Raw genomic sequence first — 72089 nt, 5'->3', positions numbered from 1 at the left:
GCAAGTCATCAACATATAGGGCGACAAGGAGAAGATGTTCCTTTTTTTTTGTTTTCGGTACAGAGAAGGCTCCTTCGAACACTTCGTGAACTTTAATTCTTGCAGAATTTGATTCAGTTTGTTCCAAGCCTTGGTGCATGCCTTAATCAATAGAGAGCTTTGTGTAATTTATACGAAATTTAGGTAAGGATTTTCTATGACTCTGAAACTAGGATAGACACATGTAAGATTAGCCAATTCTCGTCACCCTAATCATCTAATCACTCATTCATGGCAATTAACTCTCGCTCTCATGCCAGGACAAGATCATGCTTTTTAGATCGGAATCCATCTTGGCTTACGTATCCTCAGTAGGTAACTTTCGTCTTCTACGAGGGTGACGTCCATAAGATCCAGTTAAGGCAACCCAGATACAACACTCTTGTGGCTCAGATTAAACCTAGGACGGATTCTGGGTGATCAGTCCAGAATTACCGCTTTGAGATTTGGATGAATGGGAGAATCATGTAAAAATCGAAATCCTTTTTCCTAAAAACCTAGATGTCATTCGAACATGGGATCCCTTAGGATTTCCCCTTCACCCAACTAGGTGACTACTCATACATGGCTGAGATAGACATCATCATCGGTTTAAGAGCTAGAAAGAAGAAAAGTAAAGAAACAAAAGTTGCAGAACAACTTCTCTATTGAAGACAGAATGGCGATGGAAAGCTTCTACAAATGCATATAAATAAAACCTAAAACTACAAATGAGTTCTCTCTCAAAGAGAAGAAAAAGGCCATCTTTACAAAAGACCTAAAAATGAGTATTTATAGTGTTTCTCCAAGTCTTGGGCGTCTAGGGATTGTAAAATAGGTGCAGGAAGTGTCTTGGTCCTTAGTTGGGCTCCTGAGGTTCGGACATAGGTCCACCGGGGGTGAAACCTCTTGAGCCGCGTTGGGAACAAGTCTGGCCATGGGTGAAAGCTCATGTGCTTGACGGGACTTGTGTTGATTGGCATTCAGTGCATTGATGATATCTGGAGATCTAACAGTTGGATTGCTTTTATTCTAAGTGTGTTGGAAGCTGGTTGTCTCCTCGGTAATGTCTCCAAATTTGGGGATGATCAGACGGTGAGAAGGTCTTCATTGGTTGCTAAACTTCTGACAACCTGAATTTATCCAAAAGTGTTCTTTTGCTCCAAAATGCACTCCAAAGCTCCAAGTTTCTTGAAAAGCTTTTTAAAACTCCAAAACATGGAAAACACTTATAAAACCTTTAAAACTGAGTGAAAACACCTGCATAAGATATTGAAAGTGATCCATAAAAGAGGTCAAAATCAGGTGTTATCAACTCCCCCAGACTTAAACCTTTGTTCGTCCTCAAACAAAACCAAAGTTCTGAACCTGGAAAAGAGGTTTGAAAATCGCAGGAACTAACAAAATTTCAAAGACCGTGCTTCTAAACCAAAGTTAGTCATTATGCTCAAATCAGGGATAGTCTAGAAAATTCTCATCAAAATACAAGCATAACTAGTACGTTGATCCGTCATGCGAAAAACTAGACAGTTAAACATATCTTCCAGTCAAATATCACTTAACATTTATTCAGAAGTTCACGTGGTTCTCATCAAAAGGAATTTAGCAAGGCAATCAAGGCTAGGTATTCAAAATGGTTTTTAACGGATGAGGTTCTCAGTTTTTAGGATTACCTTTTCTGGAGAGACAAGACATTATGTAAAAAAACAAGAGAGGGTGGAGCTGTTGATATTCACAGTTTCCAGTCACATTCCTCTTGCCTTAAGATTCTTGATTTTCTTTCTTCAGGTTTTTCTTATGACTCCCCCAGATTTAGATTTTTGTCCAGGTTTTAAAACCAATACTCACAAATGAATACTTGTAGCCTTTGTTTCAAATAATTTCGGCCATCCTAGACTCTTTTAGGCTTTTTGTTTTTCCTTTCCTTTCATTTTTTCGATTTTTTTTTTGTGTTTTGAAAGGGGAAAATGCCTTTGGATGTAGAGTCTTAGGAGGCACGAAATTTATCTTTAAGTTCAAGCTTTTTGATGCTCCTCTTTCCCAAAATTTTTCAGTCTTTCTCCTGAGTGACTGAAAACTATGTTGTTCCTCTCTCTCCGGCGTTTTTGCACATATCTGCCAAAAGAGCTAAAGAGAGAATGCATGAAGTTTTGAAATGATGGTTTTTGGGTAAAGGGTGTAGTACCAGCTAAAGATGAACTGGCCATCTAGGACAACAGAGAGTGGTAACAATAAGGTGAAGATGTCCTAGATGTGTATCATGATGCCTGCTAAAACCAATGATGAGAAAATTAGATGTCAAGATTATGTTCAAGTAAAATGAGCTAGTATATCCTGGCAGAAAAGATCTCTATGAATAGAAATCCTCTGGTGGGAGTTCGTAGTGCAAGTACTCTAGCTACTGCCTAGTCTAGTATTAACCACAAAAATAATTAGTCTAGAAGCACATGGGTCTTACTCATCATAGTTTTGTGTCAAACATTCCTGAAAAATACTCAAGGTCTTATAATAAGCATAGAAATGTTTTTAAAAAATTGCAGAAAAAAAGATAAGAAACAAAGGAAAAATATATTAGTATGGATAAACATCCTCCCCCAGACTTAAATCACACTGCCCCCAGTGTGAAAAAGTTGATGAGAAGATGGTAAATAAAAAGTAAAAATGTCAAAAATAAAAAAAAATAAAAATGGTGATAGAACCGTGGGTATAATGATCTGATGAATGGGCGTCTATGCCTCCTGGCTGTCGTCTGTCTCTGTGGCAGAAGAGTCATCATCAATCCTATGGTTCTTCCTCACTAGCTTCTTCATGTGTCTGTTTATCTTCTCTTGCTGGTCAAACTTCTTCTTCAAAGCTGCAAAGTCTGCATCACTCCTAGTGGATGCTCTAATCCGAGAAGAACTGGCTCTGGATGAAGATGGTGCAGGCTGAAGTCTCCTACTGTTTGCAGCTACCTCTTTCTTGGTTTTTGCAGCCAGAAATTACTTCATGGTCAGAGGTAAGAGTGGCAGAGATGGTAGGAAGTCGCTAGTCTCTGGTTTCCATCCTGGGTCTACTCCATCTCGGAGATGGGCAATGAATCTGAAGGTAAAGAGACCCTGTACTCGGTGATCTTAGTGCAGAACTTGTAAGATAATCCAATTGGGTCCATCTTGGCCCTGGTGATAGTCATGTCTCTAGAGAACTGAGAAAGATCAATCCAATCTTCTCTAAGTGGTGTCTCAGCTGAAAAATCAACTCCTGCTGCTACCATAAGCGAAGTAATGATGCTCCCAAAAGCTGGTGAGTAGTCCTGACAATCAGATGTAAGCATCTCATGCTTAACCTCCATGAGGTTCCTTGCAATGATGCAAGCAAAGCAAGGAAACCTTGGGTGATCTGTGAGGTAGCTGTAATGTCACCAACTCTGGTTTGAGTACATTTGCCTGGTTGGCTCGAGAAAATACAGTGTATGCTAGTAGCTTATGCACATATCAAACAGCAGGGTGAGAAACTAGTGATGCCTTGGATCTTCCTTTGTCATAAACTCCTTGACCCATCAATTTCCAAAGATCCTCATCTGGATCTTTCTCCAATGTAATTTCATCACAATAAGGCAACTTCAAAGCATCACACATCTCTAAAATGGTAAGAGAATAGAGATGACCTCCAATAGAGAAGGAGAGTGTGCCATCTAGAGCTCTATGAGTAGCTATCTTCTTGTAGCACAAAGTTACTGATGCAAGGAACTCCTTTGTATGGCTCTCATAGGTTGGAAAACTCTTCTTCATGAATGATCTCACTCCAAGCCTATCAAGATACCATATCACATCTTCTCTGATTCCAAGCATTTCAAGAGTTGAGTAGTCAACTGCTTGAGTTGGCTTGATCCTCAGCTTCTCAAGCTGCGCCAAGTAGTTGATGTCTGGGTCAATGGCTTTACCAACAAACTTCACTTCCGGCCTAGAGGTAGACTTAGTTTTCCGAGGTACAGATATCTGAGTGGAGGCTCTTTCAATCTCTCCTGAAAATATTCTCCTTTGCTCGGCAATGAAGGTGGATAAAGGTTCATCATCACTCAGCTCTGTCTCGTTCAATGCATCATATGTCTCCTGCGAATGGGGCATTTTCGCATGAGCACTCGTCTTGGTTTGAATTAGTCAAACTTGAGAGAGATTCATGACCTGCAAAACGAGATTCTCGAGACTAAGAGTCACTAAAGCTGCTTATGAATCCATTTTTATGATCAAGGTGTTCATACAGTTACTACAAACACATTCACATGACAAACAAGCTGTTAATTTATCAGACATTGCAAAACCTGGGAATATCTGGTCAAATTCGATATATTGATGTCCAACACATGAGATTTCGAAATCAAGATGATGTTAATGCTCACTCATATGTAATCTAATCTGATTTTCTATCAACAAGGACCAAACAAATCCAGATTTGCTAAACTGAATCAAACAGATCTTCAAATTTTGATTTTCTCAAGTCCTAGATCTCAAATTTTTGAAAACTTCAAATCTCTATGGTCTAGGTGTTTAATCATGAAATTAAACTACCCAGAATTCTAGTCTTAAGTTCAAAGACAATCTCCAATCATCCTAAGGTGAAGTCTACTCATTTTAAGAAAACCTTAAATTTGAGTTCTTAAGAAAAAGCGAGAAATTTGGATCCATACCTTGATGAAAGTGTTATGTGATGACAGATTTGAAATCTCCTTGGATAAAGAGTGAGACAGGTTTGAAAATTTGAAAGATATTTGTCAAGTTTGAAATCTGGTTTTTTTTTTCTCAAAATCTCCAAGCTTGTTAGGGAAAATAAAGAGAAAGACCTTTTAGATCTTTTAAATCCTCTTATTCTTTTAAAAATGTGTTTTTCCTAAGAAAATTTATTTTTAAAAGCTTAGAAGACTTACTTTGGCGTGTTTAACATGGAATTATGTTTCGGGAACTTCCCGGTTCAATCCCGAAATAAGACGGGAAATTGAGATCCAGTTTACGGGAAATCAGGAAAATCGCCTAGGAACCAAACAAGGGCTGGCCGCAGGACAGGCGCGCGCGACCGCGGCAGAGAGGACTTGAACTGCAAACGAGGGACGCGGGCCGCAGGCCGCAGTGATTTGTGGTCCGGCCATGGCTGAATTGATCGCGACCGCGGCAAATGCTTCCGGGAACTCCCGGTTTCTTCCCGTATTACTGTTTCCTCCTCCTATCTTTTGTGTTTTCTGATTTTTTTAATGTTTTTGGTTTTTTTCTGGGTTTTATGAAAGCCTGAAATGCATAAAAAGAAAAGAAATCAAATAGAAAAAAAAAATCAAATAGAAAAAAAAAGAAAAAGAAAAGAAAATCATGCCAAATGGGTTGCCTCCCATTAAGCGCTTTTGTTTAAAGTCTTTTAGCTAGACTCTTGGTAGGATTAGGATTGAGAAGAAGAGGTAGGATCTCTTGAAATAAGAGTCTTTGGGATCCTTCTTAGCCTGAACTTTGGATTTCCTTCATCTTGAATTACAATCTCTTTTCCTTTCTTAAAGATTTTTGCATCCTTGAAGACATGTTTTGTCTTCTCAACAATTTCTTCAAGGTTTTTCTCTTTCTCCTTGATGATGTCTGGTGGCACCACTATCATGATCTTCTCAAATTGCCTGGATGCAGGTGCTTTTAGCTCCTTTTTGTTATCCAACATCTTCTCTTTGCTCTTGTCTTTTTCTGTTTGGAGCTTGATCTGGTGTAGTCTTATAGAACTTTTTTCTGTCCACATTTTAAGAAAACTAAACAGCGATTTGCATGGTCAATAACAGCACCTACAGTGGCTAAGAATGGATGACTAAATATCAAAGGTCTCTCTTTGTCTTTATCCATCTCTAGGACTTGAAAATCGGCTGGAATGATTTTGTTTCCAATGACCAGTGGCAAGTCCTGGATCATTCCTTCTGTCCTCTTTTGAGATGAATCACCAAAGATTATCCTGACTGGAGATGGGACAAATGTTCCAATACCAAGTTTCTCAGCAACGGATTTTGACATAACATTCACATTAGCACCAGAATCACATAAACAATCTGAAAATTCAATTCCAGAAATTGAACAAGTGAAGGAAAAAAGCCATAGATCCTTAGAATTTTTAAGTCTTTGGTCAGGCAAGCGTTTTGGTACCTCAACTGGACTGACTTGGTTTCTCTCATGCTCGGTTTTAGAGTCCTTCATGAGAGGTTCAGGTGTCGATTTTTTCTTAGAGTCTGCAACAGGTTCTTCTTCCAAAACTGCTGTCATAGCATTGCAGAACTTCTTTGGATTATCTTCCACTCTTCCTGGTAAGACTCCTGGTTGTCTCTTCATTGAATCTGCAGTCTGACTTATCTGATGTTCCAACTTCTTGACATAGGTTGCAAGAGATTTAAACTTCCCATTCAAGTCATTGTATATACAATCGATCTTCACTCCCATCTCCCTGATTGACTTATCATTGTCTTGAGTTGTCTGCATCATAGTTTGTTCAAGCGATTTTACCTGGTTACTTAGCTGGGAAATGGTTCATTCTAATGAGCTGGTCTGTACTTGTTGAGAATTGAAAGGTGGTTTTTTTCTGGAAGTTTCCTCCTCTAAAATTCCCATTTTGAAACTTTTTTTGAAAACTTCTTTGCTGCTGTGGATAAGGTTGGTTCTGAGAGTTCTCAGTTCCTTGATTCCTGTATGAAAGATTGTTGAAGTTGGCACCATAATTCCTGAAGTTGTTGTTGAAGGCTGGTTTGAATCGGTTATGGTATGCTTGAGCTCCCATGAAATTGATTTCCTTTTCTTTGTACATGCCATCTTCTTCATTTCCTGCAGCAGTATCACAAACATGTATATTCTTATTTTGAGACTTAAGAAGTTGACTTACTAAGGTTTTTTAGCTCAGCAATCTCCCTTGATTCATGACTAATGATAGTCTTCTTTGATCTGTCATACTCAGGGTTGTTGTTGCTGTCAGCTACAGCTAAGTTTTCGATGAGTGCTCTCCCTTGTGGTATGGTTTTTGAACTGAAATCTCCATTGCTGGCAGTGTCAAGAGAAAGTTGATACTTCTGCTGAAGTCCTTTGTAGAAGATGCTTAACAGGTTTGCTCCAGAGAATCCATGATGAAGGCAGTCTCTATCATATTCTTTAAATCGCTCCCAGGCTTCATAAAATGATTCTACTGGGCCTTTTTTGAAACTTTGTATCTTGTTTCTCAGCTGGTTTGATCGTGACTTGGTGTAGAAGTGGCTCAGGAAAGCTGACTTGCATTCTTCCCATGAAGTAATAGAACCAGATGGCATAGATTTTAACCATCTAAAAGCTTTATCACTTAGAGAAAAAGGGAAAAGCTTACACTTCACATAGTCCTCACCATTCCACAGATTTCTTCAAAGAAATCAATGTGGTCCATTGGATGCTCAGTAGAGATTCCATGGAACTGATTTTGCTTCACTAAAGACACGATTTGAGGCTTTATCTCATGGTCTCCTCTTGCTGGAACATGGATTTGAATAGCTGATCTGTTCTGAAAGTTTTGATGAGGTGCATCGAAATCGGCAATGAGCCTATTACGTGGCTGTCTTCTTGCAGGATTGGCAAGCTGTATTGGTCGATTAGCTTCCCTAACAATTGGTTGAACAATGTTTTAATCATTCCTTCTTCCTTCAGGATCAACCTGGTCTTGTCTCCTTTGGTTATCAGCGTCTTGAGCAGCATTCCTAGGGATTTGGTTTCCCTCTTCATCAAGTTGTTGCTGGCCATCTCCTTCATGGGCAGCATCTCGGTCATCACCATGAATAGAGTCATGGTCATCGTCTCCAATGTGATCATCTTGATCACGATTTAAAAGATCTTCCCGATGGGCATTCAGATTGGCCATCTTGAGCGTCCTTCGTCTGAGTTTTCGAAGTTCTCTTTCGTGTTTGTCAATCTCGTCTAAGGGCTGTACGATGTTGGCAGGATTTCTCCTAGTTTTCATGCACCTGAGAGTAAAGAAAGCAAAAATAAAAAGAGAATTTTGAAAATCTCCAGCAGAACTCGAAAATCTTGTGGTCTAAGATTGAAATTAGATTAAGAAATCAAGTCAACAGCGACAGATCCCCGGCAACGGCGCCAAAAACTTGTTGTGGGTGCAGTAAGCAACACAAGTTTTACCCTAGACAAGCTGCAAGTGCACAGCAAATGCAGTAGTACTAAGGGATCAAATCCACAGAGATCTGTGTGTTGGGGACTTCTAACTCATGCTAAAAACAATCCTAGACCTAATCTAATAAAAAGAGGTTTTGGTTTTTTACTAAATCTAATTATACAGAGAATTGAAAAGACTTGAAGAATGAAAATTGGTTGAAAACAATAAGTAAAACGGCGCTGGGTTCAAGGTTCATCTTTAGGGTTCATGTTCTAAAACACAAGGAATTTAGGTAAGGATTTTCTATGACTCTAAAACTAGGATAGACACATGTAAGATTAGCCAACTCTCATCACCCTAATCATCTAATCACTCATTCATGGCAATTAACTTTCGCTCTCATGCCAGAATAAGATCATGCTTTTTGGATCGGAATCCATCTTGGCTTACGTATCCTCAGCAGGTAGCTTTCGTCTTCTACGACGGTGAAGTCCATAAGATCCAGTTCAGGGAACCCAGATACAACACTCTCGTGGCTCGAATTAAACCTAGGATCGGATTCTGGGTGATCAGTCCAGAATTATCGCTTTGAGATTTGGATGAATGGGAGAATCATGTAAAAATTGAAATCCTTTTTCCTAAAAACCTAGATGTCATTCGAACATGGGATCCCTTAGGATTTCCCCTTCACCCAACTAGGTGACTACTCATACATGGCTGAGATAGACATCACCATCGGTTTAAGAGCTAGAAAGAAAAAAAAGTAAAGAAACAAAAGTTGCAGAAAAACTTCTCTTATTGAAGACAGAATGGCGATGGAGAGCTTCTACAAATGCATAAAAATAAAACCTAAAACTACAAATGAGTTCTCTCTCAAAGAGAAGAAAGAAGCTCTCTTTACAAAAGACCTAAAAATGAGTATTTATAGCGTTTCTCCAAGTCTTAGGTGTCTAGGGTTTGTAAAATAGGTGCAGGAAGTGTCTTGAGCCTTAGTTTGGCTCCTGTGATTCGGACATAGGTCCACCGGGGGTGAAACCTCTTGAGCCCTGGTGGGAACAAGTCTGGCCGCGGGTGAAAGCTCATGTGCTTGACTAGACTTGTGTTGATCAGCCTTTAGTGCATTGATGATATCTTGATATAACCGTTGGATTGCTTTGATTCCAAGTTTGTTGGAAAGCTGGTTGTTTCCTCGTTAATGTCGCTAAATTTGGCGATGATCAGATGGTGAGAAGGTCTTCATTGGTTGCCAAACTTCTGACGGCTTGAATTTTTCCAAAAGTGTACTTTGCTCCAAAATGCACTCCAAAACTCCAAGTTTCCTGAAAAACCTTTTAAAACTCCAAAACATGGAAAACACTTATAAAACCTTTAAAATAGTGAAAAATACTGCATAAGATATTGAGAGTGATCCATAAAAGAGGTCAAAATCAGGTGTTATCAGCTATCGGAGCAAGTACCTCGTCGAAGTCTATGCCATATCTTTGTACATATCCTTTTGCCACCAGCCTTGATTTGTACTTGTTTATGCTTCCATCAGAATTGCGTCTTATTTTGAATATCCACTTTAGTCCAATCGATTTTGCTCCAGCAGGAAGATCAACCAGGTTTCATGTTTTGTTCTTTCTAATCGATGAAATCTCCTCTTTGCAAGCGTCCCTCCATACCTTTAATTCTTTAGCCTCAATAAAGTCTCATGGTTCATCATTTAACGCTAGTAAGAGACACTCACTCTCCAGCTATGCTATTAGAACAAAATCTTTCAGATAACTTGGTCGTCTTGTGCTCTGCCTTGTTGATCTTCGTAGTGGTGGTTGGAGTTGCCCATGTTTCTCTACGACCTCTGTGTCAAACTTGGGACTTCTGTCCTTTTCGAAAATGCCCTCATCGTTAACGTCTTCTTGTCCATCATTTTTTTCTACCTCTGTTTCACCAGCACCATCATTCTTCATATTTTTGCTAACAAAATTCTCGAGGTTGAATGTGAATGTTCCAGTATCCTCATTAGCTTCTTTTACTGAGTTGTTCCATTTCCAGCTTCTTTTTTCATCAAAGATCACATTTCTGCTTATTACTATTTTCTGCTATTTGGATCCACCAGTCGATAGGCTTTTGATCCAGATTTTGTTCCTAGATGTACAAGCACTCGTGATATATCATCTAGCTTTTTTCAGGTGAAGAAATTCTGTTTTTGCATAACCGATGCATCCAAATACTCGCAGGTGTTCGACATTTGGCTTCTTTTAAAAAAAAAGCTTTATAAGGAGTTTGTGCATTCAAGATCTTAGTTGCAGCTCTATTTATGAGATATGTAGCATGTCTCACTGCTTATTCCTATAAATAGTATGATATATGAGAATAAACACTAGAATGATCTCACAAACAGGTCAGTTTGCTAGAATGATGCTTTACCCTTACATTCTTGCTGTATTAACCCTACCAGGAGAGAAGAGACTGTGTAGCCCCTAACATTTTAAAAAAACTGTTTTTATTTATTTTGATTTTTATTATATTCTCGTAAATCAAATATATATATATATATATATATATTAAAAACAGAAAATTGTTATTATTATTTTAATAACTTTTTGAAATTCTGAAATTCAATATATCAATCAAAATAAATTTATTGTGTACTCGCAAAAAAAAACAAAAACCCTAGAAAGCGACGGCGACGACGATTCCTGTGAGGTCGAGACCAAAGCTTCTATGTTTTTTCCGGCAGTCTGGTTCTTCTGTGCTTCTTCCGTCCTTCTTATCGGCGTGTTCTGCATCTCCGGTAAGCATATCCTTGGTTCGTTTTCTAGAAATTTGCAAAGTTTTTGTTTCGTTTTAAAAATCGCGTTTCTTCACCTGTGTGGATCTGTGGGCGACCACCCGAGAAGAGTAAAGAGAAGTTGTGTAATCCTAATTTTTGTGTGTGTTGCAGCAAGAAGTCGTTCGGTGGTGGTTTCGTCAAAGGATTTCAGAACCGACGCGTCGAAGAGTTTTCTGGTAAGATTAAGAAATTTTGTAATAAAAATTATACTTATATGTGGTAGACTAACATATGTTTTGTAATAGATTTATTTGTCGCTTATGGTAGAGTCATTACTTATGTCTAGTAGATTTGTTATTACAGATATGTTCGATGAATTAGTAGAAAGAACTATATGGTAGACTTATTATCTTTACGTATGATAGAGTTGTATAATAACTTTATATACGACTTCCCCGATATTATCTCTCTTTGCTGAAACAACTTTCGTCGAGAACTTTCGTTAGCGATAAAACCGGCGAGTACGTCTTCTCATTTGTAGTTCATCGATTCGTTTCTCGACGTTGCTAAACTCCGCTTCCACTCCGTCGACTCCTCCTCACTCATCCGGTCAGTTCGTCTTTTCTCTCCTCTCGATTATTAGGGTTTCTTGTACACTCTGTAAATTATAGTGCTATATGTTTTTCGACTTGCTAAACCAACAACCGGGTCGTGTGTAACTATTCCGGCATGTACTATCGGTGAGATTGTTAATTGTTTCGTCGTATTTGATAGACTTATTTTACATGTGATAAACTTATATTATTTATGATAGACTTCTAGCCATATTAGGTAGACTAGTTAGTTATGTGGTAGAGTTGTTGTTAAGATACTTACCTTATATCTTTCCGGTGGACACGGACAATGCCGATAAGTTACAGTGATAGTTCATCTGAAGGAACTGAAATGGTTTTTAGGGGACTGGATCACATATGTGGAAATGGTGGGATGATGCTATTACGGAGTAATTCAATCGAGTGAAGAGAAACTTTGACAAGCATAACAAGAAGCTGCAGATGCTTGCAGAACTCCAAACTTTGACTGTGTTTGCTGCCATTTCATATCTCTTCAGTAGAGAGATGAACTAATAACTATTTGTATCATGATAGACTTTTTATTCTTTTAAGTAGACTTCTTATCTTCTTATGTATGGTATATTTGTTCTTATGTATGGTAAACTTGTTGTTTAGTTATGCATGGTATTTATGACTACTCTGATTACACTTTTATTAATGTGTTCATATGATGATTTATAAAGTAAAAGATTTCAAACAACAACAAACATACAAATTACACGATTGATCGAAAGCTTTTTAGCTTCAGTTGCTGCAACGACATGGATGCATGGTATTTTATCAATTTCAAAACGTCGGCATGTACACGTTTGTCTTGCCAAATTGACTACATGTAAGGATGAAACACCGGCACTACAAGAAAACAATCGTTTTCCAACGGTCCATTACGACGGGTTTTAAATCGTCGCAAATTTACAACGATTTTACGACGATCTTACGTCTAATTTAAAAATTGTCGTATATAAAAATCGTCGTAAACTCGACGTACAATTTACGACGAATTACGACGATTATACATCGATAACGAGAGATTTGCTAGTAAATGTAAAATCGTCGTAAATTCGTAGCAAAATTACGACGAATATACGACGACTACATTTCGATGTACATATTACGACGATTGTACGTCGAAAAAGGAGTTAGGTGAAAAACATTTAAAACATGTTTACCTAACAATTGTAGATAAAAAATTTTATCGCAAAATCGTCGTAAACTCGTCGTAATATTATTGTTGAATGTAAAACCATCGTAAAAAGTCGTCGTAAAAGCGTTGTAAAGCCCGAAATTTTCCTATAAATAGATCTTCATTCCTTCATTCAATCACAACACATCATCATTCAAACATAAGAGCATCTTCATCTTGGAGACCCATTGTAGGTCTCTTAAATTTTAGTATAGTGTTGTAAATCCTTATATATTGGGTTGTCCATTGCTGAAAACCCGAATTAAGAGTTATATTACTTTGAATCAAAGAAGTAATAATATTATAAGGTTAATTTACTTCATTCACGTGGCTAGACGTGACACAAGAGACCACCTCCTTTATTGTCTAATCAATAAAACGAGATAGTATTTTGAGTTTATTTTCAAGATGTCTATATACGAGCTACGAAGTTGGATGTATATGCGTAAAGATTCAGATGGGGCGTTGACAGAAGAGTTCAAGAACGGGTTAGAAATATTTATGTATCAGGCTACAAAGATGGAGAGAACGAAAGATAGTGGGAATATGTTTTGTCCTTGTTTGAAATGCAAGAATACGAGGTATACACTAACCAAAACCGTGTGGACGCATTTATTAAATAGAGGGTTTATGCCGCAATATTTTGTTTTGTATCTACATGGAGAAGGATATGGCAGTAATACTCATGGGAATGCTGGTAGTAGTAGTAATTATCAAAGTCATGTTGATATTGATGAATCGAATTATGGTCATCAGCCTAATCAGTATCAATATGACCAAAGTGTAGATCATGATAGGATGCACGAAATGGTGACTGATGCATTTCATGAAACGCATACGGGTAATGCTGTTGAGGAACCTAATGTAGATGCCAAACGATTTTATGATTTGTTAGACAATGCTAATCAGCCAATCTACGAAGGATGTAGAGAAGGCTTGTCTAAATTATCGTTGGCAGCTAGGATGATGTCAATTAAAACAGATCATAACCTGGCTGAGGTTTGCATGGATGATTGGGCTGATCTTCTGAAGGACTATCTACCAGAGGATAACTTGGCAGCGGGAACATACTACGAAATTCAGAAGTTGATTTTTAGCCTTGGTCTACCTTCTGAGATGATAGATGTATGTGTTGACAATTGTATGATTTTTTGGAAAGACGATGATCAGCTGGAGGAATGTCGATTTTGCCATAAACCAAGATACAGACCTCAAACTGGTGGGCGTAAAAGGATACCGTACCAACGTATGTGGTATCTCCCTATAACTGATAGGTTAAAACGGCTTTATCAATCTGAAAGGACAGCTGCATCAATGAGATGGCATGCGGAACATACACAAGTATATGGAGAAGTTGTTCATCCATCAGATGCAAAGGCATGGAAACACTTCAATATGGTATACCCAGATTTTGCTAAGTTCAAACGGAATGTCTATCTTGGTCTGTGCACTGATGGTTTTAGTCCATATGTAACTTTGTTTGTTTGAATTTTTTAAAAACCATATAATTCGATTTTACGACGGTTTTACGACGGTTTTTCTAAACCCTAAACCCTAAGTCTAGGTTTTTAGCCCTGAATGAATAGGGTTTCAACATTACGACGTCTTTACGACGAACCATCGTAAAATCGTCGTAAAGTTACGACGGTTTTACGACGAATACACTATTTCGTCGTAAAAGCGTCGTAATGTTGAAATCCAAGAATTTGAATCTTTTATATCTTATTGGTTGTAAGGTATTTCACAATTGTTTTTGATTGGTTATCTTATTTTATATGAAATGCTATCAATCTGATCAAAATCAAAAATTTGAAAAAAACATACATATTTACAAGTTCATGCATGTTTTCGAAAATCTTAAGTGCAAGGTTATATATTAGATTACGGAATTTCATTTTTTACTATCTCATGTCATAAATCCATCATACATGCAAAGTTGTAAACCTTTTATTATATGTTAGGATACAATAACCTTTGCATTGTTATTTATGCAATACCCCATTTATAAGATTTAGGGTTTACTCACTTTTTTAAAAAACATTGTAAAACCGTCGTAATATAATCGTAAATTTACGACGGTTTTACGACGATTATACCCAAAACCGTCGTAAAAGCGTTGTACCGTTTGCACCGGATAGGCTCTTGATCCGAGGTACGAGGTTATAAATGTTTAGACGTTACGACGATTTTACGACGGTTTTAGGTTTAATCGTCGTAAAACCGTCGTAAAGTTACGACGATTTTACGACGATCACATCACGACACGTGTCGTGTCATGCAGTGGACCGACTGTTATACAACCAAATCGTCGTAAAACCGTCGTAAAGTTACGACGATTTTACGACGATCACAAAATCTATATAAGGGACGCGAGTTTTTCCCTTTCGTCGCTCATTCCTCTCTCCCCCCTCTCTCTCTATAAATCTCTTTCTCTCTAAAAAACTAAATCTCTCCCTCACTCCCTACTCTCCCGACCAATTAATAGTAAGTTTTTTTTTTTAAATAATTTCATTACATATTATTTTAGATTTAGGTTCGGAATTTAGATTCAGGTTCGGAATTTAGATTTAGGTTCGGAATTTAAATTTAGGTTTCGGAGTTTGGATAGGCCCGGATTTTGTAAATTTTAATAAATATTTGAGAAATTAGTAACAAATTTTTTAAAATTTTGTAGATTCTGTCTCGATGGCTCCTCGGGCTAAGAGATTTCACTACCGACAGCTCGTCGATTCTGACGGTATGGCCCCGTCTACCTCGGCGATCGGATCAGCCATCCCGGAGTCCTCGGGAACACAACGGACGGTTTCCCAACCGGTCGTTGTTCCGCAGCCGGCACCACCTCCACCACCACCAGCCGAACCAGCGGCTTCCGCACAGGCCGAGCCTGAGGCTGATCCGATCCCGCCTGTACCGTATGCCCAGTTTACGGTACAGGATCTTCTGGCGCAACCCGGTCGTGAGACCATGAACAAACTCGACCCGGATCGAGCCCCCGACACCTTTGGTACGTTATTTTTTGCCTACAATATTTTTAAATTAATTATATTTATTCTTATATATTTGATATTAATTAACTTTTGCTCTTTCCATTTGACTAGGTTTACGACCGACAATGCAGTCGGTCGTAACGTTGCGGATATCATCAAGGGGTTTTTCGTACAACCCCATACCAGCTGGAAGAAGCTGGATCAGGCCACACTTGACACTTGGTTCAAGTGTTTTGCGGTAAGTAATTTACCATTTCCTTTAATTTTAATTTTAGATTTTAACGTTTTACAATAATTACTAACTTCTTTTTTTTTCTTAGCAAAACTGGCATTGGGAAACATCCGCACACAGACGTGTGGAGATGGCCTTCAAGGAGAAGGTCAAATTCCGCCTCAACAACACCGTTTCCGACTGGAAACGGAAGTGGGAGGTCGACGGCGACAAGGCCAAGCCGGCGCCTATGTCCAATACCGTCTGGCGGGGCCTTGTCCAGTATTGGTTGGATCCGCACAACCAGACTACGGCCACCAAGTGTTCCCGATCTAGGTAAGTCGTAGTTAATTTCAATAATATTTATATTATTTTTTTTCTTATAATAGATTCTAATCAAAATATTTTTTAGGAACGCTACTGACGATGCGGGAAATCGGAAGAACGTCCCGCACACTTCCGGCCAGATTCCTTTTGCCGGAAGACGGCTCATGATGGTAAGTAAATTAAAATCATTAATTTTTTTGTTTTCAAATAATTAACTCTTATTTCTTGATACTAATTAATTTTTTTATTTTGATTTTGTAGGTCGAAGATAACGGAGGAGAACTTCCTCCGATGACAAAGGTTTTCGCCGAGACGCATAAAAAGCGTAACGGCGAATTCACGGATTCTCGGGCGGAGGAGATCTACAACGCCACCTGTGCGGCGATCGAGGAGCGACAGACGCAGCTGACTCAACAGGCGTGTCAAACGTCTCCCGGAGGTAGCTCGGTCCAATCGACCCCGGCGCTGACGGTGGCGGAGATGGACCAGATCTTCAAAGAGGTAATTTTAATTACTATTTTTATTTAATGTAACTTTAGTTTAAAATTATATTTCTAACCATAATGTTTTTAAATATTTGTAGGTTGCCCCAAAGAAAAAGGGGCGGGTATTAGGGATGGGGTCCATCCGTGATACCCCTAGAGCTACGGCGACTGGTCACGTCCGGGTCCCGGATCCGGTTATCCGCCAGGAGATTGATCAGATGCGGACCCGGTACGAGATGAGGATCGACCAGCTCTACGGTCTTTTCGAGATCATGGGAGCCGACAACCCGGTACTCATGGCGCAGTTGGACAAGCTGCGGGCTGATGGGGTTGTCGGATCGTCTGCCGCCGGGTCATCCACTAGGACGCAACCGCCGGTGCAGACGGACGAGGAGATGTTCCGATCTCTCGGGGTTGAGCCTCCTAGAGCCGGAGATCAGGCGCCGGCGGAAGCATCAAACCGAAGACTTGGCAAGGAACACGTCCAGGACGATGTGGAGGAGGCCGGTGACGGGATCGATTTAGATTTAGATTTAGATCTGTAGGGTGTTTTTGTAAATTACAATTAATTTTAATTTCAAATTTTCATAAATTTTAAATTGTGAATTATTTTTTTTTATTTAAATTTTAATTCGAATTATTTGTTTTTTAATTTTCAATTATATTAAACGTCGTATAATCATCGTAATAGATTTATTCAAACCTTCGTACATTCGTCGTAAATATTACGACGAATTTACGACTACAATGTACGACGACAAATACGACGATTATACGTCCGAGAGTTACGACGATTTTATGACGAAATGAAGAAATACTTTGCGATTGATTTACGACGATTTATGCGTCGTACATTTTACGACGATCTTACGTCGACCATTAACGACCACTTAACGACGGTCTAGGCGAAGACCAAGTCGACGCAATTCGATGTAAACTTGTCGTAAACTGTACGACGCATTTACGACGATTTTGTTTCCCTCGACGTTACGACGAAACAAAACCGTCGTATATTATACGACGATTTTACGACGATTTGTCTATTACGACGATGACTTTACGACGATTTCGAAATCGTCGGTAGTCCGTCGTAATGGCCCTATTACGACGAATTAACGACCATTTCGGCCGTTGTAAAATGATGTTTTTCTTGTAGTGCGGTAACCTGTGCCAGATGGTCGTCAATCTCTTGCACTGCTAGTTGCTTAGCACCTTCAACTTTTTCCTGGATACAAAAACTATACATAAGTCTATCGTGAAAATTAAAAAATCTATCACTCTCAAGAAAACATGTCTACCATATATGTTTGGATAGCTAGTGATTGGATCTCTTCGAAAGCATATAACTAAATTGAATCTCATAACGCCACTGATCCAATCCTAAATCCTCATAAACAATTTGTCGAAAATCCACCATGCATGAATAAAACATGTTAGAAGAAAGAAATACAACATCAAGAGAGCATCTGATACATGGAAATGGAAAATAATCTACGACACTTAAGGGCAGCTACCCTAAATGTAGTTAATGCGGTGGTTGAATGTAGAAAATTCGATAATAACTGCTGGACAAATACGTAATTTCGTATAAATAAGTCTACCTTCAAATGCAGGAAAATAACTCTATCAATTTGTATAAGTCTACCAATTCTTAAAAAGTCTACCAATTTTTACAGAACTCTATCAACCTCGATGCTCCAAGATGAACAATAAATCTACTACATTACCCTAAAATGTCAAATAAATCTATCACCATCAAATATCTCTATTACATTGTGTAATATATCTATCACTCAGAAAACATAACTCATGTAAGAAAATTTAAATATAAGTCTATCACTCAGAAAACAAATCTACTTAGATATAACAAATCTACCACGCGTTTTTAAGTCTACCCAATACACAATTAAATTTATCGTTATGAATTAAAATCTCTAGTAGTAGATTTATATTCTTCGTAAACAAGTCTATTTTTTATAAAACAAATCTACTTCAAAAGGTAAATAAGTCTATCAATTTCGTCAACCGAAGTCAACTTTTCGTCATTGTATCTACCAAATCGAAATAAATCTACCTTACAAAACAACAAATCTATCAACAAAATAATATATCTACCAACAAAATCAAATCTACCTTAACGTTAATAATAAGTCTACCAACAAAAAGTCTACCAACAAAAAATCTACCAACTTTTTACAAATCTATCAACATTTACACAAATCTATCAATGGATAATATATCTACCTACACACGTGTAAGTCTATCAACAAAAATATCTCTACCATTAACAATGATAGACTTATTTTTTAACGCGTTATTTTGACTGCTGGCGTGAAAATTAAATAATAATGGTATTTTCGTAAATACGTTTTTTGTCATCAAAACATCCGAAGGGTAAAATCTGGATTTTTCAAAAAGCGAGATTGTTCTACTAATTTCGAGATTGTAAACTTGTTCTCCTAATTACCAATTTTTTTAGGGTCGTTACAGCAATCCTCCCATGATATATTCATATGCTTCATGATACTCTTTATCATCTCCACTAGTGTTCTTTTTAGCGTTTATACTATTCCATTCTGTTGAGGGGAATAATGAGCTGTCAAGTGTTTTTTTTTATGCCTGAGTTGTCGCAAAATTCATGAAACTTTTAAGACAAACTCAGGGAAAAAGGCCGATTAATACCTCAACACCGTAATCTGGTACCAATAAATACCCAAACAATTTTGATAGGTTAATTAGTACCTGAACTTATTAAAATCGATAAATACATACATCAACAATGTTTTTGTCGCCAATTAGTACATTGACTTTCTCTCTGTTAGTCAAACCTGTTAATTTGCAAACGGAATCCGACTCAGACGTCCCGGTTGATGCAGTCATTCCAATTTGATTTCGAACACCACTCAAACTCTAACTATTGATGTTCTTCGCTGTTTTAAGTCGTCGAAGAAGAGTGACGAAGAAGATGAAAGAAGATATAAATGGTTTATTTTTTTAATGTATAATAAATTTAAAATAACGTCGTTTTTGCCTTTTTCTAGATTTTTAATCTTAAATGATGTTACATTGGTTTCATTCGAACAGAGCATCCACCGTGGTATCCGAGTCGGATTCTATTTGCAAATTAATAGGTTTGACTAACATAGAGAAAGTCAATGTATTAATTGACCTCAAACATATTGTTGAGGTATGTATTTACTTATTTTAATAAGTTCAGGTACTGATTAACCTATTAAAATTGTTTAGGTATTTATTGGTACCAGATGATGGTGTTTAGGGACTAATCGACCTTTTCCCCTACAAACTCACCACCTCTTGTTCGAAGTGTTTTTGATACTCATTCTTGTTTCTTACTCGACTAGTGCTTTGAATTTTTTGAATTTGCTGAACCTTTCACTTTTCTCTTTCAAGAGAATTGACCACATATATCTTTGTTTTTCAATTAAAAAGAAAATTATTGTTTGATTTAAAATTGAAAACAAAATAGTAAAAATAAAATTAAAAGCTAAATAGTTAGATTCAGAGACTCATGATAAACTTGAATATAAATCACTTGGCTTAGAAACTAACATATAAGAATGAAAAAAGGAGTATTGATCGTTAATCAAGGAATCGGGAGCAAACTTATTCTGAATCTGAGTAAAAAAGCTTGTCGGCTTAACAAGCTTAATTTACTCCATCATGCAACAATCTATCATATTTCAACATTAAATGTTCACAAACTTCACCTACTTTAGAATTCAAGATTCATTTCCAAATTTTCCTTTTTTTTCTTCCAAATTTCCAAATTTCACAATTATTTATCACCATTTTCTTACACATTTTATTTCGGAAAAAAGAAACATTTTTCCTGTATTTTTACCCCAAAAACAAACCCTAAAAAGCTTACAGTTCCATTTCGGCTCCCTATCCCTGCTTCACCACAAGAAGAACAATTTAGAAAACTACGATGGCGAAGAAGCTCAACCCTTTGGAAGATCCACCTACATCATCTTCAAGCGACGAAGAGGAAGTGGAAACTTTGTCTAGAGAGGAGGAGGAGGAGGAGGAAGAAGTCGAAGAAGAGATATCCGATGATTCTTCGTCTGAAGAAGAAGACGAGCTCATGAGTCCCGTCAAAATTCCGTCCAGGAAGAAACCAAAACCTCCGTCCGCTGCTGTTACAATTGCTGTCCCAGGAAGATTGTCCATTACTTCTGGATCGGAGTCGAGTCCTTCAAAACCCACAGAGAAAGAGGTTCGTGGCTCGCCGGCGATTAAATCAGGGAAGAAGCGGCCGGATGAGAAAAACTCAACGGAGGTGAGTGCGAAACGGGCTAGGAAGGTTTCAGAGGAAACCGAGAAACAGATTGTAGAGGCTACGAAGAAACCGTTGTTTCAGAGGCTGTGGACTGAGGAAGATGAGATCTCTCTGCTACAAGGTATGAACGATTATGAGGCTGATAAAGGTTATAGTCCGTACGTAGATATGGACGGGTTTTATGAGCTAGCCCTGAAATCGATTAGCTTTCAGGCTAGTAAAAAACAGTTCAGGGACAAGATTAGTTTTTTGAAGAAGAGGTATATGGGGAAAATGAAGAATGGTTTAGAATCGTTATCAGAAGGTCATCATTAGGAATGTTTGAAATTGGTCAAGTGTATTTGGGGTTCTGATGGGATTGCTTTTAAATCTGCTGTTAAATCTAATGTGAAGAAGAGTGAGAAGAAGATAGAGTCTTTGAAACCTTGTAAAGATGTTGAAGAAGTTAGAATGGATCTTGAATCGGGGGTTAAGTCTAATGTGAAGAAGAGTGAGAAAAAGATAGACTCTTTGAGACCTCATTATGAAGAAGTTGAATCTGATGGATCTGTCCTTAAGTCTAATGAGACACCGAAGAAGGGTGAGAAGGAGCTGGACTCTTTGGAAGCTAATGGTGAAAGGGTGGAAGAAGATAGAGATGTGTTAATTGTAAAAAGGCAGAAGAAGATACGGAAGTGTTGATTCATGGAGGAGATTCAGGGTCTATTGGTCCAAGAGCATATGACTGGTTTGAAGAATCATTTCTGGTTCGATCTATTGTGAGTTTAGGCGTGGATGAACAGTTTGTGAAACAGAAATGGAGCATGGTGGCTGCAGAGACTAAGACGAGGCTGGAAGAGAAGTGGAGGCAGTTGCAAGCCAAAGAAATGGAAATTGTGTTGCAGAAGACTGACGTTATGCGAGAGGTGGGCTCTGTCATTGCTGAAGCATCTTAAGAATAAGGCATTAGGTATATATAGGTTTATCGGTTTTAATGGAGAAGGAGAGGCAAAGCCTTTGTCATCAAATTTAGGAATTTCGTAATCTCTCTACCTAACTTTCTGGTTTGCTATTGATCGTATGAACTCTGTTTTGGATTGTTGCTAATATTCAACTCCATGGAAGTAAGTTATGCCAAGATCCTAGCAAGATATGTTGATTGAAATTGATTTCTTCTGAACAAATGTTGCTGACTGAGTAAAATATTGCAGAAACCATCTTTCTTTAGTATAATGTTTTGAATTGAAAGCAAAACAAACGTGTTTCATAAACATTTCTTGGAAACGCTGTGGAAACGCGATTCCTAAACATTTCTTATTTCGTGAGTTAAACCAATCTGATGAATTGGATAAAATTTCTAATTCCGTGAGTTAAGCCTTAAGGCATGTGATGATGAATTGGATAGCATTTCTAATTCCGGGAGTTAAACCATGCAATGCTGTTTTGCATATGCTTAAAAAGATCTCAAAAAGAAACAATATGTTTTTTTTTGTTATATTAGAGCTACTTGAAGAAGAAAGCAACTTTCTTGTTTATCAGAGAAAAAGGAACATCAACACACTCTTGTTTATCAGATTACCAGATTACTAAGAGCATGTGCAATGGTTTTCTATTTTTGCTTATAAACTCTATTTTTACTATATAAATAGAGAAATAAAAAATATATCCTAAATAGAGTATACATTTTTTTATTTACAAAACAATCCTTAAACTTTTATATCTTTTATTTTACACATAAGCAATAAATAAATAATAAGATACCACATAATATTATACTTAATTAAACTATATCAACAATAATTAATTATATAATCATATAAAAGTTTAAATTACAACAACAAAATCTATTAAATAAAGAGAAATACAACAAGATAACTAAAACTAAAATTAAATACAATAAGTTTAAAGAGAAACTCCACCTCCAGAAGTTGAAATAGCGACAGATAAAAGTATCCAATTTCAAGATTTTTTTTGTCGATATAGACAAATAAAAGACAAAGGATCTCATTTCTCACTTTGAAATCCTTAACTGATCATTTGTGAGAAAAATATGCTTAAAAATTTATTATTTATTAGGTTTTCAGTTAATATGATGTAATGATATTTTATAACAAATAAAATTTTAAAAATATGATTATATTGAGTTATTGTTAAAAATAAAATCAATAGAAGTTTTTTTAATTTTTTAGAAGTAGAAAGTCTTGTAAGCAATTAATAGTAATACATAGAGTCAAATATAGATGCAACATTGCAGTAAACCCCTTCTTTGTTTTTAGAGAACTCTATTCTATTTTTATAGTAAAATATAGATGTAACCATTGTAGATGCTCTAAAACTATCGTTAGTTATTTTTGTCATTCCACATTTTCCTTTATTTTGAATATAAAAAATAATTTTCTTCGTCGGGATGATGCTTCATTGTCATCTTCACAATAAAGTAATGAATAATGGTCTTTCATACTTGAAAGTTGCTGTTTAAAGTTGAACTTTATATTACAAAATACTAGGATTGAATCAGTGCTATAGTGCAGAGTAATTTTCTTAAAATTAGTTTTGACTTTTTTCTAATTTTTTTAATATGTCTAACTAATTATTATAAATAAAATTATCAGACCAGACTAAGTTCTTAACTTAATCCATTTTGCATAGTGTGAAATATAAATATAAATTTAACTAACTTTTGTATTTATGAATATTCAGACAAAATATTACAGATTATAGAAAACAATATTGCAAAATTTTGAATAGATTTTTTTATGTATCGATTATTATTTAAAATATTTAATATGTTAATAATTAAAAATTAAATACAAATATTTTATTTAATGAAAAATAGACTTTTTCTACTTTGTAATAGTTTTGAAAGAAAATTATTATTATTTTTATTTACGCTTTATTATTCGTAACAATATTTTATGTAATAATATATTAGGATACTGACTCGCACATGAACGTTTTTATAAAGAAAGATGAAATGGACCAATGTTAAATGTATTAAATGTAAAGAATATAAATGGGCTCATATGGTCAATAGTAGAATCGCAGCAATCTGCAAAATATGTAGTAATTGACCAATGTTTTGCATTATTTTCTAAATATTTTTATAATTGACAGATTCTGTGAGCAATAACCATAGGAAAAATTAAAAATACAGAAAAAGAGAATAATATGTGACATATTTCTAGTTAGCCATCGGTAACCGGACAATCGAATATTCCATGAAATTTGAAAATTGAGAGTAGGATTACAAAGATATCTGGAAAAGAGAGTCATAAACTTGACACACTTAAAGTTGTATGCATGAATTCTATTTAAAACTAAAGGACGAAATAGCATTGTAATCCATTAATTATTGTCTTTGTTACTGCAAGAAAATGTATAAAATTCCTTATTGTCAATTATTTGTAAATTGGAAATTGTATAAAATAACATTAAATAACTAACCTTGAACAAATAAATTTTTCTTTATGGATGTGGATATTATGAATTGAATTAAAAACTTTCAGACTCTCTGCTATCATTTGTGAATAAACTCTTCACAACAAAATCTTCAATCTCAAACCATGAACCTTTGGTTAGTAGAGTTTCGAATAAATCATGAAATTGTCTTCTTACCCGAATGCGTATTGTATGATCCTTTGCAAATGAAATAATGAATATAGTTTATATATGTTAAAAATAAAGTGAAATAGTTGAGTTAGTTATAGTTAACAAAAAATGTTAATTAGTACCTTCGAATCAGCAATAAGCAATTCTGATGTTATGCCTTGATGTGATATATATTCAGTCCACTTTCTCAACAATTTAACACGGATGGACCAGTCGAGCTGAGGTTCAAGTCTTCAGTATAATCAAATGCATCCATTTTATGCTCTGAAGTGAAAGCTTAAAAAATAGTTAGTGGTAGTATATATATTGAAAATGTTCAAGGCCTCTAAAATTTAGGGTTTAGAAGATCTTGTTAAGAAATTTAAAATAAATGCGTATATTCAATCATTATATGGTAAATATCAAATATGGTAAATATCAAATATGGTAAATTACAATGTATATTTCCAAATAATATATTGACTGATGTAATTGTACTCCGCTTCATGATAACATTAGGTATATCATAATATATACAAAACTTTAATGATCATTGTTATTAAAGTTTATACTCTATTTAGCAGAATTCATTGGTCAAAACTAATATGCTATATTATAAGTATATGTTGGAGTCGGTTTCATCCCAAGCATCTAAACCATCTCGAAAATGACTAAGTACCTAGGAAAATCGAGCTGCAGCAAAAGACACTCGAATGGGCCAAATGCATACGGGAGATGAACAATCGGGCCGAGCTGCGCACAAGGATATATGGGTCGAGCCGTACCACAAAGGATGGGCCGAGCCGCACCTAAGCTGGATTGGGCCGAGCCGCACCTCAGCTAGATTGGGCCGAGCTGCATCTTGATGAATTGGGCCGCGGTATGACGTTTCGACGAGCAGATTCCAACAAGTGGACCTAGCCGTGAAGAAGCGTTATGCTGCGGTCGCATGAGGCGATAAGGAAATATTCCAAAAATCTTTCCCGAGATTTTCGGCTAGGTGGTTTGTAGAATTCATATAAATAGTCGATGTATAACGTTCATTATGTAACTTTTCATAATTTGAGAGCAATAAGACTTTAACACTTTCCCAGAAAAAACCTTCTTTCGATCTTGAGTTCTGTCGAGAAAAACCCTAGAAATTTCCGATCCTAAAGAGTTCCTTTAACAAATTTTGGTTGTGCGAGTTTTGGCTCACACAATTTGGCGCCGTCTGAGGCGACATCAAAATTTCTTACTCTAAAATCGAGAAGACTTTAAGATCCGAAGAACATGGGAGCAATACTTCCGAAGACGAGAACAACAACAACAACAACACGGAGAAGGACACTCCACCACCAAGCACGACAATGACAACAACCGAAGCCCAAGAGGAGATGCGGAACATGCTGGTCACGTTGATGAAGAAGATTGACGAGCAGGATAAGAGGAACGAGGCGATCACGGAGAGGCTCGACGCGATAACAACTGAAAGACGGCATCCGACATGGGGAGCCAGGATCTCCGATCCGACAGATGGATGCAGGAGACACTTCGACTTCTTGACGCCTGCAGGAGCAACCGGTAGTGGCGCAAGAAATCCCATGGCTCCGCCGATGTTTTGCTCCCTCGATGAGCAAACTCCAGCAGCCACCCGTGTCAACATAACCGAGCGCCTCCACTTCGGCAAAACTCAAGACGGCTCGGAGACGAGGATGAAGCTGGCATAATCGACGTGGACGCCCAACAGAACGATGGTACCAAAAACTCGCAGCAAAAAGGCTCGGCTCGGCGAATAAGTCAAGAAGAACTCACCTCGGCGCTTAATGGCATTCAAACTGATGGAGTCACCGACCCGACTCACGACAACGATCCAGTTGAAGGAGAGGAGAACCTTCACTGGGTCAAGCAGGCGGCATACGAAGACGAGCCAAGGAGAGAAGATCATGAGTGACCTTGTCCACCTAGGAGAATGACCCGCGCACAGACCCAGGAGATGGAAGAATTGCGAGCCTCAATGAGTCGGACAGTGGCAGAGATACGCACCATGAAGTCTCAAGTACATAACGCAATAAGTGTCGCGCCGGAGATTGACCGAATGCTCAAAAAAACTCAAAGAACTCCGTTCACGGTGAGATTCACGGAGGCTAGGATCCCCGAACCGGGGAAAGTCAGAATCCCGTTTTATAAAGGCACGACCGACCCAAAGGCACATATCACGGCATTCCGCATAGCGATGGGACGAGCCTTCACCACACCAGGAATGCCGCCAATCTGACCGAGCAGGAGAAAGATGCCGGTTACTGTTTGTTGTTCGTAGAACATCTCAAGGGAGTCGCACTGGAATGGTTTTCAAGTCAGGAGCGCAACTCGATCAACAGTTTTCAGCAGCTATCCGCTTTATTCTTGAAGCAGTACTCGATGTTCATGAAACGAGGAAATTCTGACTCTGATCTATGGACGTTAACCCAAGGACCAAACGAGCCGCTTTGAGGCTACATGGCAAGATTCAAGGCAGTCGTGTCCAAAGTAGAAGGAATAAGTGACAAAGCCGCTCTTGAAGCCCTAAAGCGATCCTTATGGTACAAATCCAAATTTCAACGGAAAATGGTGCTCAACACGCCACAGACCATCGAGAATGCCTTATATCGATCATCAGACTTCGTTATAAACAAAGAAGAGATGACAATTCTGGACGAACAGTACGAAGCAACGAAAGCAGCAATCCGGACAAAAAAGTTTTGTGAATATCACCAAACCCACGGGCATTCAACAGTGCAGTGCCGAACTTTGGGAGCAAAGCTCGCAGCTAAAATGGCAGCAGGAGAACTCCAGAGCGCGGTGAACCTCAAGGACCTCGCCCCCACCAAACCTAAGGAGGGGACCGAGCCGAATAGCGCGACGGAAGAGACAAATCCACCCCGACAAGGAGACAATACCAAGCACGACAGGAGAGGCGAACCCGAAGAACGATCTGAGCCGAGGCAAAAGATCAACATGATTATGGGTGGATCCCAATATTACCAAGACACGGTGTCCTCCATCAAAACCTATCGGCGCCGAGCCAAAGCAAAGAAGAACTGGACCGAACCGACTGATCTCCCAAATACAGTGATCTCTTCTGCCGAGGAAGAAACGACAGGGATAGACTGATCTGTTTTGTTAGTGATTGAACTGACAATTAGAGATCATGACGTAGTTAGAGTACTCATCGACAACAGGAGCTCGGTGGATGTTATCTTCAGGGAAACACTCACAAGAATGGAAATTGACCTCTCTGAGGTGACGGCTACCCCTAAGCCTCTAACTGGATTTTCGGGAGAAACAACGATGACTATGGGCATGATCAGGCTTCCCGTGGTAGCAAGAGGAGTCACCAAGATCGTGGAATTTTCAGTTGCTGACCACCCAGCGATCTACAACGTGATCATGGGAACTTTGTGGATTAATGCCATGAGAGCAATCCCTTGAGCCTGTCACCTCTGCATCAAATTCTCGACTCCAGCAGGCATCAAGACGATCTGGGGAAATCAGAAAGAGTCGCGAATGTGTTTCCTGATGGAGCACAAGTTAAGGAATCATGTTTCTGACACACACGCCGATGTGGATCGCAAGAAGCTTAAGACAGACCGAGAGTCCAAGAACAAGCTCTCCAAACTCTTCTAGCAATTACAGATCGCAGAGCCACAAAACACCCGCCAAGCCAGTATGTGATGCTTGGACTCGATATGCATAGACGAAGCGCATCCAGGGAGTTGCGTCGAGATCGGAACCAAGTTAGAAGATCCCCTGAAAAAAGAACTTCTTTCCTTCCTCAGGGAGAATGTCAACACTTTCGCTTGGAGTATGGAGGATATACCGGGCATAAGCATCGACGTGACCTATCACAAATTAAATGTAGACCTGACCTGTCACGAACTAAATGTAGACCTGACCTTCAAATCAATCGAGAAGAAGAGGAGGAAGCTCGGCCCTGAACGAGCTAAAGCTGTCAACGGCAAAGTGGAGAGACTAACTCAAAGTAGGATAGATCGCCGAGGCAAAATATCCAGACTGGCTCGCAAAACCCAGTGGTGGTGAGTCTGCGTAGACTTCACAGACCTCAACAAGGCGTGCCCAAAGGACAGTTTCCCTCTACAGCATATCGACCGGCTCGTCAAAGCTACGGCAGGAAACAAGTTACTGACATTCATGGACACGTTCTCAGGGTACAACCAAATATTAATGCATCCTGACGATAGAGAGAAAACGCTGTTCATAACTTACCGCAGAATATTTTGCTATAACGTCATGCCATTCGGGCTTTAAAACGCCAGGTGACATATCAACGACTCGTCAATAAGATGTTCACAGGTCAGCTCGGAAAGACCATGGAAGTGTACATCGACGACATGCTAGTCAAATCACTCGAAGAGAACGATCACGTCGCACATCTACGGGAATGTTTCAAGCAACTGAACGAGCGTGATATGAAGCTAAACCCGGCGAAATGTAGATTCGCTGTAACCTCGAAAGAATTTCTTGTCTATTTGGTAAAGCACCAAGGTATTGAAGCAAATCCTCAGCAGATCAAGGCGTTGATCGAGATGCCCTCTCCAAGAACGAAACGAGAAGTTCAACGGCTCAAGGGAAAAGTCGCTGCGCTAAACCGATTTATCTCACGGTCTACCGACAAGTGCCTTCCCTTTTACGATATCCTCCGTGGGAATAAGAAGTTCGAATAGGACAGGCGATGCGAAGCAGCTTTCCAGGAGCTGAAGAACTATTTGGTGAGCCCATCGGTCTTAGCAAAACCGGTAGCATGAGAACTGCTATTCCTCTACATCGTTGTATCAGCCACAGCTGTAAGCGGAGTGTCAATAAGGGAGGAGCACGGAGAACAAAAACCGATCTGCTACGTCAGTCAGACGTTGACAAACGCCGAGACTCGCTATTTGTATATCGAGAAGGTTGCCTTAGCTGTAGTGATGTTGGCCCGAAAGTTGCGGCCCTATTTTCAATCACATTCAATTGTGGCACTCGCAATGCTGCCGTTGCGCTCGATCCTGCACAGTCCGAGCCAATTGGGTTGGCTCGCTAAGTGGGCAATCGAATCGAGTGAGTAAGACATCGAATGCCGAAACAGATCGTCCGCAAAATTTCAGGTGCTCGCATATTTCCTCGTCGAGCTCCCCCACGAAGTAGCAGGCGAGCCCCCTTTGGAGGACATTTGGACACTGCACGTTGACGGCTCGTCATCAAAGCACGGTTCAGGAATAGGAATTCGCCTTACCTCACCAATGGGGGAAATCTTGGAGCAATCCTTCCACCTTAACTTTCATGCCTCGAACAACAAAGCAGAATACGATGCATTGATAGCCAGATTACGACTAGCACTCACAATCAAAGTTCAAAAGATAAGAGCCTTCTGTGACTCACAACTCGTAGCGAACCAATTTAACGGAGAATACGAGGTGAAGGATGCAAGAATGGAAGCATACCTCGGAGTGGTCCAAAACTTAGTAAAGCAGTTCGACGAATTCGAGCTCACGCGAATACCCCAAGGTGAAAACATCTCGGCGGACGCCTTAGCAGCGCTTGCCTCGACCTCAGATCTAGATTTCAGAAGAACAATTCCAGTCGAATTCATCGAACGGCCGATCATAGAAGTAGTAGAATGAGTTCGGCTGATCAACCCCCCAGAGGAGGAGCCAGATAACAACAAGGCAATAGCAATGGAAGAAGACACATCGTCTCCCAAGCTGGAATATGGCTGCGACATGGAATGGCTCAGAGTATTTTGAGTCTACATCGACGATGGAGAGGTCCCATCCAACAAATGGGAGGCTCGCAAACTAAAGGCTCAAGCCTCGCAATATGTCCACATCGATGGTGATGTATTCAAATGGAGGTTTTCAAGACTACAAATGACATGCGTCGAAGGATCCGAAGTGAGAAAAATTATGCACGAGGTACATAGCAGCGCACGTGGCAATCATTCTAGCGGAAGGTCCTTAACGATGAAGATAAAATGGCACGGATGCTTCTAGCCTACGATGGTAAAGGACTGCGAGAAATTTACTGCAAAATACGAGAAGTGTCAGCGGCACGCACCTACTATCCATCAACCAACCGAGCTGCTGTCATCAATTTCGTCGCCCTATCCTTTCATGAGATGGTCGATGGACATAGTTGGACCTCTATACCGGTCAAAGCATAAGCGTTTCCTGCTCGTTCTTACAGACCACTTCTCCAAATGGGCCAAGGCCGACTCATACGCAAGTATAAAGGACGCCAAGGTTGAACACTTTATCTGGAAGAACATCATTTATAGATCACTTTAATATCTTTTACGGATGTTTTTACTCCATTTCCAAAGATTTTCAAAGAATTTCTATGTTTTCGGATTTTAAAAGACTTTTCAGGTAATTTGGGATAAAGAGACACAAATTGGAACAAAAAGACTCTTTTGGATAAATACAAACCGTCAGAACTCTCATGGAGAGACGAAGACCTTCTCACCGTCTGATCACCCTCTTGGACAACTTATAGAAGAATCAACCAGCTTTCAAATGCACTTGGTTTGGAGACATTGCAACGGTTGGATCTCAAGATATTCTATTAGCCCCGGAGCCACTCGAAGACGACCAGCAAGTCACACGACCGCGGCCAACAGCCCATTTCCCGCGGTCACAAGCCTCCCGACCGCGGCCAACCAACTATTTCCCGCGGTCACGTCACTCCCGACCGCAGCCGTCAAACTCCGAACTAAAGCCCATACTTCTGAAGCCCAAACTCATTCTCAGCCTCAATTCCGGAACCCTAGAGACCATGGAGTATTGAAGACTATAAATACTTGTCATTTAGATCATTTTTAGACACCACCCTTCACACTTTACAGAAACCCTTTTTCCTTTAGCCGTTTTTATGCGATTTTTGTAGAAGATTGTTCAAGTCCGAGTTCTTCAATAGAGAAGCTTTCTTCATCTCTTTTCTTTACTGTTTTTGATTACTTTTATTAAAGCCAATGATGATGTCGACCTCAGCCATGTCTGAGTAGATCCCGAGTTGGGCTTAGGGTTCCCGAAAGGGGCTCTCATAATCGATTAAGACAGTTTATAGATCTGGGATTTCAACTTTGTTCTCTGTTTATTCTTGTTCTTATTGCATGTATGTTTGATTGATCACCTAGTATCTGATCTAGATAGTTAGTGTTGCGAAAGTTTTCATTAAGTATCAGCCCTAGAATGAAACAGGCGATTTTTCCGTACGAGTGGAAACCTACCTGCGGCCAGATCGTGAGTATTGACGAGTCTTGTGCAGCTCTTGCGTTCTCTCTCTTCCAGGGCCAGAGTGGAAACCTACTGGTCAGGGTTGCGAGAAACAGTTGGTTATGATCACGACAGTGACGTTGTCATACCGCCGTACTCTAGCTCTAGAACCCTATATATCGATATCCGTCAATCCCAATCTATCTACCCTAGTGTCAAAACCGATTATGATCCCTTAGAGTTCCCAAAAGCTCAGCGTTTTTAGCCATAGTTTACAAGCCAATCGATTTTTATTTGCTTATTTAGATCTGGATTTCAATTACTTTAGTTCGATATTTTACTTGCTTTCCATTCGATTTTTCTACTTGCTTTCTAGGATAGATTTATTTTCTTTATTTTGTTTTAGTTTAATTCGTGATAAACAACCAACCTTTAAAACCAATCTAGTCTAGACATAAAGTTAGAAACCGTAGAAGAATACCAGGCACACAAATCTCTGTGGATTCGATCCCGAAATACTACAACTGATTAGCTGTGCACTTGCGGCTTTCATTTGTTTTAGTTAAGGGTAAAACTTGTTCCCTCACGCAGTTGACACGCAATCAAGTTTTTGGCGCCGTTGCCGGGGATTTGTTTCGCTGCCTTTTGCTATTTTTATTGTTTTAACTTCTGTTCTAGACACCTGATCTCTAGTTCTTTCTTAAAGTTTTGTTGAACTATCTTTCCCCTCTTTTGTTTTTCTCTGAATTGCATGAATACCAGGCGCAGATCTGTAGAAGACATTCCAATTCTAGACGAGATAGACAGACACGAAAGAGAACTTCGAAGACTTAGACGAACACAAGGAATGGCCAACGATGACCAGCCTGGAGATCCTATTAATCGAGCTTGAAATATGGACCAAGACGGGTCCGAACATGGAGAAAATGAAGAGAATAATCACAGAGGAGGTGATCAAGCTCGACAAGATGGAGAGGAGGATGAGGTTCCTCCAAGAAACCACCAGAACCGCGAGAGAGAAGAGCGTGAAGACCTTGATGCACCCATCAATGCAGACGATGGTGACCACCAAGGAATGCAGCCGAATGGGCGCGTTAACCGCCCTGTACAGCCAGAAAATCAACACCGAAGACAAGCCAGGAACCATCGCATAGCTGATTTTGATGCACCTACTCGAAACTTTCAAAACCGATCTGCAATCCAAGTTCCATTTCCGAACCGAAATGAGTTTGAAGTCAAGCCTCAAATCATCTCGTTGGTGAAGCAAAACCAATTCCATGGAGTTCTTTCTGAACACCCAATGGACCATATCGAACTCTTTGAAGAAATCTGCAGCATGATGAGAACAAACCAAGTTCCAGCAGACTATTTAAAGTGAAAGTTGTTCCCTTTTTCATTAGCAGACAAAGCTCACTGTTGGTTGAAATCTTTGCCTGAAGGATCGATTACTAATTGGGAAGAATGTAAAACTGCTTTCCTGAATCACTTTTATACTAAGTCAAGGTCGAATTTGTTGAGAACAAAGATCTCAAGCTTTCAACAAGGCCTGACTGAATCTTTCTACGAAGCCTGTGAACGTTTTAAGGAGTATGAACGTGATTGCCCTCACCATGGATTTCCTGGATCAAGCCTGTTGAGCACATTTTACCGAGGTTTGCAACCAAAATACAAACTTTCACTTGATACAGCTAGCAATGGAGATTTTGGACAAAAGACGATAGCACAAGGAAGAGCCCTTATCAAAAATTTGGCTCAAGCCAAAAGCAATGATTGTCCTGAATACGATCGATCGACGAAGCAAACCGGAACAGACAACAAGGAGATAACCAAGTTGAAGAACATGATGAGCCAGCTTCTGAAGAGCAACAATCGCCCAATCCATGCTTGTGAGACCAACAATGGCGCAGAAGATGAAGGACCTAGTGATATTGATCACATTAATCAAGCCTTTCAAGAAGAAGATGTGAACTATGTAGGAGCGCTAGTACCATATCAAAATCGCTTCAACAATGGCTTCAACAACAAATTCCGGAATGCAAATTACAACAATCTCTCTTACCGCAGTCCAAATGTGGAGAATCCTCAAGATCAGTACTACCCACCTCAGCAAAAATCCTTCCAAAACAAGTTCGAAGGTGGAAACTTCGGAGGAACAGGACCATATCAACCGCGACAGCCATGTAACTACCAAGGTACGGGTTTTAAGAATCAATTTGTACAACAGCAGGGAGTCACGACGAACCAGCTAGCTTCTGATGTTGTGCTGTCGTGTGTTAAGAGGGTGTGTCAAGTTTTACCCTAATTGAAATCAATAGCCGCAAGTGCACAGCTGATCGATTGTAGTACTTAGGGATCGAATCCACAGGGAAGGAGGATCTTTTCCTGCAAAAAGCCTTTTAAAGTAAGGAAGTCTAGAACCAAACGGTTTTGTGGTGGTTTGGTAGTGTGTTTAAAATGTAAAAAACAAAATATTAAAAGAAAATACGGGAATTAAATTGCGTAATAACTAAACTTGATGAAAATGACTAAAAATGTAAAAAATGGATATCTAATTGCTTAAATGAAAATGAACTAAAAAGGAAAGACAATATTGAACTGTAGCTTTAAAGAAAATCGGTGTAAATCAATGGAAAAGAAAGCGTTGGGCTTCAGGGAAGTTTTCTCAGGGGTACGAACGATTCAAAACATTGCTAGAGAGATATATTGATAAGATCTTAGCTTAAACTTTTCGAACTTGAGTCACGGACGTATGAATACGCCACTGTCGTGATCATAGACAACTATCTCTCTCAACCCTGACCAGTAGGTTTCCACTCTGGCCCTGGAAGAGAAGAGATGCATTATGTTTAAGACTCGTCCTAATTCACAAATCGCCCATAGGTAGGTTTCCACTCCTATGTTTGTTTTGCTCTCCCAAACTAGATCTGATACCTGATGAACACTTTCGTGTCACCAAGCATCTGGATCAGATTGTAGTTCATGACGCTACTCTCATGCAGTAAAAACGAATTCAGAAGAAAAAGTTCTAAGATTCGGCTCAAAAGCTCATGGAATCCTCATCGAACATATAAATCCCCATCGAAAATCCCTTAATCCCAACAATAAAACTACTCAGACATGATGAACGAAATCAAAGACATAGTATTAATAAGTAGAATAGAAACCGAAATTGAAAAAGAAAGAACAAGGGTTCAAGAGAACAAATCTCTCTCTCCCTAAAAGCTAAAGCAAAAACAATAAGAATATAAAGTAAATATTTCGGTGGTGATAGGTTACACGATTTAGGGTTCCTAAGACATGTATTTATAGTGCTCAAGACCTCTCTGGACGTCACTTAGGGTTTCTCCAAATGTGCGCTTCAGAAATGGGCTTTTTGGGCTCGGAGGTTGATGGCCGCGGTCGGGAGTGCTCTGACCGCGGGGAATGAGTGGTTTGCCGCGGTCGGGATGTTCCTGACTGCGGGAAATTGCTTGTTGGCCGCGGGTGGAAGTGCTTGTCGGCTGGTTTACGGGACATCTTGCTCTTCGCGTATCTTTTGATTGAACCGTTGGATTGCCAAGCTGTAGAGTGCACTGGAAAGCTGATACTTCTATCTTTAAGGTCTCCAAATTTGAGCTGGATCAGACGGTGAGAAGGCCTTCAATCAGGGGTGAACTTCTGACGGTTTGACTCTGAGCTAAAATCTGGTTTTCAATCTATTTTGTTAAGCTTTTCCCTAAGTTTCCCGAAAAGAGTCTTGAAACTACAAATACTAGAAAAACGTGATAAAAGTACTTAAAAGCAATTAAAAACATGGAAAAAGTATTTCAAAACGATCCATAAAAGTGGTCAAAATACGGTGTTATCAGCTTCACAAATCGGTAGACTTGAACAGTCCATCCAACAGCTCGTTATGACGAACGAAAAAGCATCTAAAGACGTGAACGTAAAAGTTGACTGCATGTACAATGATCTGAACGGGATGTTTGAAGCTTTATCTTCGCACGTCAAAAAGCTAGACGTTCAAGTCGCCCAAACAGCCGACTCTATGAAGAGGCAAAGTGGAGTTCTTCCAGGAAGAGTTGAAGATAATCCTAAGAGGTTTTGCAACGCCATAACCACATTGCCCAAAGAAGAGGCCAGAACCGATGGAAAAAAAGAAGAAACCCAATCTTTGTACCACTGTACAAGGATGTCGATGCCAAGCAGCCACCATTTAAGGTACCTGAACGATCACCGTTTCAAAGGCTTACAAAAGCCGACGATCCGGGACGTTTTGTTTTCCAATGTTTCATTTCAGGAATCAAGTTTACAGACTGCCTGTGCGATTCCGGAGCCAATGTCAACATCATGTCAAAGACATTTGCCGAAAAATTGGGCATAAAAACCTTAAGGACATCGACGGTTCAGGTTATTTTTGGAGATTCATCTCAAAACGATACTGAAGGGGCGATTCATGATCTACAAGTTCTAGTGGGAGACAAGATTGTTCCAGCAGATTTTCAAGTCCTGGAGATGGATAAAGACAAGGAGAGGGCACTTTTCGGTAGACCATTCCTAGCTACCGTAGGAGCAGTAATCGATCACGCAAACCGGCATGCTGTTTTCCTCAATGTGGATCGCAGAAGGTACTACCCGACTATCTTAGATGATTTTCCAAGCAAGGGAAACATGCCCAAAGAGAGAAAAAGAGAAGCCGAAAGCTTTTGCGAAGATCAAGATCATCATTCCACCAGATGCAACAGAAACTAATGAGGACCAAATCCAGGAGCTAATCGAAAACACAAAAAGGGTTTTAAACAATGTTAAAGTCCAAAAGAAGAGTAAAGGAAAGAAGACGGCTCCTCAAGGAGAAGAAGTAAAACCTCCAGCGACCGGGAGTGATAAGGGCACATCAAGTGGAGTGCCATTCAAATCAGCCTGATTTTTCATGTCTACGTTGAACTAAACGACTTAAAACAAAAGCGCTTAATGGGAGGCAACCCATTTAGGCACTCTTTTCTTTTAATTTCCTTTTCCTTTTTACAAATTATGCTTTATTTTTCTCTTAAGTTTCAGGTATTTTATAAGACAAAAAACACAAAAAAATCAGAAAATTAGAAAAATCAAGAAGAAAAGGGTAGGTTTTTAGCTGCTCGGCCCGGCAAAGACCAGAAAGTTGGACAGAGGCCGCAGGAGAAAGAGCCGCGGTCGCGACCAACCGACCCGCGGCCAAAGGTGCATCGACCGCGGCACCGTGAATGTGACCGCGGCCGAGCCTTCAATCGCCGCGGTCGCGAGTCTCCTGACCGCGGCCATTGGTCGTTGAGGCGACGATGCGGATTTCTGCCGCTTTTCAGAGTTCCTGGTGATTTCCGGAGCATTCGCGGTAAAGCACGTTAGGATTTTCCGTAAGTTTTAAACCTCCTTTGTGTGCAAGACAAGAAAGGTAAGTTCCCGTAAACTTAAAAATTCCCAGAAATTTTCCGTTTTTGCTACAAAAATGCTTTTTAAAGAAAGGAAATGCACTTTTTGGATCAAAACTCGTTTTTCTCTTCTCTTCCAAAAGACTTGGAGATTTAGGAGATAGAACACTTTTTTTTCAATTCTTGAGCTTTTTAAGAGATTTTTGGCCCAAACCTCACTCTTTTTCAAAGCTGATTTCAATTATGTCATCAAATCTCTCTTTCCAGCAAGGTATGAAGCTCAAACTCTCCATTTTTTACTTGATTTTAGAACTTAGGGTTTTCTTAAAAAGTCCAAATCTTGGTTTATTGATGGTGGAAATAGCTTAAGAACAATAGATTATCCTTTTAGGTTATCTAAAAATTGATTTTAACACCTAGTTTAAGAGAAATTGAGATTTTTGAAATTTAGATTCTACATGCTTTATTAAAATTGAATTTGGAACAGCAAAATTGATGAATCTGATTAAGTCTTGTGTGATTAGTGATTAGTATTAGGTAACCTATAGGTTTGACATGGAAATTGCTCATTAAAACCGATTTTTAGAAGATTTCTATGTTGAGAACATCAAAAATCCGAATCTAGTCATGAACTACTCGATTTCTTTGATTTAATGTCAATCCTGCTTGCTCATGATTTTAATTAATCTCTTTATACTAGTATTAGTATAACTGATCTTAATGTGTTAAAATCAGCATCCATATTCACTCTTTTTCCGAGAAATATTTTGTTTTGCAGGAAAAAAAAAATGGAACAAACCAGATCCCGAAGAAGCCGTCGCACTGGTGACAGCTCTGAGGACATTCCCGATGATGCTACTCTAGGAGAGTACATGCTGAACCAAGCCAGACCGAGAAGAAGAAACTATGTGATGAGATTGCTCCAGCACTCAAGAGAAACACGAGCAGCTCCTGAGCCACCACAGATTCGATACATTGGCAAGGAGATAAACCCGAGAGTGGACTATGCAAGACGTTTCAAGAAGCTGAACATCAAACCCACACCTTGCATTGATTATCATACACTTGAGATGCTTGGAATCAGAGAAGATGTAATCTGGTACATCGATGCACTTAAGCTGAGACCCTACATGGAGCTGAACCTTCCGACTTATCCTAAGCTAGTTCTTAGCAACTATTACACTCCACCACACGAAGAGGAGGAACACCAAAGCATCAGATGGCATCTTGTCATTCTCTATCCGCAGACAGCCTTACTCGCTCACCATTTCTGAACTTTGTGAGGCTCTTAAGCTTCCATACACCGATGGCATTTACCTTGAAGATGAACCCGATTTTAACTTGTGGAGAGAGATGGGTCATGGAGTCTATGATAGCGGGAGATCCAAGTCAGCCCTTCTTACTCATCCAGCAGTGAGAGTTGTGCACAAACTCTTAGCACACACGATTTTCTCTAGAGGCAACATGGGATGTGTTTTGAAGAGCGAGCTCATTACACTTCAGATGCCATTTATGGACGACCCACGACTTGCCTGCTTTGCCTGGATCATAGCACAGAACATGGTAAAGGTGAAGCATGATTTACATGGTTGCGAGGACGCTACTCTAGCTTACGGGAGTGCTATTACAGCGATACTACAGGCTGTAGGATTCGATTTCTCATCTGATGATCCACTCCCCGATGTCTGGTATGACCTACTTTATTTCTCTCGCGATCACACAATCTCTCGTGCCGCTTTCGATCCAGACAGGTTTGGTTACAAGTATTGCACTGGCACTGAGGAGCACCGAGTCAGCTTGCCTTCACCATCAGTCCTGAGATTATGTAACGGAGGACGTCCGCGATGGACTCCAGAACCCGATGATTTTCTGCCATCTGTACCTCGTCTACCATTCACCATTGGCCAATACATAGTGGCCAAGGCAAAACGCGATGCAGCTGCGGCCCGTGCTCACTTTCAGCCATCTGTTTCGACCGGCCACACCTCATCATCGACATCATCACACACACATTCTGATCTGGAGCACAGAGTTGAGAGACAGGGACGACGCTTTGAGCGCATTGTCACTTTCCTACAGGAGCAGCACCAGTTCGCAGCAGACACATCGGAGGATGAGTGATTGATCAGCACTTCACTGCCATCACAGTTCTATCATCATTTTCTTTTCTATTATCTTATTTTATTTTGCTTTTATTCACCATCTTCTCACCAACTTTTTCACACTAGGGACAGTGTGATTTAAGTCTGGGGGAGGATGTCTATCCGTACTAATCATTTTCTTGCTTTTGCTTTTAAATTTCAAGCACTTTTTAAATTTTAATATGTAACCTATTTCGACATTAAGTATTTTTCAGGAATGTTTGACACAAAACTATGATGATTTAGACCTGCACACTTCTACACTATGCATGATAGCTCATTTGTGGTTAGCACTAGACTAGGCGGTAGCTAGTGTACTTGCACTACGAACTCCCACCAGAGGATTTCTATTCATGGAGATTCTTTCTGACAGGATATACTAGCTCATTTTATTTGACCTTAATATTGATATCTAATTTTTTCATCATTGATTTTAGGCAGGCATCGACATACACATCTAGGACGTCTTTTACTCTCACTTTTACCACTCTTCGTCGTCCTAGATGACCAGTTTATCTTTATCTGGTACCATACCATCAACCCAAAACCGTTGTTTTCAATCCTCATGCATTCTCTCTTTAGTTTATATCAGCAGGTATGTGCAAAAACGTCGGAGAGAAGAGGACCGACGCAGTTTTCAGTCACTCACATAGGAGACTGAATGGAATTAGGAAGGAAGAGTATCAGAAACCTCATGAAACTTTACAAGACAGATCTTAACTGGTAATTTCGTCCTCTCTATGACTCTATATCTAAAGGTGTTCCCTCTCTTAAAAAAAAAAAAGAGAGAAGGAAACAAAAAGCCTAATGAGTCATAGATTGTCGAAATTTGTGGAGCAAGAAGCAACTACTAAGCGTTTATAGAGCTATGTTTTTGAAAGATTTACAAAAATCTAAGTCTGGAGAGTTAGGAGAGAACCTGAGGAAGAAGACCAGGAATCTATGGCAAGAAGAAAGTGACTGAAAACTGTGGATACCAACAGCTTCACTCTCTCTTGCGGTTTTGCATAATATCTTGCATTCTCCATATCTTCAGGTAACCCGTAAACACTTTAAGCCTTCCCCTACAATAACCTTTTTGACACCTAGCCTAGATTGTCTTGCCTAGAATTTCTTTGATGAGAACCACCGAGATTTTTAATGAATGTTAAGAGCTAGTTGACTGGAAGTTAGATCCTAGTGCATAGATTTCCGTATGACAGATTAACGGACCAGTTATGCCTGTATTGCTAGTGAGAATTTTCTATGTTATTCCCGATTGATGCATACTGATTGATATTGGTCTAGAAGTTTGGTCTCTGAGATTTTGTTTAGTTCCTGCGTTTTCAAATCTCTCGCCGAGATTTAGCCTTTGTTTTGTTTGAGGACAAACAAAAGACTAAGTCTGGGGGAGTTGATAACACCGGATTTTGACCATTTTTATGGATCACTTTAATTCTTTTACAGGTGTTTTTACTCCATTTCCAAAGGTTTTCAAAGGATTTCTATGTTTTCGGATTTTAAAAGACTTTTCAGGTAATTTGGGATAAAGAAGCACAAATTGGAACAAAAAGACTCTTTTGGATAAATGCAGACCGTCAGAACTCTCATGGAGAGACGAAGACCTTCTCACCGTCTGATCACCCTCAAAATTGGACAACTTATAGAAGAATCAACCAGCTTTCAAATGCATTTGGTTTGGAGACATTCCAACGGTTGGAACTCAAGATATTCCATTAGCCCCGGAGCCACTTGAAGACGGCCAGCAAGTCACGCGACCGCGGCCAACAGCCCATTTCCCGCGGTCACAAGCCTCCTGACCGCGGCCAACCACCTATTTCCCGTGGTCACGTCATTCCCGACCGCGGCCATCAAAATCCAAACTAAAGCCCATATTTCTAAAGCCCAAAGTCATTCTCAGCCTCAATTCCGGAACCCTAGAGACCATGGAGTATTGAAGACTATAAATACTTGTCATTTAGGTCGTTTTTAAACACCACCCTTCACACTTTACAGAAACCCTTTTTCCTTTAGCCGTTTGTTATGCGGTTTTTGTAGAAGATTGTTCAAGTCCGAGTTCTTCAATAGAGAAGCTTTCTTCATCTCTTTTCTTTACTTTTTTTGATTACTTTTATTAAAACCAATGATGATGTCGACCTCAGCCATGTCTGAGTAGATCCCGAGTTGGGCTTAGGGTTCCCGAAAGGGGCTCTCATAATCGATTAAGACATCTAGGTTTATAGATCTGGGATTTCAACTTTGTTCTCTGTTTATTCTTGTTCTTATTGCATGTATGCTTGATTGATCACCTAGTATCTGATCTAGATAGATAGTGTTGCGAAAGTTTTCATTAAGTATCAGCCCTAGAATGAAACAGGCGATTTTTCCGTAGGAGTGGAAACGTACCTGCGGCGAGATCGTGAGTATTGACGAGTCTTGTGCAGCTCTTGCGTTCTTTCCCTTCCAGGGCCAGAGTGGAAACCTACTGGTCAGGGTTGCGAGAAACAATTGGTTACAGTGACGTAGTCATACCGCCGTACTCTAGCTCTAGAACCCTATATATCGATATCCGTCAATCCCAATCTATCTACCCTAGTGTCAAAACCGATTATGATCCCTTAGAGTTCCCAAAAGCTCAGCGTTTTTAGCCATATTTAGATCTGCATTTCAATTACTTTAGTTCGATATTTTACTTGCTTTACTTGCTTTCCATTCGATTTTTCTACTTGATTTCTAGGATAGATTTATTTGCTTTCTTTTGTTTTAGTTTAATTCGTGATAAACAACCAACCTTTAAAACCAATCTAGTCTAGACATAAAGTTAGAAACCGTAGAAGAATACCAGACACACAAATCTCTGTGGATTCGATCCCTAAATACTACAACTGATTAGCTGTGCACTTGCGGCTTTCATTTGTTTTTGTTAAGGGTAAAACTTGTTCCCTCACGCAGTTGACACGCAATCAAAACTCCATTCATTCTCGTCTATGGAACAGAATGTGTGATCCCTCCCGAGGTGGATTTCCCTGGAATTCGACGAAGACTTTTGCCCGGACAAGAAGGTCTGAATCACCTGATGATCTTGGATGAGCTTGACTTAGTCAACGAGAGGCGCGACCAGGCCTTAATCCGAGCCAGAGCTACCAACAAGCAACAGCAAGAAATTACAACAAAAATGTCCGAAGTCGAAGAGTTCAAGAAGGGGAGCTTGTCCTTAAAAAGATATTCCAAAACACTCCGAGAGGAATGTTGGAAAGCTCGAAGCAAATTAGGAAGGACCCTACAAGGTCACGAAAGTGGTTCGCCTATGAGTCTACGAATTCACAACAATGACTTATGAATCAATTACGAGATCGTGGAACGCCATGCACCAGCAAAAAATATTATCACTGAGGACACACCACAACCAACATGAATTACGGGACGGGTTGATCCCTGCAAAGGGTATGTAGGCAGCCCGGCCTCGGATGGGTTCAGCTGTCCTCCCTCCTCAAAAGGAGGGAAGGGGGGGGAGGGGGGAGTGGGTACGTATACTCGTACATTATTTCTTAAATTTTTTAGCTCGTCAAGTCCACTATCTCTAGGTTTATGTTCACTTCGGCTAAACTTTTACTTGTATTTCAAAGTGCTTTATTGATCTTGCACTGCTTCGGCAAGGTTCCTACTTATTACCATTTCACTTCGGTATCCAAACACCGAACACCTCGTCTCATTGCTGGCCACAACGAGACAACAAATACAAAGTTCTCTAAACGGACTCTTACCACCTTTCCTAGGATGAAGGTGCAAGTTACATCCTCTATAGATAAAAAGTTAAGCGTGCTATACAAATTTCATACCAAAAACGTATCGGTCGCCGCAGTTCACTATCGCACACGAGATTATAAGTCGAGACTACATCGCTTTCTCTAAAACTAAAGTGAACTATCAAATCCCGGCAAAAGACACTCACCATCTCAGGAACGCCGGTCTATAGTCATATTCTAACACTATCCGCTTGAACTTTAACCTCAAAGATGAGAAATTCAGGCCTAAAACTTCGGTAAGCAAAATTCGGCCCAAGTTAAACACCTCGGCAACAAAGCCTAACCTCTCCTCATGAACGATCAGTCTAACCAAAATGTCATAAAATATGTCATTTGCTCGAAAACGCTTCGGCATTAACCGGAGCGAACTCTCAAAACCCGGTCAAACGCATTCGCCAGCTCGGAAACGTCGATCCTTAGTCATAACCCGGCCTCGTCGTGCTAAAGCCTATTCTCATTTCGTCAACAGAGAATCCTGATTAACACCTCGTCATACTTATGGTTTAAACGCCTCGACAAAAATAATTAATATCACATTAATTATCAGTTCTCTTCTCAAAAAGGAAATTCGAATAAAAAAATCGAAGCAACTACTAAATCGCCGAAGACCTAAGATGATTCTGAATTCTGGAAGGAGCATACTTGCCAACCCGGATACGTTACACACCACAACTTAGAAGAAATTTGTTTAATCCTTATCTCATTGTTAAAAAAGTTCTAACCTAAAACAGCTCGTCATTTAGTGACAATGCCTCGTTGCTATTGCTCGAAACAGCTCGGCAGAAATCGAAAGACCATCCAAACACGAGAAATATAAGTACAACCATTATCAGTAAATCTCTCAGGTGTTCAGCAAACAAAAGGAGGTGGATAAAGCCGTCTAGGCACATGGTTCGAAAACAAAAACAAGCAAGCCGATAAGTATGGATAAAGCCGTCCAGGCACAACAAAAATGATTCAGTACATAGGCAAGAACACAAAAATTATCCCTCTCGGTGCGACGCTCGTCCTTAAGCGCATCGGCCTTGGCATCATCGACAACAAGCTTTTTGGGAACCACTTTCTGCTTCTTCTTCGGAACCTCGTCCTTGGCAGAGGCTACTCCCTTAGCCTCTCCTCGGCGGATCGTCGGCGCTTCATTGCTTCGTGCTTCACGAGATTAGAAGCATCGGGCCTCGTCGTTTAAGGTAGCGCAAGTACCGCCGAGGCAAGAGGCGTGGAAAGATCCCTCGGCATGCTCAGCGTGGAAAGATCCCTCGGCATGCTCAACGTGGAAAGATCCCTCGGATGCGTCGAGAACAATCTCTCCCTGTTCAACATCACCCTCCTTGGCTGCGTCCGCCTTATCACCTTTCTTCTTAGGGTCCATCGTTCCATCTCTAGCCAACACCTCCTCGTCGGGTTTGGCAGTCTCAACAGTCTGCTTGGCGTTTTCCTCGCTTCGCTTAGAAGCCTCTGCTGCTCGCCTCTCGGCCTCCTCGGCCTCCCTCTACTTTTGCTCTCCGAAGGTGATCAAAACCATGTTTTCTCTCGTATCAGGTGAAGACTCGGAAGACTCTGAATCAATTGGAACTCCAGCTAAGATGGAACGAGCCCTCTCCACTCTCTTGTGAGAGAAATGGCGCTTCTAGTTGACCTTCCTAGCGGCTAAGGCATCTCGAACGGTAAACAGGTTGTCAGGAATCGCAGGAAAGATGTTCCGAACTGCACAAACAAATACACGAATCAGAAAAGTAAGATAAAATATGTGTAGGGTCCGAGCCGAAACAAGGCTTTGGGTTGGCTACCAAGTGGTCCCCAATCAGTATTGACTCTGCGGACAAAACCCTCGCCCACCGATGCATCGTTCACTTGGACAAAAAAGAAGTAATCGGCCCAGAAACTATAGTTACTCGGGAAGCCACCAATGATCCGACGTTTTGACTTATTAGATATGTAAAACTTGTTTCCTTTTGGAGCTATGCGGATCTCCTACAGGTTGAACAAGTGATTCAGCTCGATATCGATCCCACATTCAAAACCTCGGACCAAGATACCGATCATATGCCGTAAACCCGTTGGCAAAATTTGCCATATCGAGATCCCATTTTTCCACAAGTATTAGAGAATAACTTCGAGAATCGGGAACCAGAGAAAAACAAGTCAAAAAATGCCTTGTACATGGTGAAATGATTCGGAGGGGACGATCAGCTCGGTCAGTGTTCCATGGGAGAACGAACTCAACCGCCTCAGAAATCCCAAAACGGTATCGCAATGCCTCAAGAGATTCCTGACACGATAAAGTAGAACCGGATGGATCGGTTTCTGCCTCTTAACTCGGTAAACCCTTCTCTTCCCGGAGGATGATGCACCTCAGATCGCCATTAAACGTTTTAATTCCAATTTCGCCTCGACTGGATCGAATGGGAGCTTCCTCTTCGGCTTTCACTTTGGCGAAGTCCATGACCAGAGGGGCTCGGTGCGACAGACGCCTCATCGCCAGTAGAATTCGCACGGGAAGAGCTTGTCGAATGTGTCGCCTCGTCATTTGGATAACACGGCTCGTAGTCGAATAAAGTATCTAACGAATTGCCAGATCGGCTCGACATTTGTTAACATACATACACGGGAGTTACAGGAAATACAGCTCGGCTTGCAACTTAGGGCGCAGATCCGATAATTCGTCGAAGGAAAGGTCGACGGTACGTATCAGGTCACCGCACGATATTGGCGGCGCAGCGGAGACTCGGCGAAAATAACAAAAACCCCAACCAAAAAATAAAATAACTTAGAGAGAGAAAGAAGAGAGAAGGGAGAGATACCTTTGTGAGAGTTTGAGAAACTGAAGTTATGAGGAAAATGGAAGACAAAGACTCCTTATATAGAAGTTTCGAAGCGTGTGGAGTCCACATGAACCTTGGAAATCAGAAACGTTATAAATACAGCGCGTGGAATCCGCAACGGCCTCCTCGAGAGACGAATCAGTAGTAGGCTGCATCCAATGCACGCATCTCGGATAATATTTCGGCGCTAAACATCACCTAGTAAGCGCCTCGAATTTATGTGTCTCACACGATTATCATGATCTTTACACAAATGCCTCGTCGATTAATCGGCTCGGAAATATCCTTACACAAACGCCTTGTCGATTAATCAGCTCGGCAACATCCTTAAACATACGCCTCGTCGTTTATCGGCTTGGTACCATCTTTGCGAAAACGCCTCGTTGTTTAAATGGCTCGGCATTAGTTCTACGATAAAAGCCTCGTCGTTTAATCGGCTCGACATGGTTTTTACGAAAAGGCCTTGTCGTTTAAATGGTTCGGTATATTTCTAAGAAAAACGCCTCGTCGTTCAAATTGGCTCGGCATCATTTTTACAAAAAGGCCTCGTCGTTTAAATGGCTCGGCATCATCTTTGCAAAAACTCCTCGCTTATCGTTTAATCGACTTGGCATTATCTTTGCGAAAACGCCTCGCCTCATCGTTTAAATGACTCTGCATCCTCTTTGCAAAAATTCCTCGCCTCGTCCTTCAATCAGCTCGGCGCCGCCCTTATAAAAATACCTCACCATAATTGTTTCTTAACGGCTCGGCATTGTCGAACAGACACCCCATTATTACTCTTCGCGACATGCCTCAGCGAAAGCAGCATACGAGATAAAGAACCTTCGAAGAGCCTCGTCTCTCCCTTATGTCTCGGTGCGATGGTTGATGACCAGAATGACGAACCTCATCACTCTCGTCTCGGAAACTGACGAGCTGAAGAGACTAACTGTTGGGGTCGGTTTCACTCCAAGCATCTAAACCATCTCAAAAATGACTAAGTACCTAGGAAAATTGAGCCGCAGCAAAAGACACTCGAATGGGCCAAATCCATAAGGGAGAGAAACAATCGGGCCGAGCTGTGCAAAAAGATATATGGGCCGAGCCATACCACGAAGCATGGGCCAAGCCGCACCTCAGCTGGATTGGGCTGAGCCGCATCTTGATGAATTGGGCCGCGGCGTGACATTTCAACGAGCAGATTCCAACAACAAGTGGACCTTGCCGCGAAGAAGTGACGCCCATAAAAACCTTACGCGAAGCGTTATGGCGTCGGCCGCATGAGGCGATAAGAAAATATTCTGAAAATCTTTCCCGAGATTTTTGGTTAGGCGGTGTATAGAATTCATATAAATAGTCGATGTATGATGTTCATTATGTAAGTTATCACAACTTGAGAGCAATAAAACTTAAACATTTTCCCAACAAAAAAATCTTCTTTCGATCTTGAGTTCTCTCGAGAAAAACCCTAGAAATTTCTGATCCCTAAGAGTTCTATTAACAAATTTTGGTTGTGCGAGTTTTGGCTCACACAGTATATAACACAAACCATATGGTACTCATTATAATTACAACATGAACGTGGAAAATAGGCAAAGTACGGCAATAATTATTTTACAAAGTTGTCAAAGTAGATTAATAATGTTCATAAATAAAGATAATGACCATATCTTCAATAAAAAAAACTTAAAATCCAGCATAAATATTAAAGGGTTCAAGATTATCCCTAAATATAGGGGAATTGTAACAGAGATAGTTGAGTTCATGAGATAAAATGAAATAAGAGTTGATGGAGAATTTTACGGCCATCTTGGATCTCTATGGATATCAGTAAAAAGTAACTTGTATGATTGTACGAAAAAATAAGATTTTTTCACGCAAAATGAATTGTAAAATAAATATAGGTTTACTGAAATTAGTTATACCAATCTAGAAAATCGGAAACTTCTTTAATATGTGGATTAAAAAGTATTTGAGATTGGTCACCAACATTCTGATGAAGAAGCTGCCTATAACAAGTATAAATAGTACATATGTTAATTTGCTTCCAATTGAGGATCATTATAAATTTAGGTACGTAATTAAAGTTAATCCAGCAAAATAAAGATAACTAACCTTGAGAATCATAGAAAACCCAAAACATGTTAAGAGTCAAAACCGTTTCATATATTCCAATATCTTGCCACTTTATCCAAAACTCCATAGCCGTCCATCCGGTCATTTCCACTGTAATATCAATGAAGCTGTTTGAAATGATAATATCCATATCATCAATCACTGATATTCCTTTGGTCATATGTCTAATAATCTAACTACTTACTTCATGTTCCTTATTTCAATTTCTAAATTGCTCCAAGGTCCATGTCTCATCGCATATGGATTATCCTCTAAACTCTTCAATTCATCAAAAACCATTATAACACCTATCAAATCTGCCATAATACGTTCTAATAAATATGTCGACAATGTTAACTGTGGAGCTAACTGGGAGGTCGCCAGCAAAGAGGCATGTTCCAACGACAGTGTTTCAGAGTGCGGAGCCATGGTTTTAGGCAGAAGCCATGGCGGGATGGAGGATTTGACGTTTTTCACCATTATTGAAAGGGTTTACAAATAGTATTGAACCAGAATCTATGATTTTCTGGAAAAGTTTTCAAAAAATGAAAATCAATTCAAATTTTTTTAAAAAGTGAAATAATAGATTCAACTAAAAGTGTTTCAATCAAAAAGTGGGGGTGTTATGAAAAATCAGAGCTTGTTAGAATGTGGAAAAAGTTGGGTGGTGTGATTCTAAAGGATGGTATGGTTTTAATTAGAATGGAAGGATTGAGTATCTTTTACAATGAATAAAATATATAGTTTTACTCTATTTAATTTCATCTCTGTAGATTGCTATAACACCTAATTTCTCTTTTAACAAATAGTACATAAAAAATGGGAAAGTATGTACTATTTTATGATTTTATCTAATTTTATTAAGATGATTTAAAATCGTAAAAATGAATAATTATTATAAAATTAAAAATAACATACAAAATTTTAAAATTAACAAAGAAATAAATAGATAAAAGTTGGTGAAAGAAATAAAATTGTTTCATTGACAAATATAGAAAATATTCTGTGCACCATTTTTCCTATTTGTTGTTTTTAAATATTTATTTCTTGTGGAAATTCCATTATCGGGTGAAGACTAAAGCGGTAGAACTATCCATTATATATATATTTTTTTGTCAATTTGTTGTATTACGAAAGCCCAAAAGGGCTACTAAAGTGATACATAGCCTAAAAGACCCAATAAAAATACGAACACATCTAAACATACACGTCTAACAACACATGTTCGATTGAAAAGAAAACCAGGACCATGTGGCTTATGAGAAGGAATCTTGGAAATTCTATCGATGGATTCCACTGCTGTCTATGATTTGCCTCCGTTTGTCACCTCCGACGACCACCTTCATCGCCAAATCTGGGCTTGTCATGGTGTTTTTTCTCGCCCACTGATGTACCACTTTTACTCTTATTCTGCATCAATTAAACAGGATTCAGATTGGTTAAAATCTCTTCACCTCCGTCAAATTAAGCTCCGATTATCTGAACTTCATGACCTCACCCTCTGTCTTAAAGAAGGCTCTTCAATAAGGGTATTTAGGGAGTTATAACTCTCAGCCATAAGAGGACAATACCAACTTTGGAGAAGAAGCTTTTCACCATCATCGCTGGATCCGTATCTTGCCGCTTCATGCTAGAAGCGTAGTAGATCTGCAAAAGAGAGACAAGTCCGGACTAAGTCAGAAAGATCCGAACAAATTCAGATGTTATTTTCTGTAAAACAGAAGAGAAATCCGTTAAACGAAATTATTAAATCCAAATGAAACTGGAAGATTTACACCAAACGTGAGAGAAAAACTCTCTCTCTCAAAAATGGGAATGAGAGAAGAGAGCTATTTTTTTTTCCTCTTTTTCTATTTGAACTATCCGTTATATAATCATAGAAGAGTTTATAATAATATTAAAAACTGTTTATTTCCTTTCTGTATAACAAATCAACACTCAGTCTGACACACATGCAAATATTTCTTTTCTTGCCAGATTGCTTTCTTGGCCACTAAGCTAATCAACAAGACCTAAACCTAAATCTTAACCTAAACCACACAAATCGGATTCACTTCCCAAACATTACATCAATATATTGATTATAATATAACCATTTGATGGACTCAAAGAGATACGAGAACAAAGCTAACTTATCCATTTCAACTACTTCACAATCCTTAAATTTAACAACTTCACAATCACTGTCCGCCTTATTTATACACTAATTCATCAGATCTCAAATCCCTCAAATCTTTCCTGCAAAACAAAACAAAGAGCCAAAAAGAAAAACATCCTACAAAATGATTAAACATTCATCATTCTCACTTTCAACATCAATCTGTCTCGTACTTGCTCTTTTTACTGTAACAACCGCACTCGATCCTGCGCCCGAAGACCCAATTTTTGAACTGTACATGCACGATATACTTGGCGGAAGCAGTCCCACGGCAAGACCCATAACCGGTTTGCTCGGAAACATCTACAACGGCCAAGTACCGTTTGCTAAGCAGATCGGTTTCGTTCCGCCTCAAAACGGTGTAGCCATACCAAACGCCAACGGCGCAATACCAACGGTTAATGGTATCAACGGTATTCCTCTAGGTACCGGTTTGTCCGGTACAGCGTTTTCTGGTCAGAATCTAAATGGGATTCAAACACAGTTGGGTCCTGATGGTCTGAGTCTTGGCTTCGGGACGATCACGGTGATTGATGACATAATCACATCCGGTCCTGACTTGGGTTCTCAGCCACTTGGTAAGGCTCAGGGGGTTTATGTTGCAAGTTCAGCAGATGGCAGCACACAGATGATGGCTTTCACAGCTATGCTTGAAGGTGGAGAGTACAATGATAATCTCAATTTCTATGGAATTTATAGGATCGGAAGTGCCATGTCGCATCTGTCAGTCACTGGAGGAACCGGAAGGTTTAAGAACGCTTGCGGATTCGCAGAGGTTAGGCCGTTGATTCCTGCCGGGCAACACTTTGTTGATGGAGCAGAGATGCTGTTGAGGATCATTGTCCATCTTAAATACTGAGAATTATGTTCAAAACTTGTGGATGATTGTATGTGATTACATTTGTGTAATGAGAATGTTTCCTTCTTGTGATGACTCCAACAACTATTAGTTGAAACAGTTCAAAAAAAGCCCTGAATTTTATACGAATTGATACAACAAACATGCCTATTCATAGGAATTGAAGACCAACAGTACAGTAAGAAGGGTCTGTGTTTATTGCTCACATGCTTTGGTCTAAAAACTAAGCAATAAGAATACTTTAGGAACAAACAATGTCGCTCAGCCGCTACTTTCTTCTCCTATAGGCCACGGGTTTACTCAGAACACTCCGAAGAATGTGGCAGCAGCAAAAACTAAGAAGAGAGCTCCACCCACATATCCGACCTGCATCAAAAATGGCCACCAAATTTTTCATCAGTTTGTATGAATCAAGTCAAGGGACTTGTGTAAGCATTTTCTCGTACAAGTTTCTCTGAAATATAGTTGGCGAGGAACGCGCCGCCCATGATTGCAAGCAATGTTGCCACTAAATGTCCAGCAATAGCTCCGCTTGCAACTCCCCATGGAGACTGTGACACAGAGTGTGAAAAGAAAGATGTTTTAAGGTTTAGTGAGCTAAAGCTTGTGGTGTTGTGGAATGGTGCTGAGCAAACCTGTGCAGCACCGAGCGCAACAGTTGCGAGCATTGACCGATCTCCCCATTCCTGATTAGACCAAAGAACCAACAACTATCATAATAAGGTCCTTGACAAATACAAAAACAGGTTCTTATTCCTTACCGCAAAAAACACGAGGCTGAATGATTTCCAGAGGATTTCAAGTGGGTTTGTAAGCTTTTTGGACGCCTTTTCTTTTACGAGTTCCTCAGCTTCAGTGTATTCACCAAGTTCTTTACCACTTTCCTCACCATTCTTGGCTTCAGCCTGTGGAAGATCCCATGCGTCCTTAATGGATTTCAATCCAAAGAACATGAGAAGCGCAATTGCAGCATATTCTCCTATTGGTAGTGCTGATCAAGGGGAGAGAGAGAAGTATTCATTAGACGATCATAATATTTTCCATTAAAAATGGTTCGTTTCGTATAAGCAAAGTAGCCTCGGGTAGCTTACTCGTCTGAAACTGAGCAGGCACGGATTGAAATATCTTCCCAATAACAACCGATAAGATAGTCATCAAAGATAAAGCTCCCATTGAACCTAAAAGGACCTTGTCAAGAAATCCAGGGTCAACAACATCAGTATTCACCGAAAAGATGTTCCAAACCGTTAAACTAGAACAAACGGGCCATTACCGGAGAGAGATTAGATGAAATGTACCAGTGTTTTTTCGTATTGCATGGCCAACAAAGCAGCAATGAAAAAAGTCTAGCCAGCCAAAAAAGACACATGTGAGATCACCGATTCAGTTAAGTGAAGGTACCAAATGTATAAGCAACTATTATAACAAAATGAGCCTCAATAAATTGGGTAACATCTAAGGCGACATGCTTCAAAGCAGCAGACAAATATAAATACATATAATACCTTGTCTCCAATCTCGGAAACGAATATCAGTGAGAAGGCTGCTGTGAAGCCTGACTTTGCTACTGCTGCTAGAACTGTGGAAGGTCCTCCCTTCACAAATGTGATTAGAGAAAATACTAGACCGCAGCTCAGTAGTACAAGAGCTATTGATAAAGAGTAAGGGAATGGCCCTTGAGGCTTTAGGCTGCAGGATACAGTGAAAATACATTACCAACTTTACAAGAACTTCAACTTCAACTTCCTAGTCACTTATGTCCTTAACTTGCCCATTCAGCAAACAAGAGTTAAAAAGTTAGAGAACTATTCGAAAACAAAGAATATATTAACTAGTGACCTTTCTGATGGATTAGCATGAGATTGATCAAGGGAACTACTTTGAGATCCATCCTCCTCACCACCATAGCTCCCGGACCCAACAACAGCATTTGATGCAGAAACTCTAAATTTTCCGCAGAGCAAATCCAACTCTGATCTCCGCCTACATCTTACTACAAAGCTAGTTAGTACATCAGAAAATTCCTTAAATCAAAACACCAACACAATAATCAGTTCAAGCATATCCTGTATTATTATCAGCTGAAGAAAACAGAAACGTTTTCCTTCTGTGAATCATTAGCTTTTCGAAGAAACATCGCATATGCGAACACTAAAACCCTCCAGTTCTAATCTTAAAAATTAAGAAATCATTTGACTAGGCTCATAATTGCAAAATTCAGTGAATAGAAGCAGCGTAAGTAGTCTTCTGAATCTAAATAGAGTTTGACTTTCGATTCAAAGGAAGAGCAACTTACAGGGAGGAAACGTGGATTTTCTCGAACTCTTCAGGCAAAGAAACGATTCAGACACAGACAGAAATGGGAGTTTCCGTATAGAACATACAGTTACTGCTGCTGCGGAATTAGCACTCTTGCTCAAGCATGTCACACTCATTGTTTCTTTTACTCTGAATCCACGGGAGCAGATAATTTAGTGGATCATTGCTTTGCTAGTTCCGTTGATAAATTAGGAACCCAGAAAGAAAGATTGAGACTTTCGTTCGGAATTTGCTCGAATCGAAGCAGGAGAATGAGTTGGTGATGGAGATAGGATTGAAATTCGGGTTTCTTTGTCTGTGCGGTTGGGATTTGACTTCTAGATGCGCCACGTGTATTGTGAACACTGCTGGATTAAGAAACGTCACACAAAAATTGTGAAAGTTAAGCTGTTTTTTTTTTCTTTTCCCGGCAACATATTGTATTAGCTTAGAAAAACCAATCACAATATGACCCCTTATTTTTTTTTTTTTTTTGTTGTAACAAGGGTATGACCCCTGATTTATAACTTGTTTCTATAAACTAGTGGCGGTAGTAGGAAAAATATTGACATGAATCACAATAGAAAACATTGTATAAGTTTCATTAGAAAAAAAAAAAAAATTACATTGAAAAACATCTAAAAATGTACTCTACGATCACTTATATTTTGAAATCGTTTTATCACAGTTTCAAGTATTTGTTTTTTAATAAAACAAACTAGACAATCTAGATAATCGCTTAAAAACTCATCACCTTGCAGGAAAAACACCTTTCGACGGTTGTGGATGAAGAGCAAATGGCTGTGGTTTCCAAAAGTAAAAGGGAAGTTTGAATTACTTGAAACTTCTAGTTTTCTGATCGATATGCAGCTTCTATTAAAAAAAAAAAAACACTAATGTGCTAATCTACAACTTCTAAATTAATATTTTCAGATGAACTCTTATTTATAGTGCTAACTTTCCTTCTAAATTATATTGCTTTGTCGATGTGGGACAATTATAAGCTTCATGGATAATTTTTTTCTTTTTTTTTATGATTTCACCTGAGTCACCTGACCCACCTCCTTCTTAGCTGCCTCCACCACTGCTATATACTATGATCGATAAGTGATAAAAAGCCTTTAGAAGTAGTAAAAAAGTTTTTTATATTCATATTGATAGATAAACTATGCCTTATATACACAATTCAATTAACCTGATACATGGCATATTAACAATATAGAACAAAAAAACAAGGCCTGAATATGGCCAATACCCCTCCTCAAGGTGGACTGTGGAGGTTACAAACACCCAATTTGCCAAGAAATTTGTTAAACTCCTTCCGGCCTAGCGTTTAACATTATATCAGCGAGTTGAGACTTAGTGGAAACATGTTTAGTAGCAATGGTACCACGAACGATCTCATCCCGGATGAAATGATAATCCAACTCAACATGGTAGATCGTATTAGTCGTTAGTTTGAGAGCCGATTAACTCTCTGAATGAAAGATGATGGAATAGTCGCACGAGATACCAAGAACTCGAAGTAGCTGTCATAACCAAAGAAGCTCTAGAACTATGTCTGCCATCGCTCTATACTCGGCCTCAGTAGAAGAACGAGAGACAACATTATGCTTCTTTGTTTTCCACTATATCGGTGAACTGCCAAGCTGGATAAACCAACCCGTTAAAGACCGATGAGGAAGGGGACATGAAGCCCAATTTGAATCACACTAAGCAAACAAAACAAGTGTTGTACCAGTCTTTAGAAGAATACCTTGTCCGGGACTTTGTTTGAGATATCGAACCATACGAAGCGCAACTTCCCAATGAGCAGGCTTAGGAGCAATCATAAACTAAGAAATAATATGAATAGCATAGGATAACTCAGGACATGTATTAGTCAGATATATAAGTTTCCCAACCAAATGACAGTAAGGAGCAGGATTCGACATAACCGCGCCATCTGCCAAAACAAGCTTGTGATTCTCTTCAAACGGATAAGTAGCCGGCTTAACACCAAGTAAACCAGTTTCGGTGAGGATCTCGGGTGCATATTTGCATTGACACAAATACATACCAACTGGGCTTCGTGCGATTTTGATCCCTAAGAAGTATTGCAAAATGCTGAGGACTTTCATATGAAAACACGAGTTAAACTCGTTGATTATGCCAACCGAGCTATCAGTGATGATTAAGTCATCAACGTAAACAAGCACATGAATGCGAACAGATTTCTTCTCAAATGTAAACAGAGAGTACTCAGACATGTCATGGTGAAAACCGTCAGCTTCCAAAGCTGATTCAAGCTTTGCATACTAACATCGATGAGCTTTTGAAACCATACAGGGATTCCCTTAATCGGCAAACTTTCATTTTGTTATTCGTCCGGAACCTAGGAAGAAAACGCATGTATACCTCTTCATCAAGATCTCCATGTAAAAATGCATTATGGACATCCATCTGATGCACTTCCCAATCAAGAGAGACAGCTTATTGAAGAAAAGTATGAATTGTTACCATCTTAGCAAGCAACGCAAAAGTCTCATCGTAATCAACTCCCTTAATTTGATTATTCCCAAGAGCGACCAAACATGCCTTCTATCATCGTTCCACTGAACCATCAGATTTCAATTTAATTTTGAAAACCCACTTACAGAAAAGCGCAGTTTTCCCGGGAGGCAAATTCCTTCACTGTCCACATACCAAGATCTTCTAGCGAGACGACTTTATTTTGAACAGGCAAATGCCACTTTTCATCAAGAAATGCCTCTTTGTAGCTTCGAGGTTCTATGGCGGAAGTTATAACCATGAAATATGTCTGATAAACGGTGTAGAACTGAGACGAAGAGAGATAATTAACCGGCTCAGTAAGTAACTGCGAGACAAAATCCGCAAGCTTAACAGGTCGTTGTTTCTTGAGATGCCCACGACCAAGTAATTTGAGTTCCTCGATTACTTGTGGTGTCGTGGTGACCAAAGAGTCATGAAAGATAGCTGGAACAATCTGCAGGTTATGTGAGTTGTCATCAACAACTAAATCATCTGATACCAGCAAAAACCCCTTTGTCATGAGATGGTGTACCATCGTCAAATATCAGAATTCACATGAGCAGCTTCGTTCTGAGGTGGTGGTGGTGGTATTGGCCGAGAAGAAGAGCTTTCGGGATGAACAACATCCACATGTATAACCACATCATTAAAATACATCATCATCATTGGTGACGTTATTAAGTGGAAGATCAAAACACAGCAAAGAAGAAGAAGACACAGTTGCTACGTCGTCGAAGTGAATGTCTGTTTCTGTGAATATTACATCACGAAAGACAGAGACACTCCTTGTGTCAATATTGTAAACTCGCCATCCTTTCTTGGCAAAAGAATATCCAATAAAAATAGAATTATTGCTGCGACTCTCGAATTTATCACCTCCATGCTTGTGATTGTGAACATAACAAATGCATCCAAAAACTCGAATATGGTTCATCGGAAGTGGACGATTACATATCAATTCAAATGGTGTCTTCCCATTGACAAGAGCTGTGGGTGTGCGATTAATTAAATAACCAGCAGTAAGTACACAATAACCCTAAAACTCGATAAGAAGTCTCGCTTGAAAACGAAATCCGTGAGCTACATTGAGAATGTGACGATGTTTACGCTCTACTCTACCATTCTGCTGAGGTGTGCCCACACAGGATGTTTCATGGATAATACCTTGCTGAGAAAAAAAAATCAGACAAACAGATGAACTCTGAACCATTATCACTTCTTATTGTTTTGACTTTGCACGTGAATTGTCGTTCTACAAGGCTGATAAAATTTCAAAGATGTAGAGAAGCATCTTATTTCATTTTCAAAAGGTAAATCCACACAATCCTTGAATAGTCATCAACTAGTGTAAGAAAATATCAAGAGCCACATATCGCAGGAGTTCTATACGGACCCCAAAGATCACAATTCACCATTTCAAACGGAAAACTTGTCTTGTTACTGCTTAAGGAAAAAGAATCTCTTATCTGTTTGGCGCGGATAAAAATTTCACATGCCTTGGAATCAAAATCACTGCAATTAAATTCAGAAAACAGTAACAACTTTAAAGCTTTCGAGGATGGATGTCCAAAGCGTCTATGCCAGACTTGAACGGACGATGAATCTGATCCATGTATAGCTGCAACAACTTCCACACTGGAAGAAATAAAGTCCAAATTCTAGCTCACCCGCCCCAATCAGCTTCATTGTGATGCAGTCTTGAATCACACAAAGTTTATCTGTGAGCTGAAAAACACAATGACGATCCTTAGTCATTTAAAATCCAAAAGTGCTCTTTTGTTCCAATTTACACATATTTCTCCCAAGTTACCTGAAAAGTCTTTTAAAATTCAAAAACAAAGAAATCATTTGAAAACCTTTGAAAAAAACGGAGTAAAAACACATGCAAAAGATATCAAAATGATCCATAAAAATGGCTAAAAACCGGTGTTATCAGCAACTCCCTCTAGAAGATATGAATATAATTTATCATTCATAGATTTTGCAGACGATGCATTCCAATGCTATGAACATGTTTTCTGAATTATATAGTATGAATCTCCTTTGTAAGAAAATTGGCTGCATTACTATTTGGGAAAACATATTAAATATCAATTTCTTGTTTCTTCTTGAGCTCTTAAATGTAGGGAAAAAAATCTTGGAAGAATATGATTTGTTCAATTTCTCTTGATACTTTTTTTGAGTTGGACAACACATACAGCATTATTATCATACACATTTGTTGGTTCTTAGTTTATGTCTATTCTACATGATTGTTTTATATGATAAGTTATAGATCTGAACCATACACACCCTCTTTTTATTGATTTATGGGTTTCATTCATTTTATTCTTTAATGTTCTTTCTCTTTTGGATAATTTTAGAGTCCATTGTTCTTTCCTTTTTAAATGAACCTTGGATTCATTTACTCTTTAGAAATGCTAAAGTGTTAGTTTTTTATGTTAGATCCTGCTAGAATCTTTTGAAATGAGATATTCAGTTTTGGTAACTACAAAACTAACTAAACCAAATTTGGGGTTTCTAAAATAATAAAATAATCGTACCTTGGAGATAATGAAAGACATTTTTTACTCCATTCCAATGTCTATGCGTAGAAGAAGATATGTTCAATTTAGATAAAATAATTCCTCTTCTGAAATGCTTCTTATTCCAAATTATTTTTCTTAAATATTCTACGGTATGTGACAACTCTTCAGGAGTTCAAATTATGATTAAATCAGATAAATTATGATCCATAATCATATATTATGGATATATTGGTGAACTTTAATTATTATAATCCATGTAACAGATATTCATTAAATTGAGTTTCCTGGTCAAAAATTTTCTTATGTTTCATATAAGGTTAACATAGATCGACTTGATTGCTTTTTTCACTTTTTGCCCAATGTTTTTCTCTTCTACACTCATTCATTGAAATTAGATTTATGATCCTCATTTGTATTATTTATATAGCGTGCTATCTTGTTATCTTGTATATACTATCAACATATATTTTATTTTTGGTTCCACATTTTCCGTAATAACACAGTTAATCGAGATCTCTTTATTATTATCAATAATTTCATTCAGATAAGTAATTATATTATTTACCATGTCAAAGATATCTTTCTGGAGTTTAATCTTCTTTTCAACAAATATATATATATATATATATGCTCCTTTTCTTTTGAAGATTTTTATTTTAGGAACCAAGGTAGTCAATCATGTTTCTAATGTGCCATAATAGTTAGTCAAGAACATATATTCTTATTGGAGCATTTCAGCTACGAATGAGAATTTCTTATATATCAATTGTATGTCTGGCAATTATTTTACAATACTCCAGATTCATATTCATTCATATGAGGACCAATAACTTTTAATGATAATTTATTTCAAAAATTTTCATTCATTAGTAGTTTATATATGCTTTTGGCATTTTGAATTTATTTAATTCTCCCATTCGAGATGATAACATTTTATGTCAATCTATCTCGACTTGAATCTCACTTTAGGACCAACAACAAATCCAATTAGCCCATTTGGCTCAGGAAATTATGTATCAAATCCTTTTAATGTGAGACTCATTATACCCTCTCTCCAAAAGATGGCTTTTCTGGTCCATTCATCTCATTTTTTTTGTTTTTTGCTTTTAAATCAGTTATATTAGGGGTATAATTTGGGATTTCTTAATGAAATCAAATAATCATATCCAATGAATTCAACCAATCAAAAATGGAGATTCATCTCTCATGATGGTCTTATTTTATTTTATTTTTGCCAAATGCCATATGTGAAAACCTTCTAATTTTGTCTACAAAAATTCTCAATAACATTTGATGTAATTATTAGACAGAAATTACATAAACCATTTATATAACTAGTAAACTGATAACACCGTATTTGTAACCATTTTCACTATTAATTTCAAATGCTTTTTAAAGATTTTAATTAGTTTTAGGAGTTTTTATTACTGTTTTTATATAGTTGTAGTTTCAAGACTATTTTCAGAAAACTTAGGGAAAAACATAACAAAATGGAGGAAATCCACATTTTTAGCTCAGAGTTAAACCGTCAAAAGTTCATTCTCAAATGAAAACTTTCTCACCGTCTGATCCAGCTTAAATTTGGAGACATTCAAGAGGATCCAGCTGAATTTCCATAGTACTTTACTTCAGGTCAATCCAATTGTGCAATCAAAAGATACATAAGATCAAGTTGTCTTGTCAACTAGTCCAAACTTCAGCTGACCAGCGGCAAAACACCTTCTGGCCAAGCCCCACACTTCTCACCCGCGGTGAACCATCATTTCACCAGTCTCGGAAAACTCTCACCCGCAGTGCATCACAACTCGGCCCCAAGGCCTAACATCAAGCTCATTTCGTCATTTTTCTTTGCAGAAGCCCTAAAGAAGACCTTAGGACCTATAGATACATTTCTTAGCAGCCCTAATCGGGTCTGTGCTCCTGTCATGAGTTTTTGAGCCACCAAACTTTTTTTCTTAGGGTTAGTCAAAGGAGAGAGGGATTCTTCCCTTGAACCTTTGACCTATCTTCTTCTTTCTTTTTATCTATCTATTCTATTTTCAGTTTATGCATCTTTCATATTGTTTATCTTTTCCTGCATCATGTTATAGTAGTTTAGTAGTTGAGTTTTAAGGACCCATTGAAGGGACATATATGTTCGATTATGATTTTTAGTTTTTCTCAACCATGTTCTAGATCTCATCTCTTCTAAGTTGAATCTTATGCATGAGGTTAGAGTCATGAACTAATCTCATTACCTAGGATTTATCAGAGCCACGAGAGTGATGTATCAGATCGCCGGACATAGCTTCGGAATAACATAGTCGCTGTAAGAGATGAAAGCGACCTATAGAGAAGATGTGAGCAAAAACAAATTCTATTAGTAATGCATGATCTTACTTGCGGCAAGAGATGAAAGCTACTTGTCGAGTTTAAGTGATTAGTTGATTAAGATGACAAGAGTTGGTTATCCATACAAGTTCCTATTCTAGTTCCATACAGATCCTAGAAACAGGTGAAGATATTCTACCTGAGACTAGTCGGAAGATACTTAGATATCAATTAGGATAAACAGGGGAAGTTTGCGCCGACCCCTATGAGTTTAGAACCCTAGTTTAAATCAAGCACCCCCTAGATTATCCTTAGCAACTCAACCTTATTTAATTTTTAGTTTTTTATCGATTTAGTTTAGAATTAGGTTTAGTTTTATTTTGTCTTTTCTTTTCACATAAAAACCAAAACCAACAAAAAACCCCCTTGAGTTTATTATTTTGCTTACTTATCCTAGTTTGAAGTTTTTGCAGATTAGACATCCTCCCTGTGGATCAACACCCAAAATACTACACTGCACGACTGTGCACTTGCAGGATACTAGAGTTTTATAAATTTAAAACTTATTTGCGACCCACTAACCCTAGCACGCATCATACACTTCAGGTTTACTATTTTTTATGAATTTTGATATCTTTCATCTTATATTAGCATTACACATAATTTTACCATCTTTATGCATATCTGATGCGAAATAGGATTGACGTCGCAAGAAAAGTTTTAAATTTATAAACCCTAGTGTCTGCAAGTGCTTATGCATATCTGATGCGAAATAGGATTGACGTTGCAAGAAAAGTTTTAATTCATAAGCCCTAGTGTCTGCAAGTGCACAACTTTGCGATGTAGTGCTTAGTGTATCAATCTACAGGGAAGAGTCTTTTCTGCAAAAACTCCAAACTGGGATTAAAAGGATTCAAAGACTCAAGAAGTTATGATGGGGGGAGGGGGGTTTTAGTGTCACGAAAAAAGTAAAAATAAAAATATAAATAGAAAACTAGTAAACCTAATCGATATGGGCTAGAAAATGAAAGAAAGTTGGGCTGGCAGGGATATCTCAGGGATGTTTAATTCATGCTAGGATTTTAAGCTCTAAAATAGGTTTCTAAGGATCTACATGGAACTAGAATGAACACGTGTATGATTAGCCTGCTGCCATATGTCTTAATCAACTAATCACGTAAACCTAACCAGTAGGTAGCGAGATTCATCTTTTCTCACGATACTATGTAGGTAGCTTTCGTCTCTTACAGCGATTTTATTCTTCTTAGCTCTGTCTAGATGAATAATACATCACTGTCGTGGCTTCTTGCATCCTAGAACCAGAAATTAGTTCATGACACTAATTTCAGCAATATGAACAACTTAGAAGAGATGAGATCTAGAATATGGCAAAGAAAGAGATAATCCCAATCGAACAATAGGTCCTCTTTGATGGATCCCTTAGACTACTCTGACATAGTTGAAAAAAGCATAAACATGAAATATATAGCATAAACTGAATAAATAGATAAAAAGAATAACAACGGTTTAAGAGAAGAATCTATATCTCCTTTATCAAAGAACTAAGAAATAAAATTTTGATGGCTCTAAAACTAGGTACAGGAGCACACACAATATCTAGTCTTCTAAAACACATATATATAGGTCTTCAAGTCTTTTAGGTCGTCCTTAGAATTTTCTTTGAAGGGAATGCAAAATGGGCTTGAAGTTAGGCTTCAGGGCCGAGATAAGGCTTCCTGCGGGTGAGAGCTCTCTGGGTCCAGTAAAACCGTGTTACACTGTGGGTGCAGGGCGTGAGGCGCAGCCAGGCCTGCATTTGCCGTAGGTCACCTGCAAGTCAGGATGATTGACAGGGCATTTTGGTTTTCATGTTCTTTTGATTGAACCGTTAGATTATCCTTATGTAAAGTGCAATGGAAACTCAGCTGGCTCTTCTTGAATGTCTCCAAATTTGAGCTGGATTAGTCGATGAGAAGGTCTTCATTTGAGACTGAAATTCTAACGGTTTGACACTGAGCTGAAATTGTGGTTTATCTCAATTTTGCAATGTTTTTCCCTAAACAACTTGAATAGAATCTTAAAACTACAAATATAGAAAAACCGTAATAAAAACACTTAAAAATAGTTAAAACATTTGAAATAGTATAAAAAATCATTAATAAAAAGGGGTAAAAACATGTTATCAACTCTCCTAGACTTAAACATTTGTTTGTCCTCAAACAAAATAAGATCCAAGCTTGGAAAAAGCTTTTAAGAGAAATCAAAGGGAGCTCAAAATCTCAGAGACCATCCTTCCAAACCAAAACCATCAAACTACATCTACCAAAACCTAGCATAGAAAATTCTGACAAAAAAAAATATGACACTAGTCCATGGTTCCGTCATGAAAAATCTAAGCAACCTATATCTCAATTCCGATCGACTAGTTTTCTACATTCATTAAGTATAGGCGTGAATCCTCAATAAACATGTCATCCAGGGTAGATATTGTTTTCTATAGAAAGGGTTATTTAAGTGGTGAAGTTAAAGTATTTAGAGTTACCTTTTTTTTTTTTTACGACAAACAATTTCATTGATTTCAAATTGGAATTACAAAGTCATACATAAATTTCAGAAAATAAATTATTACAGATATATGTGCCATATAGTGAAAAAAAAATACAACAAAAGAAGTGATTTTTGACGATGCTTTCTGTAGATAAGTCTTACTCGCTAATGAATCATAAATATCCGTTATTTTCTTCTCCGTATTTGATCTTAATCTGATGCAAAATGTGTGATTCGATAGCATCTCTTGGCTAAACCTTTGAATGCACACAGCATGTAAAAAGTCGATGTTTTCGGTAATAGTTCTGGAACTTCGAAAATCTGATACCAACGCTTCCGTATGAATGCCTTTTTGAAATATTTTGACTTTGTTGTTGTGCTCCCAATTCGATATATGGAAAACCTTATTCCTTCTTCTAAAAAACAGATTTTTCCAGTGATTCCAGGATCAAAAACCCAAATGAAAACTCCATACCATTGGGTAAGAAGACAATCACCAGTTAAAAACCGGACTTTCCATCGGAAGAGAAAGAACTCACCGGAAAATACTATATTCTGAGAGATAATAAGGTTCCACCGAACAATCACTAGGATAAGAAAATGAATAAAGGGATTCCACTTACTAAATAAATTGCCTTAAGAGAATTGCATTGAGCCGTTGATCACGTTCTGATATTGAGATTTCACCATCCATGCTGACTGACCCACGCATCGGTGAAATAGTATCCGTAGGATGTACACAATCACCACCATGATTCATGAAGCAATGTTGAAACCACCATAGGATCAACAAATCAATAACCCATGAATTCAGGAGAGAAAAAATAATTATATCAGAGATGATTGGCAAGAGCATCGAAGAAGAAGAGAAATTGACCTAGTATGAATATGAAGATCTTTACCAATTGAAATATTTATTGTCTCTGATAAGAATTTATTGGATGGAACTTATTTACAAACAAAAGGGATACAGCCGGTGTCGGATGCGACGCCGGCCGGAAAGAAACCAGTAGACGAGTTGCTGAGAAAGCTGTTTTTCTGAATCGCCTTTCGCGAGAGAAGAAGCAGCGGTTCGTGATACTGTATTATTTTATTATTTTACTGTTTAGAGTTACTTTAAGGATAGGAGGATGCAAGATAAAATGCAAAATCGCAAGAGAGAGTGGACCTGTTGATATCCAAAACTTCCAGTCACTTCTTCTTGCTAAGTGAGTGTTGCACATTCGTCATTCTTTGATATCTTTTTTGTAACTCTTCCAGACTTAGATTTTTCTCTGGGACTCAATAAGAAACACTCCAACTCTCTCCAATAATAATGATCCTTAGAATCCTTGGAACTCATGATCTATCCTTAAGACTTCTCTTAGGCTATTTCCTTTCCCTTTCTTTTCTCTCCTTTTTTTTGGTTGAAAGAAAAAGTGCTTTTTTTGAAAGGGTGAAGTGCCTTTTCGAAAGAAAATAAGTCTAAAGTCCAAAAATATACCATGTTTTTGAGTTTCCAGGATTAAATAATGCTCTTGAGAATCTACTCCGCCAATAAATTAGTCTTCATTTTCAGTGACTGAAAACTGTATAGTGACTGAAAACTGTATTTTTCTTTTTCTCTTCGACATTTTTGCACATATCTGCACATAATTCAATAGAAAAACAAGAGTGTATGAGGTCAGAAAGAGATAGGATAAGATGGAGAACTAGTTAAAGATAAACTAGTCATTCATGATCAGCAAAGAGTGGTAAAAAGGATAAGATGTCCTGAATGTATGATTTGTTTCCCTGGTCTAACACATTTAATGAATAATTAAGTCAAAATTAAATTTAAATAAAAAAGACCTAGTATATTCCATATTCAAGAATCTAGACTTTTCAAATTTCTTTGGGGTTTTTGGCATCATAACTGCTCTAGCTTCCACCTAAAAGAGCATGTTACTATGAAATAGTGTAAAAGCACACTGGTCGGTTATTGTCAGGGATTTCCATCATCATAACCAAACGTGTTTCTACTTTGAAAAATTGAAAAATTTTAAAGAAAAATATAGAATGTAAAAACTTATGAAAGAAAATGTGGTTAGTAAGGGATGAAATTCTCCCCCAGACTTAAATCACATTGTCTCCAGTGGGAGATAAATCGAGTAAGGATGAGAAATAGAGTATGTAAGAATGAAAAAGACAAAGAAAAAGAAAACCTAACTATTTGGGTGATAAATGGACGGGGGAATGGTTGTGGAGGTGATATGATGGTGCATGATGGGTAATGGTTGAGATGGAAGTGGGTTTGACCGAGTGGGAACAAAACATCAATAGAAAAAGAAAGAAAAATTTAATAAATCAATACCTGAAATGGGTTGTCTCCCATTAAGCACTTTCTTTTTATAGTCTTTAGCTTAGAAATTTTTAAAGAGACTACCTTAGTCTAGTGAACATCTTGTCATAAGACAAATTGTTCTTCGATATCCTCTCATTCTCTCTAGCAAGTTCTTCATCACTCCAGAGCTCTTCTGGTTCATAAGCATTAAACTTTGGGCGTTTTCCTCCTCGATCCACTTTTGAATGGAACAACATTGAAGAAGATGTCTTTGTTGACATTGGCAAAAGAAACTCTCCGGTTTGGCTAATCCTTGACGGCTCCTGCAGTTGCTAGAAAAGGCCATCCAAGGATAACTGGAATTGAGTCATCTTTAGTCTTGACAATGTAGAAGTCAACTGGGAAAATGCAATATCCAATTCTCAAGGGAAGTCATAAGCTCTTGGTGTCGCACTTGAATCATCAGCAAGGCTGATCTTCATCTTAGTCCTGCGAATGAGCTTAATACCAAGTCTCAAAGCAGTTGCTTTGGACATAATGTTGAGACAAGGTCTAGAATCAAAAAGAACATTAGTAAATATTTCTCCTATAATACCACAATAGATAAGAAATTGACCTTGGTTTTGGATTTTATAAACGGTTTTCATTGTTCTCCCCTTTCTGGCATTAGTGAATGACTTAAATATGGAGTAAGATTCACAGTAAGAATCTGCAACATCAAGGCACAGGTAGGAGACTATATACGGGCATCTTGATCTTCTCATGTGTTGGATCCTCCTAGCTTGTTGAGCTTGTTGTATCTTTATCACATCCCATGATCATCTTACATGGAACATGGAGGATATGTTCCTATGATTCTTGGTTACCATTGGAACTTGATCTCCTATGTTGAAGGTAACTTGATCTCCTATGTTGAAGGTAGTCTGCTCTAAGGAGTAAGTTTCAGCTGTAAGGAATTAAGGTGTGGGTGGAAAGGGTTCTGGACAGGTTGCAGGTTTCATAGGTGAGGTGAAACAGCCATTTACCACGGCTGGGAGAATTGCAACCATGTGAGAAGGTAACTCAACCGCTGGCAAAGCGTTTGCGGCCGCGGTGGGGGATGCCATGCTCGTTCTGATTAATTCAGCTTCTTCTCTGTCTTGAAAATTCTCATTCCAGCAATGATATCCCAAATCTTTCTTATGTTCTTCAAAGATATCTTTAATACAAGAGTTGGTAGCCTTTTGGGACTCTGAAAGATAGCTCATGTTCGAATCAGTTTCTCTAGCCTTGTGTTCGAGTGTAATGAGGCGAGATTCGGTCTCTTGCAGCTCATCATCTATTATTTCTCTATAACATGAGGTAAACTCGCTGGTCTCCTTGATTTCTTGCTTTGAATTATGTATATCACTTGAGTTATCAAATGATATCATACTTTTGCTTTATCTTGCCTCTTCATAAGCTTCCATCCTATCTTGAAGTGTTGCAGCATCTTTAAGACTCTACTCTTCTAGGAAGTTCACTAGATCAGAAAGATCATCAAACTTCTTGTTGATTTTATGGAGATGGAATCACTCTTCATGTGCAAGACAGGTTCAGTAACAGCTTGAGATCAAGGTGCTGGTTCAGCATAGCTTCTAATCGATTAAGTTGGAGACTAAATTGATAATTCTTATCATTCTGGTTTAGAATTTGATGAGATGGTCGACAGTTCACCATAGGGGGCAAATAGACTTCATCTCGGTAGTGAGGAGGCTTGCGGAATCCTGAGTACTGTTGATGGCACGGATAAGAGTTCCGATCCATGTAGCTAGAATGATGCCAGTGCTGTGACTCATGAGTGTAGGGAGCAGAAAACAGGTTGTAACACTACAAGAAAATGGGTCCTTTTACAACGGCTATAATCGTTGTAAAATCGATGTAAAACAGGGTTTGGGACGAATTAGCGATGATTTCAAAATCGTTGTATATGACCAATCGTCGTATAATCGATGTATCATTTGGGACGTTCCTATACCACAACTGATTCAACTCTTTGATGGATCCCTTAGACTCAACTGCTAAACTACTCTGACTTAACTAAAAAAAGTAATAAACATAGAAATAGATATCGTAAACTGAATAGATAGATAAAAAAATAGCAGGGGTTCAAGAGAAGAATATCTATCTCCCTAACATAAGAACTAAGAAATAAATTTTGGTGGCTCTAAAACTAGGTACATGAGCACAAACAAAATTAGGTCTCCTAAAACACATATTTATATGTTGTCAAGTCTTTTAGGTCATCCTTAGAGTTTTCTTTAAAGAGAATGCAAAATGGGCTTCAAGTTGGGTCTCAGGACCTAGATATAGCTTGCTGCGGGTGAGAGCTCTCTGCAACCGGTAAAAAAGTGTTCCACCGCGGGTGTAGGGAGTGAGGCGCAACCAGGCCTGTGTTTGTCACGGGTCAGCTGCAAGTCGAGATGGTTGACGGGACATCTCGGTCTTCATGTATCTTTTGATTGAACCTTTGGATTATCCTCATATAAATTGCAATGGAAAGTTAGCTGCCTCCTCTTGAATGTCTCCAAATTTGAGCTGAATCAGACGGTGAGAAGGTCTTCATTTGAGATTGAATTTCAGAAGCTTTGATACTGAGCTGAAAATGTGGTTTTTGTCTATTTGAATAGTTTATCCCTAAGTAACCTGAAAAGAATCTTGAAACTACAAATATTAAAAAACCGTAATAAAAACACATAATACTAATTAAAACACTTGAAATAGTATAAGAAGTTATTAATGAAAATTTGTATAAACACGGTGTTATCAATTTATTATCCTAAATCTAAATTTTTGATATTTTCATAAACCTAAAAAATTCATAAAAGATGCCTTAATAAACATAACAAAAGGTAATTTCTTTGTCTGGCCGTGCTTGCAAGCATTTCTTTGTCTCCAGATTACATAAACAGTAATTTGAAAAAGGTATTGAGCAATGAACCTTTGTAGCTTGTTAGAGCAAGGCTGAACTAATATATTGATAAGCGATGCCTAGTCCATGGAGAAATTCTGGAGCAGAATTCCATTAGCTAATTGTGTCCATATCTGCTTCGAGAAGCGGCAAGAAAAGAAAAGGTGATCCCGAGTCTCCAAATATCCTTGACAGAGTACACAATCTAATGAGAAACATGTGTTCCAAGACTGCATACAGTTGCCAGTTGAGAGCCGATTATGTGCTGCTAGCCATGTAATGAAGCTATACTTTGGAGTGTGGTGCTGAAACCATATTGCATTTGACCAAGGTACCTTCGGTTGAAGTCCCCTTATCAGTTCCCGAGTGTTCTTCATTTGGAAAAGAGGCTTGAAAACATCCGTCTTATACCATAAAGGAATGTGGCTTCCTCTGTTACTCTGTTTCCGTGTCACACTTCTTCAATCTCATCCTTCACTCTGTTTAGGATTTAAATTACGTGTCGTCTTCCCCGATGGGTAGTGATAACCTCTTACACAATAGAATGGTAACTTATTCCTAAGTCAATGAGTCATCTTGCACCGACAAGATTCACAATAAGCACCAGGTGTCATACCAGAACAGCGACGACCTTCCATTACCAACCTCTACTCTGAGGAAAGAGGATGCTTTTTGTCATATATTGAGAATCTGTTTCCACATCCAAGATCCCATAGTTTGACTAGAAGGAGCTGGAGTTGTCCATATAGATGGTCCTTGTATGAGATTTGAGTAACATGATGCTAAGAGAATCAACGGTTACTTCTAGCTTCACGTTTTCAATTTATAACCCTAAATATCTGCAAGTGCACAGATGTACGGTGTAGTACTTAGGGGTCGAACCACAGAGATTTTGAACTTTCAGTGCGAATCAATCAAGACTTAAGACTAGCAGAACAAGCAAAATGGGGGGTTTTTGGTTTTGGTGTCACTAAATCTAAAAGCAATCGAAATAAACAAGTTGTAAAACAATAAGAAACAGGCTCTGGGTTCAAAGAGTTTTTGAAGGGCTCATGAACCGATCAAGAGACACACAAATCGATAGAGGTAATGATCTAGTGAGAATACCGAACTAGAATAGACACATATAAGATTAGCCAACTGTCGTCACCCTAATCATCTAATCACTCAACACAGCAATTAACTCTCGCTCCCATGCTGCGAATAAGATCATGCTTTATAAACAGAATTCATCCACGCTCACGATTCTCTACAGGTAGCTTTCGTCTCCTGTAGCGAATTCGCTCGATCACTTCTAGGTCTGGTTATTCGATACAGCACTCTCGTGGCTCCAATTAATGAAATCAATTTCTAAGCGGCTAGCAACAGAAACAACATAGTGAATAAGAATGAACGAAGGACTCCTAGAAGATTATGATCCCTAAATCGCAATAAGCATATGATCAAGACATGAAACTCCTAGAAGATTATGAACCCTAAATCGCAATAAGCATATGATCAAGACATGAAATTCCCTTTGAAAGAGTATTTAGATTTGTAGAGAATTTAAATAGACAGAGTTTAGAAACGAAGAACAGGTTGAAGAAGGACGGCCGATGGTGCCCCTCTCGGTGGCTCCTCTTCTGGGCGAGCTTCTCTTCTAGGGTTTCTGGTGAAAGATGTGGCACACCCTTCTAAACGACTTAAAAGGGGTTTATATAGTGTCTTGAGTCCTCGGGAACGCATAGGGCTTGCAGGAATAATGACGGGAGTGACTTGGGTTTGATATGGGCTTATGAGGCTCGGAATTGAGCTCCCGCGGTCAAAAATTTCGCACCCCCGGTGGATGATGTTTTGGCCGTGGGTGAGCTTCTGACTGTGATGATTTGCCTTCAGTGTATCGACTATATCTTGAGATCTAACCGTTGGATTACTTTGATTCAACTTACATTGGAAGGCTGGTTGTCTCCTCTATCTTGTGTAAAAATTTGGGGATGATCAGACGGTGGGAAGGCCTCCGTTTGTTACCAATCTTCCGACTGTCTGAATTTATCCAAAGTTATGCTTTTTGCTCAAATGCAGAGCAGAAGCCTTTTATAACCTGAAAAAGAGATTCTAAAACATAGAAATCACTTAAAAACCTTTAAAACTGAGTGAAAACACGTGCATAAAATATTAAAAGTGATCCATAAAAGTGGTCAAAATCAGGTGTTATCATAACACCATCTAACCCATAGAGAATTCGTTGCTGTTTTCAACCTCCATAATCACTTCAACACAGACTTCATTAGCTATTCTGAGGTTTTTTAAGCCTAGTCCTCCCTCTTCTTTAGGTTTACAAACCTCTGTCCAAGCAAGCTTGGATTTTTCTTGTGTTTAGATCCGGCCCTGACCAAAGAAATGCCTAGCAGATGCTTCTATTTTCCCCAACGGGCATTTGGAAGTCTAAATGATGACATCCAAAAGTTTGTGAGACTGGCTATGACTTAAGAAAGCAGCTCAAGTCTTCCTGCAAAAGACAAACTTCTTTCAGTCCAATAATTTATGCTGTTTCGGATCCGATCCATGAGTTGTGCATAGTCAAGACTTTTCAACTTTTTGGTGAGCAATAGTAGACCAAGATATTGAACCGGCAGTGAATCTATTTTAAAAGCAAACCTTTATGAAATAGAGGATCTACTCAAGTCTGTAACGCCAGCCAAATATGTATTAGACTTTTCAATGCAAATCTTTAATCTTGTTATTTCTGCAAAATCATCAAACACACCAAGAATTCCTACTATTGATCTCAGTTTGCCATCACTGAAGATCATTAGATCATTCGCAAAGCACAAATGAGTCAGCCTTAAGTTGGAACACTTCAGATGGATAACTAATTTACTCTGCACCGCCACATTATTCAGCATTTGAAAAAGTACATTTATGCAAACCACAGCAGATATGGAGAGAGAAAACAACCCTGTCTTAAACCCCTAGAGCTTGCAAATAACCAGCTTATTCTCCATTTACCTGAACAGAGAAGGTGGACGTTGTTATATATAATCTAATCTAGTGAATGAATTCCACTGGTAGATTTATAGCTTCCAGAGTTGTCAGCAAAAATCCCAACTTAAAAGAGTCAAAAGCTTTTGATATACCAATCTTCAGTGCACATCTAGATGATATTGAAGGCTTATGATAGTTAGCAACCAGCTCCAATGCTAGTAACACATTTTGAATAAGTAATCGATCCTAAACAAACGCTGATTAGTTTGGTAGAATAAACTTTGGCAGAATTCTCTTCAGGCGATTTGTCTAGATCTTTAAAATGATCTTGTAGATCACATTACAGCAAGCTATCGGCCTATAATCTTTCATGTGCCTAGCCTATTCTTTTTTTTTTGGAATCAGAGCAAGAATTGTAGAGTTTATTCCTTTTCGGAGGAAACCTTTGATGAAATACGATTGGATTCCAATCACTAAATCTTTCCCCAGAATTAGCCAACTCTTTTTTAAAAACTCCACTTTGAAACCATCTGTTCCTAGGGATTTATTTGCAGCCATAGAAAATAACACCTCCTTTACTTCTGATTCTGTGACCTCCTGGCTAAGCTTCTGTTGGTCCTCATTTGAACATCGTTATTGTAGCAA

At 38.8% G+C, this 72089-nt stretch overlaps 4 protein-coding genes and 2 non-coding genes across 7 annotated transcripts; 4 read left to right on the top strand and 2 right to left on the bottom strand.

The window, feature by feature from the left end:
* Positions 1-7115: 7115 nt before the first annotated feature.
* On the top strand, positions 7116-7221 carry LOC112082531. Its single transcript, XR_002897204.1, has one exon. It is a non-coding gene; the product is annotated as a small nucleolar RNA R71 (small nucleolar RNA).
* Positions 7222-20593: 13372 nt separating this feature from the next.
* Positions 20594-22136, top strand: LOC18030380 (probable transcription factor At1g44810). Its single transcript, XM_024150122.1, is given in 2 exon segments — positions 20594-21638; positions 21641-22136. Coding segments are annotated over 2 exon segments (1284 nt in total). The 5' UTR covers positions 20594-20641; the 3' UTR covers positions 21928-22136.
* A 4901-nt stretch (positions 22137-27037) lies between these two features.
* LOC112082084 lies at positions 27038-28009 on the top strand. Its single transcript, XM_024149176.1, has 2 exons — positions 27038-27522; positions 27724-28009. Exons 1-2 carry the CDS (start codon positions 27038-27040, stop codon positions 28007-28009), a joined length of 771 nt encoding a protein of 256 aa, XP_024004944.1.
* Positions 28010-33296: 5287 nt separating this feature from the next.
* Positions 33297-33405, bottom strand: LOC112082545. Its single transcript, XR_002897214.1, has one exon. It is a non-coding gene; the product is annotated as a small nucleolar RNA R71 (small nucleolar RNA).
* Positions 33406-50252: 16847 nt separating this feature from the next.
* LOC18030381 (dirigent protein 18) lies at positions 50253-51034 on the top strand. The gene has a single exon (XM_006414819.2). The coding sequence runs from the start codon at positions 50300-50302 to the stop codon at positions 51032-51034; it is 735 nt and encodes a 244-aa protein (XP_006414882.1). The 5' UTR covers positions 50253-50299.
* Positions 51035-51067: 33 nt separating this feature from the next.
* Positions 51068-53636, bottom strand: LOC18030379 (protein PAM71-homolog, chloroplastic). Of its 2 annotated transcripts, XM_006414820.2 has the most exons (9): positions 53331-53636; positions 52874-53027; positions 52540-52723; positions 52333-52380; positions 52126-52222; positions 51796-52025; positions 51670-51720; positions 51481-51585; positions 51068-51400 (listed from the first exon to the last, which is right to left on the bottom strand). In XM_006414820.2, the coding sequence occupies exons 1-9, from the start codon at positions 53467-53469 to the stop codon at positions 51335-51337; spliced, it is 1074 nt and encodes a 357-aa protein (XP_006414883.1). In that variant the 5' UTR covers positions 53470-53636; the 3' UTR covers positions 51068-51334. The 2 variants fall into 2 exon arrangements, with proteins under 2 accessions (XP_006414883.1, XP_024005696.1); XM_024149928.1 differs by having other exon boundaries at positions 51481-51720.
* Between the last annotated feature and the right edge of the window lie 18453 nt (positions 53637-72089).

The sequence above is a fragment of the Eutrema salsugineum genome, unplaced genomic scaffold (genome assembly GCF_000478725.1).
Source record: "Eutrema salsugineum unplaced genomic scaffold, Eutsalg1_0 scaffold_1, whole genome shotgun sequence".
In the NCBI taxonomy this organism is placed as follows: domain Eukaryota; kingdom Viridiplantae; phylum Streptophyta; class Magnoliopsida; order Brassicales; family Brassicaceae; genus Eutrema; species Eutrema salsugineum.
This window is presented reverse-complemented; position numbering and strand designations above follow the sequence as displayed.

Coding starts and splice junctions, on each gene's coding strand:
- LOC112082084 (XM_024149176.1), top strand. CDS start 27,038: ATGGCAAGATTCAAGGCAGTCGTGTCCAAAGTAGAAGGAATAAGTGAC. Junction 27,523..27,723: donor GAAGAACGATCTGAGCCGAG/GCAAAAGATCAA, acceptor ACTGACAATTAG/AGATCATGACGTAGTTAGAG.
- LOC18030381 (XM_006414819.2), top strand. CDS start 50,300: ATGATTAAACATTCATCATTCTCACTTTCAACATCAATCTGTCTCGTA.
- LOC18030379 (XM_024149928.1), bottom strand. CDS start 53,469: ATGAGTGTGACATGCTTGAGCAAGAGTGCTAATTCCGCAGCAGCAGTA. Junction 52,381..52,539: donor TTTCCGAGATTGGAGACAAG/GTATTATATGTA, acceptor TTGGCTGGCTAG/ACTTTTTTCATTGCTGCTTT. Junction 51,401..51,480: donor ACTATATTTCAGAGAAACTT/GTACGAGAAAAT, acceptor TTTTTGATGCAG/GTCGGATATGTGGGTGGAGC.